Source organism: Vicugna pacos, chromosome 14 (genome assembly GCF_048564905.1).
Source record: "Vicugna pacos chromosome 14, VicPac4, whole genome shotgun sequence".
Lineage (NCBI taxonomy): Eukaryota > Metazoa > Chordata > Mammalia > Artiodactyla > Camelidae > Vicugna > Vicugna pacos.
Window position 1 is genome coordinate 49,570,685 of NC_133000.1, and position 72,089 is coordinate 49,642,773.

Below are 72,089 nucleotides of genomic sequence, written 5' to 3' on the forward strand. Positions count from 1 at the left end.
GTGCAGAACTGCGCCCCGTTGGCAGCCCCTGGGGTTCTGAACCCGTGCCACGCAACCAGAAGGATGAGAAGAGGGGAAGCACTTTTAAGTTTAAAAGCCTTGGAATCCCTTGGGAGAGGGGAAAGACGGGAGGTAGAGAAAGCGAAGCTTCCCAAAAGTTGATTCTAGACAAACAAATACCAGGTTGGAAGTGAAGATTAAGAAAGGGCAACTTGTTTAAGCACCCAGTAATAAAACTTTTGCATAAGGCGTGGCGACGATGCGCGAGAGCCTGCTCATAGGCGCTAAGGCTGATTTCAAACCTCGGAGTCTCTCACACACTTAATTCCCCTACACACACACACACACACACACACACACACACACACACACACACACCCTTAGTTGAATATAAGCAAATGAAACAATTGGAACATATCTGTTTTCTTTAAAACTGGAATGAAAGAGACTCCCGCTCAAAGGCATCACGGTTCCTCTGATTTAGGTATCTTTCCGGAGGAAATGAAAGCCCTGGGGATATACCTCTGCCCAGAGTCAAATGGATCCGACCTGCTTTTTTAAATGCCTGTATTTCCATTGCTAACTCATAAAACACGTTTTAAGCAGGATAGTTGAGCTCCAATCTCAGCCTCAGAGCTCCTCGTCACATTCTGCTTCTCTTTCTCTTTCTTTCATCACAACGCTTTGGTAAAGTCGCATAAGTGATCAAAATTAACATAAATCATTATTAGTTATTAGGATTTGCTCTAAATTATACTGTGACTATCGCACCAGCCCCATCTGCCGCCCCTGCTCTCGCAGCAATAGATTGCAGATAAAATAAATGTCCTTACCCCATTAGAAGGTTCCTGTCTCTGTAGCCAAAAGCCAAACAAAAGCAATAAATACAGGGCTTTTTCTCTCCACTATTCAGCTGTGACTCTTTTCATCAGCTCTTCCTCTAGAAAAGCTCGATAGCTGCCTGAAAATATTGCATTTTATATCACCAAAGGGCGATTAATATTGCATTAACTGTATTTAACATTTTTTAAGCGCGAGTGCTCTACAATGAGTTAGTTTCTGTTAATAAGTACAGGGGTATCAGAACTGCAGACCACTTAAGATATCCGTATAAACATATTATTTGTCTCACACTTTTGTTTTGTTTTTTAATATATAATGTTAGAATGTAGCGCGCGATGTTTGAAGTGGAAGAAGCCGTGCTAATGGTCTGCTTAAAGTATTCTGACACCGACTGGAGACAGCCAGGTCTCTGCCTTCATTAAATGTTTATTGTCAACACTTGGCGGGGGCGGGGGGCCGAGGGAGGGTGGGGGGAGACTGGTGTAAGTGAATTTCCACTGCTGGAAATTGTCGACACATTGTTTTATTCTGATCCATGGCTACAAAAGTTTGTATGCATCATGCTGCACTGAAGCTAGGCGTCAGTTACCAAACTTTTGTTTGTAATTCGTTTTACCTAATCAATGCAAGGAGTCTGCCTCTCTTCCTCCTCCATCCCTCCTTTTGCTACTTCTTTTTTCCACGTTTCTTCAGTTTCCCTTCTCCTTTTCTTATTCTCTTCGCTTTCTAAATCGGAGAGACGCGACCTCCGGGCCATTCGGGCTTGGGGCAGGGGATGGGAGGACGCTGTCCTCCCTCCTTGGACTTTTCCAGTTTCTTTGGAACGCAAGACTTTCAACCTCCGTTTTGCGATCCAGGACTCCACGGAATTCTCCGGGACGAATGCCTAGCGACCAGCCTCCCTCCCGCCACGGGTATAAATTCTTGCCTAATAAGGTTAAATTCGTAGGAAAGCTTTGCTGGTGTGCACCCTAACAACAAAACAAAAGCCAAGACCTTATTGCTCCCAATTCTTTTTTAAAAACGTCAACCAGTTTTGAAAGTTTTGTGGTATTTAAGGCGTCTATTGACTTAGGCAGACTATGGAGAGGGGAGTATTTTTAACCTCTGTGAGATGCTGGCCCCTTCCCTTTTCTCGAAGGACGTCCTCAAAAGCACTAACAGGGTGGGAAAGGACCCTCCGGAGCGTCTAATTACCAGCTGAGGAACTCCGGCTCAATTCTCCGAGGGGACTCAGCGCACGCAACACGCATGCGCGGTCTCAGCGCGCTCCCCGCGCTTCGTGCGCGCCCCGTCCGCCCGGCGCTCTCCGCGGTCCGCACCCCGCCGGTCACGCCTGCGCACGCGCGCCGGACGCCAGCGACTCTTGCGTTAGACCCGCTCCGGTGCTCTGCCGCCAGGCTAAGTCCGGACCAGGGTCGGTAGGCGGTGGCTATTCGTCCGTACGAGAGGAGTTGCGGCCTCTGGCAGTTGGAAGCCTCCGGGCCGCGAGCCTCGGGGCAGATGGCGGAGGGGCGCGGATCCGGCGCATCGCGGTCTCTCAGCCGCGGCTCTCACGCTTTGCGCGCTGGGATTCCCGCGCGGACTGCTCGGGTTGGATGGGTGTTTTCCCGGAAAGCGAGAACCCTGCCTGGGTCTGGGGAGGCCGGGTCCCCTCCTGGCTGCAAATTCTGACCCAATCAGCTCTGTCTGTGGTTTGAAACGGCACCCGCCAACCCACCCGCTCCTAAGTCCGATGTCCAGACAGGGAGGCGGGCCGGCTGCAGACGCCGGTTGGAGGGAAGGGAGCTGCACCACCAGGCGGTCTCCTGAAGCTTGAGGAGCGTTTGGCCGCTCCAGATTCAGAGGGGCCCTCGCTGTGCCCTACGGATCCATCAGATTTCGGGGAGGAGAACAGGAGAGCTGCCCTTCTCCCATCAAGCTGACTTGACAGCAGTTACGAAGTTTTTAATTAGCTTCTTGTTGTCATTCATTTTATTAATTTCCAGAACTCTCAGGCCATGAATTATTCAAAGGGCAAGCCTACTTGAGCGAGGAGGCCGCACGTGTCCCGCCCCGCTCGGGCCGCGCCGCTTGCCCGCTGCCCCCGGCGGGCGTGAGGCGTCCCGGTCCCGCCAGCCGGGGTGGCACAAAGGTTTGATCAAATATTAAATAACGTAATTATTGCGACAAGGCTTATCTCGCAGGTGGGAAAGAGGCCCCCCCGTGAGAATTAGAATTCGGCTGCTATTTTTAAAAAATCAATTAAGCTTGCATTCTCCTTTAAAACTGCCCGCGAGGACTGAGGCTAAGACTGCAGCGGCAGTAACACCCAGCAGCAGAACCAACCGGGAATAATTCTGGTTATCACCTTTATCACCCCGCTGGCCACCAAGACAGTTCAAATGCGGTGGGGAACGCTGCTTTTAGCCAGCGCGCGGAAGTCAAAATTACAGCTTCACGGATTAGACTATGAAAGCCCATCCAAGTGAAAGATGGAGTAGGGGTGTTTCACGCAGGGTTGGCGGGGGAAGCCAGGGAAACAGGGCAGGGGGCTGAAAGCAGGAGCTGGCCAGGTGCGTTCTGAGCCCAGGGCGCCCTGTCCTCCCTCCCCGCGGCCAAGTGTAGGAACGGGACCGAAGTCATCTTAATATCACAAGAGAGTAAAAATCGATAAATCACGGTAGTGGTGCCTAGTTTATTTATGAGAGTGTAATCGAAGTTGAGAGCAATTTCAGAACACGCATTTAAACAAAAATCTATTTAGAAGTTAGTTGAAGCGTCTTGAGGACATTATTTTCTAGACCTACAAAAGGAGTAGGACCCGGAGCTAGGACTGGGAAAAAGAAATTTAAAACCAATGGATGAAACGTGGCAGATGCAGTTTATGCTTACTTTTCCTTTGCCTTTCCTACTCCATCACCACATTTCCTGAGAAGCCAAAATGCAAACAGCACAATTTTCCCACTCTCTCCAGCTTAATTTAAGATTAACAGAACCGGAGCCACTCTGTTTTCACCCACTGACTGGCGCCGGGGTTCACTTAGAGTGAAGTTGAGATCTTCAGAAACAGAAAACTTTTGAGAGGTTAACTACCGCTGAGTGGCAAGCCTTTGCGTTCTCTCCAGGAGGAAGTTTGTTTGCTTGTTTACTTGTTTCTCGTGGATTGACAGTTACAGTTGTCTTAGAATAGTCTTATTATTCCTTTGGGCAGTACAAAGATTCACTTACCAGACAGCAGGGTGTTTCTTGTTTTGCACAGTCCTACATAAAGTAGGAAACTCTGCAAAGCATGTATTCTCATGATTTGTTTTATCAACATAATATTGTCTTCTCTTTATTTGGTAAGGATTTTACTTAATACAAAACAAATGCTTAAGTTCTTATTACATACACTGGTCATAATTATATAATACAAATGTATTTGTCTGCAATATTTGTTTGGGGCAGATTTAAAAAAAAAACAGCCTTTGTAAATATTTATTCGTTCATTCCTGGTTCTCCAACAATGAGATTTGGTCATACTTTTCTATAAAATAACATTTAAAAATGTATTTTATTAAAAACCTTGACGACATTTCAAGTTAATAACAACAGAAACAAATCAATCTTGATGAAAGAGATCTATTTGAAAAAATACCTCTAGTGCTTTTTTAAAACATTAATAACTGTTTAAAATCACAGATTTTAAAATGTATTCTTCTTTTTTGAACAGCTAGCGTTCTTGTTTCACAGATTTGCCGGTGAAATTAAAAAGATTTGGCTACAGTAGTATGACTTCAGAAGACAGAACCCCAGCTATTAAGAAATTTTATACATTTTGCATCTGCTCTAAACCCAGGTCGCCAACAGAGACTCTCTGGTACCTCTGGTACAGCAGGTATTACACTAAAGTTCCAAATGAACAGAGGCATTTGACACGGTGGCTGAACAGATCAGTGGATGGTTTTTATTTTTGTTAACCTCCAAAGAAAGTCATTGAGCTACATTTTCTTAGAAACATTTTTAGGCTAGAACAATACATAAAAGCCTTCAAATGCCTCTGCTCCTGAACCTCAACTTAAATATATTAGGGGGTATCTGGTTATTTATTACCTTCCACCACTCTGAAGTGAGGGCTGTGTTTGGAGGGTTTCTGCAGTTAAAAAAAAAAAACTTTGATAAACACAGGCAACTAATATAGAATTCATTTTATTCAGAGCACCGCTTTCACACGAGTTATCTGAAAGTGAATTCGGTTTCAGCAGAAAAATACATCATTCTTATCCTTTCCCCTCTTTTCACCCCCCTTTCAACATCCTCCCCATCCCCGTATTTTTGGTTGAATTGAGTCTCATTTGTTGACCGGCTCTACCAGGACTTGGCCCAGTATAAACACAAAAATGCACCCAAATCATAAAACTGCTCTTCTTTCAGTTATGGTTTATTTGTAAGTGTACTGGGACACATCCCCCTGTGGTATTCTGGTGCACAGAAGTGATTCTGATAGGAGTGGGGAGGAGGAAAGATAATAGAGCAAAGACATAACCAAGGAAAAAGCTCAGCAGACATACATGGGTAGGTAGATCAATCCGTGAGACATTTCAGGATTAACACGGGCAATTTGTAACCACTGTGTGAATGTGTGCATTAAAGAAAATATTTACAGTAATCTTCCTTTTCTTCCCTTTTCCTCTAAATACAAGAATATGACAAGAATGGTGTGTTTTCGGTGAAAACAGGCAGTAGACTGTGAAATCACACTATCCACAAAACGGTCTATCAGAAAGCTAGCCCAGTTTAGTGCTCAGTTTCAAATGCATAGAATGTTTGCGCTGCAAACAATGATATACAACGTAATTAAATAAATAATGCCTAACCAGAGTGAGACCTACTTGTGTTTCTTTCTGTACCTTTCAGATCATGCATGATTTCAGTCTTGTTAAATGGCAGGTTTTTTTTCTTTTTTCATGTGTTCTGTTTTCAATTTTTTAGTTCTTATTAAAGGATAGTAACACACCATCTCCACCCGAGATCAAAAGAGTGACTTGTGCACCAAGCAGGCATTTTACCTAACCACCTTCAATTTTTTTTGTCATTTAAAAAAATCCACCAGCAGTTCATAAAGTACCTTAATTATTACTATGAAATACTATACATGATTTTCTATATTTGGGAGATTGATAGTGCAAATTAAAGTTCTTGCTACCCAACATTTATCCCCAGCAATAAATTACTTTTGAATAATAATAATAATAGTAATAATAATAACAATAATGAAATAGTTGTTCTGCTTTGCCCCCCAACATGCAGGCCCTTTTGAAACAAATGGAGGGTTAAACCTGTCTTCCTCTCATATGGGATTTGGTTGATTCTCTCACAGACAAGTCCTGCTCCAAGTGAAAGCAGAAACTTCTCAACATTTCAATGATTTCATGTTCTCCAAGAGAGAAGGAAAGGGGACCTAGAAGAGCAAGATGAGTCCTGTTCTGTGGAGAAAATGCGACAGAGTATCTCTCCTACCGTCTACTACCCCGTTAGGCTATTTGAATCAATAGGAAAAAATAATCAGTATATAGTTTAAAATAAACCACACTCAAATAAATAAATAAATAAATAAATGAAAGGGCAAGCAAGTTCTGAGTGGGGAAAAAAGCTTATTTTGAAACGATCCATTTTCTAGGTCTTAGATATAAGAGCAAAAATGGAAAGAGCAAAACCTGGTTAAAATTGTTTTATTTTTCTAGAATAAAATAAATATCTCGGAGCCTCTAAATTCTGCCTTTTAGTCAGCTCAAAGACTGCCTCGTTCTCCCTACAGACCTCCACCCGACCGGGACCAGGCCACAGGATTAGAGGCTGGGTCACTGGGAAACTTGAACTTTAACTAAACAAGCAGCCACCCCCACTTCCTTCAGATGTGTTCTCACTCAATGGCTGGCAAAGGAGAGCAGCCATCGGAGTCTCATTGCAAAAGAGAAAATAAATCAAAGAGGACTTGGATGGGGTGTAAGTGAGTCTTAGAAGGAAAATTAAACACACGGACAAAACAACTAGCTTCGACACCCAGAATTTCACCTTCCGGTTCGTTTGGTTTTCGGTTTTTGACTCAGTTCGTGTGTAGGACTGGGGCTGTGGTAATAATGGTGGTGCTCTTTTTTTCTCTTCCTTAGGGGGAAACGAGGCTGCAGAATACGGCTCTCTGGAGTTAAATTTCAAAAGCATTTTTCTTTGCTTTTGTTCTGTTTTGTTTTAATTTGTCTTTATTTGTCTAGTTTTTGGTGGTTGGTAGGTTTGTTTTTTGTACATAGTTCCTTGGTCCCCAGGAGATTTTAATAAGTGTCTCTGGTCAAAAACAGTCCATTTCCCTACCCTTCCCAAGTGTTCCCCCCACCCCAACCCCCAGATCCATCCTGCTCCTCAAAACCCCTCCTCCAGTCTCCGCTTTCCTTCCCCCAACTCCCCACTCACCCAAATGCTCCCCCTTCTCCCCCCGCCCTTCTCTCCTGTGTCCATACCCGGCACCCCTGTCCTCTAGGGTGGGAGAGGGTAAGGGCAGGGACAGCAGAGAGGAGGCGGAGGAGAGCGCTCCAGGAGGGCCTCCCCAAATGCAAGCAGGATAACGGACACTCCAAATCCGAGGGGAAGCAGGCCCGAGGAAAGACCCCCAGAAACGCCCCTTCAGCTCCTCGCTCTGCCCGGCCCGGCACCTCCCATCCCCCTCAGTAAGTAGCGGAGAATTTCATCCGCTTCTGCTTCTGTCTCTGGTTGCAAAACCACACCCGCACCACGTTCTTTTTGAGGTCCAGTTTCTCGGCGATGGCGGCGATTTTCTCGGACGAGGGCCGGGGCTGTACCGCGAAGTAGGCCTCCAGGGAGCGCTTCTCGGGCGCGGCGATGGAAGTCCGCTTGCGCTTCTTCTCGCCGCCGTTGAAGAGCTCGGGCTTGTTCATTTTCTCGCGCTGCGCGCCCTCGGCCTCCTCCAGCCACGCCTGCAGGATGGGCTTGAGCGCGATCATGTTGTTGTGCGACAGCGTGAGCGATTCGAACCTGCAGATGGTGCTCTGGCTGAGCGAGCCCACGCCCGGGATCTTGAGGTTGGCCAGCGCAGAGCCCACGTCGGCCTGCGTCACGCCCAGCTTGATGCGCCGCTGCTTGAAGCGCTCCGCGAACGCCTCGAGCTCGCGCGGGTCCGTGTCCGAGTCGCAGATGGACGCCAGGCCCGCCGCGCCCACCACGGCCGCCGCCGCCGACGCCGCCGCCACCTGCCCGGCAGCCGCCGCCGCCGCTGCCGCCGCCGCGCCGTGGTGGGCCGCTGCCGCCACCAGCCCTGGGTGCGGCAGCCCCGACGGCATGTTCATGGCGGCCGCCGCCGCCGGGTGCGACAGGTGGCCCAGGCCGTGCATATGCGGGTGCGGATGCGCCGAGCCGCCCAGCAGCCCGCCGCCCGGGCCCCCGCCGCCGCCCCCCGGGCCGCCGCCGCCGCCGCCGCCCGCGGGGCCGCCACCGCCTGGGCCGCCGCCGCCCCCTGGGCCACCGCCGCCCCCCGGGCCGTCGTGGGCGCCTCCGCCGCCACCCGCTGCGCCCGCGCCGCCGGCGCCGGCCATGAGCGCGAGCGAGGGCGACGAGATGTGGTCCAGCAGGTCACCGGGCTCGAGCGCCTGGTGGTGGTGGTGGTGGTGGTGGTGGTGTGCCAGCGGCACGGTGGACGTGGACGTGCATGGCACGCTGTTCATCGTGTGGTACGTGGCGTCCGGCTTGAACGGGTGGCTCTTGCCCTGGGACACTGCGATGTCCACGGCCGCCAGCGCCTCGGCCCGCGCCAGCAGCGTTTCGTCTAGGCTGGCGAAGAGGTTGCTCTGCAGCTGCAGGCGACACAAACCAAACCAAAAAAACCACAAAACCAAAAAAGCAAAACCACAAAACAAAACAAAACCACACAGAAGCCGGAAAGCACAACAAGCAAAAGGCAAACACAAAGCAACCAAAATAACAACAACGGGGGTGGGGATAGTGGAGACCGGGAAAGACGGAATAGGGACACATTGGGAATGAGACAGAGGGTCAAATGAGAAGGGTCGGGAGTGTGGGGAGAGGGGGGACGCAGGGACGCATTCCGGGGACGGCGGCGTGGAAGACGAAAAAGGAGGGGGAAAGAAGAAGAAATGGAAATGTAACTCGCAGCTGGGGATCCGTGTCACGCACCCGAACACGCACAGAGACCGCCTTTCCGAGGCATGAAATTAAGAGAAAGTGGTGGGGGGGGTAGTCGAGAGTCATGGCCCCAGCGCTCCCCACTCCAATCGCCGGCGCCCGAAACCGAGGCGACGGGAACACATTAAGCTCCAGTGGTACAAAGCGTGCCTCGCAGCGGGATTCCTCTAAAAATCCCTGCCCGCAAATCCCCGCACCGGGACCTGTGCACACATCAGCACCCGACATGCAGCGTCTCGGAGACGGGGACGGGGCAGGCGCGCGGGCCGGGTCCGCGGGCGTGGGGCGCTTACCGGCGGCGTGGGCAGGCAGGCCCGCCGGATGGCCTCGGAGCTGGAGTGCAGAGACGGGTACTTGTGCTCAGGGAGGGTGGGATGCATAGCAAAGTGAGGCTGCTTGCTGTTCATGGACATCATCTTGATGGCTTGGCATGTAAATCCACAAACACTCCGAAAGTCCGCGGGAAAGTGCGCACACCGGCTTCCCCGGCCTCCGTTCGGAGGCTGCAGCAGCCGCGACTGGCGGCGCGGAGGCGGCGGTCGCGCCGGGGGCCGCTGCTGCTTCTGCTGCCGCCGCTCCGCCCGGCGCTCCCTTTGACCACGCAGACCGCAGCGCACCGGCCTCGCGATCCCACTTCTCCGAGAGCTCTAGCCCCGTGCGCCGACGGGATGCACTCCTCTTACACCTGAGCCCCACTTCTCGCGGCCGGTCCGGGGAGCTCTCGCGAGAGCTCACAGGCCCGCCGCGCTGACAGGCATCAGCTGTCTCCGTCTGTCTGACGCGCGCTCTCCCTCTCGGCGGCGCCGTGCGACTGCGCGCGCGCGCGCTCGCCCGGCTGCGACCCGCGCGTGGGAGCCGCTCTTATAGTGACCACCAGCAAGGACAGCGCAGGTGATGCACCTGTAGCTACCCGGACATGCGCACTGCACGCCTCACCTTTCCCACCGCGGGTCTGGATAGATCAAAAGAGACAGCTATTGTCTGAGGGTAGGCACCTTTTAGGGGGAGAAAGACAAGAGGTGTTCGCTAGCCCCTGGGTGGTTTCCCTCCCTCCTCCACCACCCCTACCCCGAGAGCAAGCCCTGAATATATGCGCATTACTTAGGCACACCTCCTCTCCGGGACGTCTAACAAGCTGTTATATAATGTATACAGTTGGGCATTTGTATGTTAAATTATGCCCGCGCATTCCTCTGTATACAGTATAAATAACACAGAAATGCAGAAGGTGCTTTTGCTGCAAGAACCTGTTTCTTTCATGGTTTATAAATAGGTTCCTGGAGAATAATCGCAGTGACAGACATTTGTTTGAAGCAGTCAGATGCTATTGATTTCCATATAATTTAATTTCCTCCACATACTTTGTTGTTGTTGTTGTTGTTGTGCATATAACTGTGTCAGGCACCGACAGTGACAGCCACTTAGGAACCACAAGGAGCGTGTGCTTTCTACTAGGGAACGGCTGTTGAAATTGTGCATTTCTCTTATTGTTTGTCTCCTTTAACCGTGTACAAACCCACATTTCAAACGAGCTCCGGGTGATCTGAGGCTTCTTATAATCAAAAGGAAAAATAGTTAACAGGGTGTAGTTGGGATCCTTACCTCTCTTCAGCGCGCGCGCCATACACACACAAACACACACACACACACACACACACACACACACTTTATGCTGAAAACTCCAGGAAAAGAAAATAGTTTCAGAAAAACGGGAAAATGGAATAAGATGTTGAAGAGAACTTTATTTTGCCTTCCATCGGTTTGGTTTGTTTGCATCACCAACCCCCCGCCCACTGCTCTCTCTCTCTCCATACACACACACACACACACACACACACACACACACACACACACGCCTTCAAAAGGAATCAGAGTCAAGCCAGTTTATAGGAAAGTATGATTAAAATATTAATTCAAACCAATTTAGAAGAACGGGGCCCAAGCTCTGGATCAGCCTTTATTTTATTATTGTGAAATCAAAACCTAAGAAGAATAAATCAATTAGCCAACCTGTTATATGGCCCTTATGTGGCAGGCAGATCAAGGGCCTCCCGGGGGAACCACAGGTCAGGTGCCCGAGTCCCCAGGGACGCAGCGCTTGCCCGGGGTGATAATAACAGTCCAGATGTTATCACATCTGCGGCGAGAGAGCTGGCGAGAGCGGCAAGGGGCTGCTTATGGGAGGCAGAGATCAGATAAATAACCTTTCCGGTCTCCCCCACACCAAGGAGGTGTATATTTCCACCAAAGATTAGATCGCATTTCTATAAACCTAAATTTGCGTTCACGGGGATCTTTTCTTTGGATAGACGTGTGCGTATTTAGCATACCCACCCATGACTCAAATTCCAAGAAAAGCTCCACAGGCGTCACCACGGTTTTTTCTTTCTTTTCTTTTCTCTCTACCTTCCCCCTGCCCCTTTCCACCCGCCGGCTGCAGCCAGGGAGGGGAGTAAGAAGGATGTTCACTTGCTAGTGTGGGAAGAAGCCTCGTTTCCATCCATTACGCGGTCCCCTGGGAGTGCTAAATGCAACTTTATCTCTACGGGGAATGGACGATGAGCAGGACATCGCTGGAGGGAGCGAGTGAGTCCTACGGTAGTCGGCGCACCGGGTGTCCAGGCTTAACTTAATCCTTCCTGACACCCATCGCGGCGGTTCGCTGAGCTCTCCTGCTGGCGTGGCGGGGGGGGGGGGGCAGGGGGAGGTCCCGGCAGAGGACTGGCGCCTGGATTCTGCCTCTCCGCCTCCCCTACCCTCACCCAAGGAAACGCTGGCTTTTCCTTGTCCTGAAGGATCCAGGGCAAACAGAAATGCAAATAGCACAGGTTTGGGGCCACGTGGATCCCGAAAGAGCGAGGCGAGCCCCTGAGAACCCAAAGTTCATCTCGGTTTACCCTCCGACATCGAGCTGGGAGGTCTCCAGCCTGAGGTCAAGAGTTCACCATCTTGTCGAGACTCCCCTCCTAGTTCGCTTCTTTTTGAACAACCGGAGTCCCTGCCCACCTTGGGGATGGGGCCAGACCTTTGCTCAGAATACTTCGTTTTTCCTGGGGGTTAGAAATAGGGCCCTGGGTACAAGTCCCAACTCACCCCCTCCCCAATTAATAGATTGAAAGCCCTATTAGGGCACACCTGAGTCCACCATGGTGCTTAGGAAAGGTGCTGGTCACAGAGTGAAAATGCCCCATTGAACAATAGTGTGCAGAAAGGGAGAGAAGACAACTGGAGAGGGCCAGGAGCCAGAGATTTCAGCAAGCCTGGGCCAATGAGGGGTGGGAGTGGGGGGAGCAATCTGGAAGATCACTAAAGGTCACTCCTCTCTCCCTAAAAAGGAAGTGCAGATAGGAAGAGGGGCGTGTTGTCCCCTCACAGAGCTGCATATCTTGATTCCAGCCTGTTCTTTTCCTAAAGTTATTATTTCATTCCTTCCTCATTTACTTTCTACCCTACTGTTCTTTCTCAAATGCTTGCTGAGCACCAATCTGGGCCAGGACAAGACACGAGAAATAAAATGAAGTATAAAATATGGCTATCTGCTCTCCAGGTGGTGGCAGTCTATAAGAGTGGGGTAGCTCCAGGTGAAGGGGTGTTTTGTTGTACAGGTGTGATAGGTGCTATGAGAGGGAGATGTACAGGAATATGGGGTAGGGTGGAGAATGATGCTTGCAGAATTATTCTGCCACATTTCTGCTGGGCCTCGGCCCCAGCCCCAGGCAAGAGAGTGGGACGCAGTGGTGAATCTGCAGGTAGGGCTTTGGACCATTTCAAGTCTTCCCCTACTCACACCAGGGCAGTGAAAGGAAAGAGTGGTGAACTGGGGCTCCGTCCACCAATATGTCACGGCTTTGTTGCAGTAACAAGCTGGCCCTGGCCTGAGCTAGTGATGGCCACATGGGATCTGAGCCTAGGAATAGGTTCCTGGGCAGCTTTTTTTTTTTTTTCCTTCCTGTTTCATGACCAACACAGATTCCCTCTTCCCCCGATCTCATAGCTTTGCATTTTATCAAGAGGGGGATAATGAATGCACAGCTATTGATTTCCAAGGAATTTCCGCCCCCAGGGACAGGGAGTCTATCATCTGGATCAGAGACACATTTCTTTCCCTCATTAATTAATTTTCTCCTCCTCCTTTGGCAGGCCGCACTTCTCCTTTCCTTTGGCAGCGCCTCTTTCCCGAGCTCAGGGAGCAGACGTGGGTAGGTTGGAGTGAAGACTGGAGGGAGAGGCGCTGCTCAAGGACCAGCACCGTTGGGGGTGAACGCTCCTGGCCTTTGACCACCCCCCCCCCCACAGCTCCGGAGCGCGCCTGACAGCTGCCACCCGCTGGGCTGCCTTTCTCTTCCAAAGGGGCGCGGGGAAAGCTGGCGCTGGACTTGACAGCCCCTACCTGCCGCCTCCTCCTCCCCTCACACACCTCTGGGGTTGAACCCATTTATCTGCATCTGGGACGGTTTGGTCCTGAGGATGTCCAGTGAAGTGCGTGGAGGTTGTGTGTGTACAAGGGGTGGGGGCCGGAATCCGGCCCCACATTCTTGTCCAAACCCAGGGATTTGGCCCAACCTGCAAGACCGGCCACCTTGGGCTCTGGAGCCCCAAGAGGGAACTCTGCTCCTCCCAGATTCGGGGCTTCAAGTTCCCCGCAGGCACCTACCTAGAAACTCGGCCCACATAACATGCAGTCAGCGCCTTGGGCTCAGGGAAAGCCACCAGAGCCCAGAGGCAGCCGGCTTCAGAGGCTTCTTGGGTTGTTTTAAGCAGTGGGAATTGGCAGGAAGGGGAGTAGAAGGCCTAGAATTGTGGCGGTGGAGGAGGGGCGGTTCTCGGAAGAGGGGCAGCACTTGGGCAGTCCGGCACCCTACTGCTCACTCTCATTTGGGTGGGAAAGAGGAGGGACTAGGGCCCTACTTTAACTTCCCCTCCTGGCGGCCTTTCCAACGCCTAGCCTGGGTTGCGATGATCCTTGGTCTCTCTGAGCTACCTCTCGCGCATCCTGGCCCCGGCCTTCCTGCGGTATGGGGACCAGGATCCTCGCCGGCCCAGACCGCTTATCCCGCAAGGCGGTCCTGGGCGGTGGCCTGCCCTCTGCCGCCCGCCGCACTCCCCTCCCCTGCTCAGCTCGAGTTCACAGCCAGGAGCTCGCTGGCAGGAGCTGGGAGATTTCCTGTAGGCCCCTGTCCTTCCGCGCCCTGCCTGCACCCTTGGGGCTCGTCTCCCTCGTCCCCAAGGCCGGGGTGGGTGAGTTTTTGAGGACCCTCGTGATCACCTGCTGTAAGACTACCAGTCCGAATTCAGTCTGGGCTCCAGCTGGGGACCCGCAGAGAAGGTTCTTGAGTAGACCGACGGAAAACCACTGTTTTCATTCTTCTGGCCGTTTAATTCAAAAACAACTTTCCTGGGAACATTTTCCTGGATGTCAACCACTCCACTCCAAGATGTCACTCATATCCTTTCGGCCCGAAGGATGCAGCAGTAAAGTTCACTGCCGGCCATTACCGCTCTTGGGATCTGCAGGGATTTATGCATGTATCTCACCACCCTAAACTCTCTGTGGGCTTAAACCCACCTACCTTGTGAAAGCCGTAGGGGTGACGCATGACTACGTCTCCGTCCTAACAGGGGTACGGCCGGCCTTCCTCGCCCTCTAGTTGCCGGAACCAGTTTTGCTGTCCAGGTGAATAATGAACCGCTAAGCTTGGCCACGGACCCCTGCGGTTTAGGTCCCAAGAGAAGCAGAGCCGCCCCCTCCCCGCCCAGGCTCCTTCCAAAAGGGAGACCGCGCTGGTCAGAGAAAGGGCGTCGAGGTACCCTAGTTAAAAATTACGAACAAACCAACTCTACAACACACACATCCGCCCCTGACCCCACGAGACGAGATGGAAGTTGTGTCGCCTTCCTCTCCCCCAGATAGCCGCCCGCCCGCCGCTCCGACCCAGACGCACGCACGCGTTGCTGGAAGGCAGCTCGGCTGGAGCAAAAGGACAGCAGAGGACCCCCAGCCCCCCACGAGTGCAGTTCCGGGGACCGAGAGGCGGGCTCCCGTCGTCCTCCTCAAGCTCGGCTCCGCCTGCAGGAGCAGGGTCCCCAAGAGGGTCCAGACGCCACGGAGGAAAGCGCGAACCGGCGAGTCCAAACGCCGATGTGCGGAGCTGGGTCCCGTCGCCCCGCTCCAACGCTCGCCGGCGCCGCCGCCAGCCGCCCCTCTTCCGCGCCGCCTGCACAAATCAAAGCCCCTTGCGAGGGACTGGGAAATAGTTGCCTTGTCATGTAACACATTGCCCTGATTTATTATAAAATTTTAACGAAATCATGCATATTTTAACAGCCTTTAATCACTGCATGAAAATTTAATTCATGGACTGTAGCGCGTTTAAATAAATGAAGTGTTAATTCATTAGGATTAATTAATTTGTTAAAGGATTGTGTGCAAGGTTAAGGTGGAAAGAAAACTCTTTGTTGGTTTCGCGTCTTAATCGCCAGGTTTCGCGCGTGGTAATAAAATGAAAGGAAACCGCGGCGGAGGTCCTTTCTTCGGGTGGGGCTTGGGCGGGAGCGGCTGTGAGCGCCCTCAAGAGCGCAGGAAACCCCGGCAGGAGGGGCACGGTCTGTCCTCCCGGGAGTCTGGGGGTGGGGAGAGGGAGCGGTACTGGCTTCGAGAATCCGGGAAGGCGGGGTTCGCCGGAATCAGACGGAAGAAAGCGGGATCCGAGCCGAGGCTGGCGGGCCAGACCTCACCTCCCCACCCCCAGCACAAAGATGACCCCGTGAGTGAAGCGAGGTCGCGCCTTCCGGCCCTCGGAGCGCCAAGCCTCGGCTTAATGGACAGATGATGGGCCAGCCCTGCCACCTCCTGAGCCTTCCAGCGCCCAGGGAGTCAGAGTCTCGCCAGAAGGCCGCCCATCCTGGCGGCGAGGGCGAGCCTAGAGTCTCAGGGGATGCTGAGAGAGAAGAGGTGGACCGAAGTCAAACTTGCCAGCTCAGGCTGGAGCAATGGGGAAACCTTTTTCAACCAGGAGCCCTGTTGTTAGGGAATGGTTCCTTCAGCACCTCTTCAGAGTCTTACGATAAACAGGCGCCCACTTGCAGGAGAGCGGACACGCATGCAGAACAGATGTCTTCTGCACCAAACTCTTACGCATCCTTAAAGGCCCAACACAAATAGGATGTCCGTGAAGCCGCGTGGTTTCCTCTCTGCCCCTCGCTATCCCCAGTTCACCTTTCTACTCACCAATGTTTTAAGAATCAAAATGGACCAGAACTAGGTCCTCCTTCCTTAAGTAAACCTCAGCAAATGCCTGACAAATCCTTGCCCTAGGGTACTGATCTTTACATCCCCAAATTATGTGTCACACTAGGCGCACACTTCTACACACTTGGTTAATCCAACTAATATTTATTAGAGGTCTGCTCCCTGTTAATACACAGCAGACCTAGGGCTCTTCTACCATGTTTCAAGAAATGGAGCTTCAATTCCAGGTATTCTAGACTGCCTCTGTCATATCAAACTGAAGATCACCCAAGCCTAAGCTTCAGATGGGTTCTTAAAAGAAATCTGCAACTTAATAGATGCTTCCTCGCTCAGAGTGGGGTTCCGAGAATTAGGCAATAAATGTTCACTATGCACTCTGAGATCATTGCTTAAAAGGTTTTCTCTCTGCCAAGCATTATTAAAAGGATCGGGTTACATCATGATAGGCAAAGACTGTTGTAGGACTCCCACGAATAGGAATGAAAGACCTTCTTATGAGGCCTTGGGAAACCCTTCTAATCTAATAGGCCACATTCCATAAAGTTAAACTGATCTCTACAAACATCATTCACAGGTGCAAAAGTGGGCGGAGAGGGGGAATGTCTAGTGCGTGTATTACACTTTGAATAATTGAAAAGCATTCAAACAAATTCGTGAAATGTATGAAGAATAAAGACCAAATTTCTTCCCTTGTTCAGTGCTAACTTTAGAGGTTTCAAACCAATGTAAATATAAAAGTTTATAGGAAAACAGAGCAGATTTGAAATTAAGGAACTATCAATATTAAAATCTGCCATTTTCAGTTTTAAGTCTCAGTTGATCCATTTAAACAGGGAAAAGACTGTCATTTTGGATGGGATGAAGATTTTCAAAATTGAAATATGAACACTAAAGGTCATGTTAAAAAAAAAAGTATCTAGCATAATGTCACATTCTCTTCACCATAGCATTTTTAGAAAGATGAGCAGTCAAAAGAAACTGTTTTTATAAAGACATGAATTGATATGTCTTCCCTTTATCACCAGCACATCTTTTTCCAACATAGCTTTGGTGCTATTTTGAAATTCATCTAAATGTCGGAGTTAATGCGAATTTCTATAAACTTAAAAGTGGCACATATACAGCTCCCATCACTGAGCTTCCACTTAGTAGTAGACTCAGATCCAGGACACCGGCAGGAATTAAATGCTACTTGAAAAGAAACATGCTGATACTTCCCAAATACTGCTTAAAAAAGAATCCTGTAAACTTCAAACCCATTCATCCTTTGGCTTACAAATGTGAACTCCTATGCTTCCCATGCACGAGACGAAGTCCAAGCTCTGGGGTCAGAGGCCCAGCTCCAGGACACGATTCCAACCCCATTCTAGCTGAGTGACCACTAACCCTCAATTCACTTATTTGTAAACTGGGGGAAATAATTCTTGGCTCACAGAGTTTGAAAAAAGTTTAGATGAGATAGAGGTTAGTAAAGTACTTGGTTTCAATAAAAGGTAGTTTTTTTTGTCTGTTTTGTTTTGTTTTAGAGTGTATACATGTAATAGATTATATTTAAAAATGTGAGACCATCATATTTGTCATGACATTTCAGATTATGGTAAAGAGATTAGAAGTACAAATGAGAATGTGTCATTAAAATCAAATCCTGCACATATTATTTCCTTCAACTGAGGAATGTCACAGGTTTGATTAATCTAATATAATGTATGAAATACTGTTTTGGAGAGGATGGAGCAGGGTTTCTGAAGCAGCTGGGATATACCCGAGTCCAACAGAGACACCCTCACCCTAGGTAGGCATTAGTAAGTCAGGTTACACACTCTGCATTTCCATGGCATAGTGTCAGTTTGTATTTGGATTAAAAACTGACACATTCCTGGTAAAGAAGAGTTAGAGACAGAATTAGAGTGAGGTTTACCCCCAAATTTATTCAGAAAATCTTTAATTTCTGCATTTAGTAGAATTTCAAATGTATAACCACACTGTCAAAGATATTTAAACTGCAATATATCTGAACATATCCATTAGCTTAAACATTATCAGAAAGATGAAATAATGCACAAATGTTTATTGGATAAAAATATGACAGCAAAAATTATGCTTTCTATTAGCTTTTGGGAGGGGGAGGCTCTTATTACTTCTAAAAGTAGAAGTCATGATTCTCCAAATCGTAAGTGATTTTTTATAATTCTATGGTTTCATTGAATCCTGAATTATTGTAACAGAGGTCAGCCAATGTTTCTGTGAAAGTCCAAACAGTAAATATCGCAGGCTTTGTGGGCCAGAAGGTCTCTGTCGCAACTATTTAAGTCTGCCACTGCAGTACAAAAGCAGCCACAGATCAAATGTAAAGAAATAAATGGAGCTGTGTTCTAATAAGACTTTAATTAGAAACACTGAAATTTGAATTTCAGATCATTTTCCTGTGCTATGAAATATTCTTCGGATTTTTAAAACTCATTAAAATGTACAAACCATTTTTTGGTTCACAGGCCTTTCACAAAGACAGGTAAAGGCCAGATTTGGTCAATGGGCCAGAGTTTGCAAACCCTTAAATTCAAAGAGCAATTTAAAATGGTTAAGTGTTACTGGTCTTTATAGGCTTATTCAACATCTGAGACAACATCAAGGATTACAGTGCTTATGACATCCTTTATTCAATTCACATAGAAAAGCATGCAGTATTAATGTAAAACAGTACAGTATTAATGTAAAATGCTCAGTGCACATTAGATAAACAAGTCATTAGCATACAAGCCATTTTAAAGGCCTATGCAGGCATACCAAACATGTTTAGAATAGTATACCTTTTCAGAGCCTAAATTAAAAATTGTGCTTAGCTCACCTATTCTCATCCCCTTAACACTTCACGGAAAAAAAAAATGGTCCTACATTAAAAAATATTCTATTAGTGAACTGAAACTTCTTTTTCTTAAGTAAGGAAGACAGTGCGAGCAAGGATGCTACCATGCACACAGTTTCCACAAAGAACAGTAACATGCAAACAAGAACTTCACCACTCCATAAAAACCTCCCTGGGGACATAAGTGGATCAAGAACTTTTGCACCTGTATATCTGAAACAATGATGCTACCAAGTTTAGGCTCCTCCAAATCCAACTGTTCTGTGATTTCTTAGTCAAGTAGACTCAATTTCTGATTTTCAACACACACAAAAAGACGAACAATGAAAGCTACCTGACATTAAACAAATTTTTTCATATAGAAAATGTATTCTTTCATACTAGCAACACATTTTCACAAAAACTGGACAAAACACAATGTTAAAAATGCAAACCTGTACGTAAAACCTAAAAAAAAAAAAGTAAATGAATATTGGACTAAAGTTTGAGTGCTGTTTCTCCACCACAGCCTTGAATAAAAGTTAGGCCATCACTAAACATAAATAAAAAGAAGCAGGCAAAATAATTTCCACCCTGGGAGAAGCTTTAAAGAACTCAAGTGTCTTATAAGCAGTATGCAGACAACATCAAAAGTTTTATTTAAGAAATCCAAGTTCTGAAAACAACTGAGACTTATTAATAGGCCACTGCATGTGAATAGTTAAATCAAGATTCAAGAAAACGAAATATACCCAAACCAGACACATATAATATTCATTAAAAAGAAACCCTCTCCCTACCTTTTCTGGTCAAAAATGAAAAAGACTAAACTCTTCAAAATGAACAGAAGTATCCTGGGTATAGGCTAATCCACCATTCTGACCTGATATCTGACTAAAGATTATCAATTCAAAATTGTCTAGAGCTTTTATGAGGGGAAAAAAGTAATTTTAAAACCTTATATTCCTTTCAGGACAAAAACATAAATGACACCTTACTAATGAGTCAACTTTTAGTTGCTTTCGATGGGCTGGCATTAGAAAGGCTGGTCTGGATTTTTCTTTTTGTGGATTGATTCACATTTTTATTCCTCTTTTCAGGCACAAAAGAAGTAGACCAAGGAGACTGAAGGTGGTTATGAAGCCCATGCATCTCTGAGGACATCTTAAACAAAGATGACCCAAACCTTTGATCTTCAAATAGCCGGTGGGAACTGCTTAACAAAATACCCTGGGAGAACTCAGTCTGAAACAAACAGCTTGGGGGTTTGATTTCATTGGTTCCTGGGTTAGAACTGGGATGGAGTGAAAAATCTTCATTCATTTCTTGGTCAGATGGAGAGAGGAGGAAAAAAGAGTTGGGTTTCCATTCATTTCCATTTTCTAACTGATCAGTAGTTATAGAACCTTTGGAAAGGTTTGGCTTAGTTCTTTCGTCCAACTTATCTTGTTCCTCAAGGAATTCATTGCCTTCAGATGACTTTGATAACCCATCCAAGTCCAATGACTTAAAACCGTTATTACAAGGGCTCTTGCTGTTGTCTGACTCTGACATCATTGAATCCAACTCTGAGATTTTATCAAGGTAAGCTGCGTCCATTGATGCTTCACTGGATGTTCTTGTCCTATTCATTTCAAAAGAGCGGATGGAATTCAACCTCTTGGATAAACATGAGCCTGATTTCTCACTCAATTTTGAAGAAATTTCTCCAACAGAATTTGCTATCGTGTTCCCCTCCGAGCTGTCAAAGTCCAAGCTGGGGGCATAACTGGTGGAACAACAATCCCAAAACCCCGTCTTTGGGGAAGTAAAACATTCTGATTTCTTTTCATTTTCACTTCTATCATCTTCTGAAGAATCTTTATTACAAACATTTGGAGAATCACAAAAATCATCAAACACTAATTTTCTGAGATGGTTTGAGTGCTTTTTGGACCCTCCTGCTTTGACCACAGAGCTCTCTCTATTTTCTGGTGTGCTGAGCTGGAGGCAACTAAGGGACAAAGGTGTACAGGGAGCTGGAAGATCATAGAGTTCTTCATCTTTGAAGGGGACACAATCGCCAGGCTTATTACCCCATTCTCTTTCCAAGTAAGTATCCATACTTGTATCTGTCACATCTAACATTACTTCCACCTGCTTTTGATACAGGTCTTTGTTCTTAGAACAATTTGGTTCTGTTTTGCTGGTGCTTTCTTGCCTAGCGGAACTGCTAGAAGGTTTTGCCAGCTGAGAACTCGAGGTGGATGAGCCAAGCTGCTTTCTGGCACCATCACCTTGATTCTTGGATGCCATATCTTCCTCACAGTCTTTGCTCACCTTGCCATCTGTAGAAAGTGCTCTCTGGCAAATGGAATTCATAGCTTCCTTCTCGTCACTTGAATTTTTTAGCTGTGTAATTTGAGATTCCAGTTCCTCTATATACTTATCACTTCGTTCCAGGGCCTTCTTGAGGCGATTGGTTTCACGTTCATACTGTTCGACTTTGGACTGAAGGGCAGCTACTGTAAACCTTCCAAACCTGCAAGGAATGGATGGATAGTTAACCTTATAGTTCAAGCTTTTTTCTTTCCTTTTCAAAGTTTAAGAGTACAAATTGTCTCTGCCCATTCTAATTAACAGTGACACTTCAGACCACATAATGAGCAGGATAAGAGTAATATCAGATGTAGTAGCTTCAAAGGAGAGTTTTCCCATCCATGTAACAATAAGCATATGATAGTAACGGCAAAGGCCTACTAGTTTTGTGACCAAGTCACACTAGTGGTAGCAGTGAGGCAGAGGCTCGCTGATGATTTCCCTTCCAAGAGCTAGCTCTATCAACTCAGCTCATATATGCAGGAAGAGTTATACCCTAAAACAATGGCAAAGATTTATGATAACATTTGAACAGTGGTCCACATCTTGAAATATTTACATTCAATCATTTTCCTATCATACAGCAGTGTTTTACAATACATTTCTTATACAATGTCACCTTGTCAAACATAAAATGCCAATTTGAAATTCAGAAATCTTAACAGTTCCAGCAGGAGTGGCTTTAAATACTTATTTGGACCATTTCAATCACAGCCACCCTTGATCTGAAGTTTTTAACTTGGCCTTTCTGAACACCAGGCTTTAATTCATTTTAGCTCTACGTATTTTTGGCATTTTACAACTGTGTGGGAAATCAATTTCATTTCTTCCAACTCTGAGATACAAAATCAGTGCTTGTGGTTCCACTAAATTACACATAGAAACATTTTAACATTTTCTGAAAAGGAACATTTTGAAGAGTAAATGAAAAAGAATACATCAAAAATTCACTCCTTTCACTTGGGGTATCTTGTTTTCATTATTCCCTTAAGAATGGGTACTGGGTTCTGCTCAGAATATAATTTTTGAGCACCTAGTATGGCTGGTCGTATCTTTGGAACTGATGATACAATGATCAATAAGACTGTCTCAGCTCCAAGGGACATAAAATATCTACCTTAAATTCTACCTGACCACCAAGGAAAATTCCACCTTTCAGGAAACTGCTTCTTATGAGTCAGTAAACATAAGGCCTTACATTCTAACCCCATGAAAAATAACTTCTCTCCACAAAAGTTCTTTTAAAAAGACTTTACTTAATCATCTTTTTGATGACTTAAATATAGGCCAATCTTGAAGAATTCACACATTTTTTTTTCGGAGCAAGGTACTTGAGAAGTGACTTCTAAACATTGTTTTTATCTATGGATTTTTATTTTCCTTTCTTTCTTCCCTAATTACAAAAATAATTACAATTAATAAAATGCACTAAATATTAAAAAATAAATAAACAGGAGAAGGAGCCAGTAGCACTATTTAAAAAAAAAAAAAACAAACAAAAAGGAGAAGGAACCAACAGTTAACTGAAATTCTTAGAGTTACCCACTGTATGTTCTGTCTCTCACTCAGTACCCAACGCCTCCTCCTAAATGGTAGCCCAATTCACTCTCCAGCTCCCTCTGACATGATACCTGCTTGTCTTATCACTTGGGGAAAAAAGCAGGGGAAAGGCGAATATAGATTCATAGAATTTCAGGGTTAGAAAGGGCCTTGAAAGACACATTACCAAATATCGATAAACTCACTGCAATTAACTGAACTCCCAGAAAGAGCATACTCCCTTTCAACCTCTAAAACATAACGCAAACCCAACAGGTATAACCAAAACAAAAGCAGCCACAGTAACAAGCCTCCTTCTTCTAAAGACAAAGTTCACTACCATGCGTATCTGGTTAAATGAATGATGGGAGCTTTTCTTTCTTCACCAAAGAAAAATGTTTTCATTTGTAAATGTAGTATTTGACAGAGTGGTAGTTTCTGCAAGAGAATTTTAAAAAGTGGACAAAGATCTTCAAGTTCATTCAGCAAAATTATTTGTGTGTTCTTGACTCCGGCATAATCAAACAACTAACACATTTTTAAATGGAAAAACTGTACAGCATGTTTATTTAATGAAAAGAGCAAAAGCGACAGCCTTAAATTTGCTTAGCAAGATAAAATTTGTTTTTCCTTAAGTGCAATTTTTATAATAAAGCTATCCTCAGATGAAAAAAAAAATCAAAGGATTTCAAATCAAATAATGTTGCTACATAGTAAGTTAGCTGTTACCAAAGGATGTCCTTGGGAGCTCAGAAGCCTACGTAAGAAGTAATGATAAAGAAGGAATGTTTCATCCAAATATTAGCAGCTTCTTATTCTAGGTTTTAGCCTGGAATTGCAAACATAATGTCATTTTATGATGCTACATTTGCCCCATTTTTATTATTACGATTTTAAAAGAAGTAAGTTAACAAATTGTTCTGAGTTGAAGTTAAAATGATAACCTAAGTGTATTTTTTTGTGTTACTTCAGAAATAAAGCTGAAGTGCCGTAAGAACTAGCAACGAAGGCCAGCAATGAAGCACACAGCAGAGGGACAAGCAAGCAGGAGTCACTGATGGAGCTGGCTGTTTTCTAAGAGGTCACTGCCCTCAATTCCCCAAAGCTCCATTCCAATACTTCGCAAGTCTATAATACTTCGAATGGTCAGACCTTTTTACCATGCTAATAAGGGGCCTGTGCCGGTGGGCAAACTAGAAGAAATATACAGTGAAAGCAAGGAACTGATCAATTAATCAATCCATGTAGTTTGTTTTCTGTCTCTCCCTTCCCTATTGGAGTATAAGCTCCAGGAAAGCAGGGAGTTCAACATCTTACATTTACTACTAGCTCCTTTTGGATACACAGTAGTTTCTCATTAAATATTTCTTGAAAAAATGTTGCTTTCTTTAAGATACATCGATGTCTTACACCAAGACAGAGCTACCACCACAAGGTAAGCCAAAGGCCCTTGGGCCCCTTTAACATAGGAGTATTACGAGTCACTAAATTACTAAACTACGTGTTTCACACGTTTGTTTGACTGCTTATTTTCTTTTTTCACTGACACCAAGAAGAGCAACAGAGAAGGCCATATTAACCACAGGCTTGCTGTTCTACATTGCTCCATCCAAAAACAGAACTCTCCACTTCCATCTTAGCAAGAGAATGCAGACACATGAGACTTTGGACATAGGTATCAGGGATTTTTTGCTTACACTAGATACCTATACACATCTGGCAAGGGACAATTTACTTGACCACATAGAAATAACAGTTAGGAAGGCATACCCGATGCTACACTCCAATGGAAGAAAACAAGGAGGATAAGAGTTTATTTAACTTTGAGTTTTAATTCTCTCTTACCCACACTAATTCCAGACATTTCCAGAGTTCATAACATTAAATGAGTCAATGTCAAGGCAAGCTAGAGGGATTTCTAACATCACTTACCATACTTCCTTCTCCTGAGCAAATTTCAAAATGGAGTATTTTTATAAACATTCCTTTAGAGACCAAAAGGTTTTGATTTTTAAAGCAGCAGTGATGGCCAAAGGCTTCATTATGTCAGAGAAAACATCATAAAGCAGTTTGGGGGCTGCATGTGATACTGGAAGTGTGTTCTGCTAGAATGTAGGAGAAGCTTAAAGGGTTTTTCATCTTGCAATGTTAACTGATGGATACATTCTGGCTGAGGGCTCCCCTGTCCAAAAGTGACAGAGGTACAAGAGTCTTCCTGTCCCTACTAGACGTAAGAGAAATGAAAGTCCTACTGGTTGGGCCTCTGAGGTATTATAACAAGAGTAAGGGTGTCTTTAACAATGAAAAGTTCCCAAGACCACATTTTGTCATTGCCCATTATCCAGGAGGAACAGGATGTGTTTGAAGGGGGTAAGAAAGCAAATGTGGTAAAAGAATAAATGTCAGAACCAAGTGTCAGAAGGACTAACCTCTAGTGCCATGCAACCATCAACTAGTTGTGAAAACGTTCGTGGCCTCGCCTCTCTAGTTCTCAATGGTATCCCCAACAAAAGGGATTCATGCAGCCAGCGCAGTGGGTTGCTGAGACCAGCAAACTTCAGAAACATCTTCTTGAGGAACAAGAGGGGCGCTGGGGAAGCAAGCCCATCTGCTTCCCACGTACCTTTGATTCTAAATCTTTTCCTTCCTTAGGACCTGAGGTAAGAGTGAAGCAAAGTGAAAGCAATTTGGATCTGGACCAGCTTTTGTGATCTGGCCTATCTGGCAGGTTTTCAGTACTGAGGTCCTTGATGTAAAAGGCTCCTATATGCACAAATTTCAGTTGCCACAGTTTAGCTATATAGCACCAGTCACTTAACAACGTGGTTCAGATTCACCACATTATGTTGACTATGAGTAGCCGCATAAAGTAAAAACTTCACTGCTAGCCTCTCAGGTCACAACACACTATAAAAATAACAAGCATGCACCACAATCAGTGACCAAGCAGGTCACTTTTTTCAGAGCCTGAAAGTGATGAATGAGTCCCTGTGCATCTGTTACTCAGTTCACACACAAGACAGCAATACATGGAGTCGTGCTGCCACATGACATTTTATGAAAGTGGATAATCAAACAACGGACTTGGCCAACAAACACGAGGTGCAACAAAGAATGGAAAAACTGACTAACGCTACTAGTAAAATAAGAATCTAATGTAAATTTAGTTAGAAAAGAATAGCTGACTGTGGGGATGCTCAAACTGCAGGTATTCGAGAAACCCTAGGTACGCCAGAGGAACTTGGGAAAGGCAAACTTCTTGACATAAATGAGAGAAGTAGTTGTGATGAAAAGGATAAAGATGTCTAGAGGAAGTGACAGGCTGGCAAAAAACTTCACATTAAAGCGATGTAGAGCTATTTCATGACACTGAAAGCACAAAAGGATAAAATGTTAAAGATGATGCAAACTAAGGAGTACCAACCACAATTCATCAAAGCGTTAGAGAGTCTGCTACCTGCGTATCGTAAGCTAGATGATAAGAAGGCAGGCACTGCTGTTCAGACTATGTAAGTTTTCTATAAAGAAAGAAAACATTTCACTTCTCAATGTTTCTAATGTCTTAAATTGTACTACATAAACATTAAAGCACTAAATAAATACCAGTTTTACTATTTTTTCATCTTCATATACATTTATAAATGACAGCAAGAGTCACTGACAGAGTTCTGACAAAAAATTATTCAAGTTTATCGAACAATTTGATTTTTCTCATTGATTATTAAGATTGCTTTGCATGGCTTTAGGATGAACGGTCATTTTTATGGTTCTATATAATCATGCAAAGTGAGGATTACCTACACTAAAGTAACACTTGGTATGTGGGAAAACCAAGTAAACTTAAGTGAGTCTCAACAATTTTTTTTAAAAGAACTGTTAAACTTGTCTAAGAAAAAATGACCCATTCACAGAGTAAATTTTATTACAGAGTTGCCTGCCTATAAAGCTGTAGTTGCGTATCTTTTCATTCCCCGATTTTCAGAGATACTAGGAAAGTATCTTCATTTTAAACACGGGGGAGAGGTAGAGAGTTTCAGAGGAAAAAAACTTTCCACTGTTCCTTTCCCTTTCCTAAGTGTTTTCTCCTAAAGGATAATCTGTGAGTTAGAGACTCCTTAAGTCTGCAAACTCCTCTTTTTGATTACACAAAACTTAAGTGAGGAGTCTGTAATATGAGCTCTTCGGGACCTGAGTTTTGCCAGGAGTAGGAAGAAAAAAGAGAGATCCCAGTGCTGAGCTCTGCTGTGTGCATGTGCGCACAGGATGGGCACAGGCATGATTTAGGGAGAGAGAACGGGGAGGACCAGGACAGTCGGGAGCTCAAACCTGTGTCTGGCGGTAAGGGCCCTTCTCTCACCCGCTTCCAGTAAGTCGCTGTGTGTTATCCGCGTCTATCTCATCCCTGGGTGTGTGTCGGGAGGACAGGGGAGAGTGTTCTGCCGTAAAACTACTAGGGAAGCTTTGGGAAATGGCCTGTACACTTCCATCCACTGCTGAGCCCCACGACTTGGCAGTGTTTCCTCAAGAGAGTGTCTCTGTTTAAAATGTAACACTTGGTAATGAAAATGATACATTCCTAGAGAATTTGTAAAAAAATAAAAGTATTGCCTATGGCCAATCCTGGTCACAATAGTTGAGTCCATAAAAGTATATTAAATAACATGACGTATACTTAGAGAGAACAGGAAAAAACCTTCCCCCATGAAGACTCAAGACGTGTTTCTATTCCTTGGCCCAACATCCAAATAAAAAGGAAAGTGAACTTCAGGGATGGAAATTACCAAAAGTAAGTGTAACAGATAAATCTTCAACAGCAGTGTAAGTGACTACTATTGACAATGACAATAACAGCATCAGCCACAATTTACTAAAAATTTACTTGCGTCAAGTGCATTGCTATATGTTTGATCACTTATTTAATCATCACGTCAAATTTATGAAGATCTGTTGTTCTTATTTTAAAGATGAGAAACAAGAAGCTTAAAAAGGTTGTCTCTTGTTCTAGGTTATACAGAAAAGCATCAGGAAGAAGATTTAAATTCAAGTCTGTCTGAGTCCATGTACTATATATGAAGCTATATGAGATGCCTGAACGTGAGATCCCTTCTTAAGTAATGTCAGCACCATTTATACTATGACATAGTCCAAAATGTAAGCCTGTCCACTGCATACCAAGTCTGTATACACAGTCAAGGGACTAGCATAGTTGGAATACTTATTAATATATATATTTGCTAACAGAGCATGGATAGGAAAAAAGAAAACAAGATGTAGAAAGACATACAGATATGTACATACAAAGTCAATTAATGTTTCTCAAACACCCATTATTTCTAGACATAAGGTCCAGAGTATTTTCAAATTTCCAAAAATCATTTATCAAAGTGATCTTGCAAGAAACTATAGCACAGACAGATCACCCTGGCAAAGGCCAGCAGAGGGTGACTAGTGTAACCAGAGATAAGAATACGAAATCTGGAGCATAAACTGTAAGCTCCATCTTTAATTGTGCTAGGTGCAAACGGCAGACATGACCATCCCATCTACCTCGTGCACAATCAGCAGGTATTTTCAACTACAAGGAAACGAAGCTACTTATGTGAAATGAGCGAAATTTTAAATGCAAAATTTTAGGACCTAAACATCATATAGGCACTTACTTATCTCAGGGTCTAATAGTAAGGAATAAAAAACACAAGCTATGTTATGTTGCATCTTAATTTTACTACAAAACAGAATGATCCAATATTTGCAAGAACAAAAAAAGGCCACAATTTTCCTCTAAAGACAAAAATCACATGGATAGTGGAACTAGACAAAATAATTAAGGCCCTTGCAGCCATTCCTCCTCCTCCCACCTCCCAAAAGCACTGTTTAAAAAATTAAGGTAGAGTCTGATTTGCAAGCTTTCAAATAGCAGAGTTTAACAATAATAGCTCATATCATTAACACAATTTTAAAGAAAATGTTGTGTGTATGTTAATTTTATTTAAACTAACGATGTATTTGTAGTTCAAAACTGTGGTGAAAAGTCTTACTGAGATACCTAGAAATTTTTAATAGAAACAAGTGTTGGGCAGCATATGTAGATTGAAGAGGAACAGATTCTTATCTGTGGTAAGTCTCTAAAAAGGGCCAGCCCACATCTATATTCACTGCCTGTGAAGATGAACTACTCTTTACTGTGGAATAAATTCCATTCTATTTGATAAATATATTTTATTTCAATTTCTATGCAGAAACACCCTAATTTTCTACTCTAAAACATCAGTCTTGAAGTTGACATGAGGATCAATGGCAATCCGAATCTTTCACGGAAGGAGAGAGGAGAAAACCTTGAGACATGCTATTTCATATCTTTGTATAGTTCTAAGAGGAATAAAGGATTTACACCTTTTCCCAAAATACACTAACTTTAACAACAACATCTCAATAGTACAAAAGAGTCCAACTATTGCTGGGTAGAAAAAAGCGTACTTAAAACTCTCTGAACTAACAGTATCTATACATTTTTCACTATAGTTAAATCTCTCTCTCTCTCTCTCTCTCTCTCTCTCGGCATAAGGAACAATATGTAACAAAATAAAACAGAAGACTGATTCAGCAACTCTAATTATTACTCAGATCACAGTTACTGAGAACTAATGTATGCTGAGGGCTATGAGGAAGGAAAACTAAAGAAGTAGAAGACTTGCTCTCAAGCAGTTCATAATCTTTCTGACAACCTTACCACTTAGTCATCAGCATGAACTGCAGGCTCCTAAAATATCTTATCAATACAACAAAGACAAGCTGACAGAAAACTGCAGTGACTGTCCACCCCTAATTAGCTGAATATCCAGAGAAGGGCCCCTCCGGCAGCTGAGGGGCCTGAGCACACCGGCTGTCACAATCTGGCCCCAGGGTAACATCAGGCTCCCCTGACAGTCTACAAGTTCCCCTTCTGGGAAAACCAAAGGGCATAGCAGAATCAGTCAACAGATCAGGCTAGGGTCAAATACCAGGAATCATGGTGTTTGTCAGAGCAGAATCGTGAGAAACAAAAAAGGCCAGTAAAGGTCAAGAAGAGAGAACAGCCAAGGAGGGCCAGCAAGACCAGAGGTGTTGCCGAGGAAGCTGGAAGCCTGGCGTGGTCCGAGTGGAACTGGCGCGTCTTGAGAGGCAGTTTAGGAAGAGCAGACGTGTGAATCAGGACGAGCCACAGCTCAGGGTCAGCACGGAAACAGGTAAGGGCCGGAAAACCTGGTTCAAGCAAGGAGCCTCCGACCAGAAACCTTGTCCTAGAGCCAGGCAAGCCCTGACACTGCCTCCTCCTTCCTTTTTCTAACTCTCAATTTCTAGGACAATTTAGGAAAACTTCAGGAAATCCCTCTGCTCTCCTCATTTGGAGAATGCCAGGAATCTCTGACTTCCTGTCGTCTTAAGCCCTAAATACTTTAAGCTTCAAGAAAGCTCAAGATCTTAACTCCCTGGTCAGTTCCCCCCAAGCAGTAGTATGGAGTATTAGGGTATAAGGACCCCTTCCTTCTGCCAGGCCCAGAGGGAAAATACACACACACTTTACATAGATCCACACTGTGCATTTTTAAAAATATGTCTTAGTTTCAAGGAGCTGGTAGATTAACGGAGCATGACAGTCATGGAACTGGTCAGTATCCAATGTAATCCTTAAAACAATTTGATGTAAGGACAGTGAGAAATCTTGGAGAGCCTCATAGATAAACTGACAACTGGGCTCAATGTCAAAAGATGGGTAGGAATTTACCAGGCAGAATAAAAACAGAGAGACTAATGGGGAGGACCAGGGAAAGCAAAGGGAAGGACATGAGCAAAGGTACATGTGATAACAGAACCTGGGCAAATCTGGGCCAAGGGAGATATTCAGCAGGACTAAAGCAGAGTGCAAGAAGGGGAAGGCTGGAGAGCAGTTAAGAAGGCTAAGCTGATGTCATATTAGTAAAGAGGCTCGCATACTATACTAAGAAATCTGGGCTTTAATTTATAAGCAATCAAGAATCACCAAAGGTTATCAATCAGGAGAGAGGGCATCAAATTTATATTCTAGAATTGAGGCAACAAGGAAAGCAGATGATCGAGGGTTGGGAGAAGAAAAGAAGAGCAAGCAGTTGGAAGGTTGTTGACACTGGCTATGCACAAAATCATCTAAATGGATCTGAACTAGTGAGAACAAGAAGGTGGATTACAGGGGCATTTCACAGGTAGGACAGAATCTACTGAACAATTAGGTGTGGGATGAGGAGAAGGGGTGGAGAAACATAGGAAGACTGAGGTCTTTATCTTAGACAACCAGATGAGCAGTAAAGCCATTAAGGAGGACAGGAACAAGGCAAGAGGATAAACAATCTTTCATGTGGGATGGATAATGGATATAATTATTCAGACACACACCTCTACCAGTTCTTTGTGCTATGTGTTATGCCAAGAACAAAAAATTATTTCCTTTAATCCTCAAAATAATACATTTCCACATTTTACATAAAGAAAGCGATGGCTTCAAAAGGTTGAGCAATTTATCGAATGTTATTTACCTATTCATTTAGTAATTCAGCAAGTATTTCAGCTCCTGGAGATAGCCAGCAAGGTCCTTACCCTCATGGAGCTTCGAGTTTAAAATGAAAGGGACAGAACAACAGGTCACGCAATTAAACGAACAAGGTGATAAGGGCTAAATAGACAATAATACTATAATATTGGTTGTGCATTAACTGTGGGCTCTGTTATAAGTACATTTCAAGTTTTAATTCATTTAAACCTCCCTACAACCTATAAGATGGGTACTACTATGGGCCCATTTCACAGAAGATAAAAACTGAGATACAAGAAGGTTAAATATCATCCCCCAAATCACAGAGTTAGTGAGCAGAGCCAGAGTTCAGTGCTAGTGACTCTGGCTCCAGAGCCTGAGCTCAGAACCACCTGCTACACTGCTTCACTGTGCCATTAATTTACTACCGCGGTTAAGTAAGGAAGGAGAAGGTGCAAAAGCAGACGGCTGCTTGCTTGCTTGCTTCCTTTTCTCATTCTTTATTTCTCTCTTTCTCTCCTTGTCTCTTTCTTCCTTTCTCTCCCTCTCTTTCTTTAATGTTTAACAGTGGCTTTATTAGGTGAATGCTTGAAAGCATTCAACATTAAAATTCAACTTAATTCACATTAATGTTTGCAAATACATTATTAGCAATTCTTAAAATATTTCATATCAACTAGCTTGAAGTACAGAAGGCTTGTTCTCAAACACTGCTTCTAGGGTGACAAGAAGACTGAAAGAAGTCTATGACTTGAGTCCAGGTCTCTAACCCAATCACTATATTGTGACTGGTGAACTAATACAGGGAAACTTCAAGGTTGAGAGGTGCAGGCCCCTTCGTCATCCTGCCAGAGTTGCATCATAGTGTGAACCACACAGCAAGGGCGGTAATAACCACCCAAATCTCCTGCATTTGCAGTGGATATACAACCAACACAAGTGCAAACACCTATCATGATAAGTCATTCAGGTTTCTTTACTTGTTCTAAATCATACTGTGGGTCCCTCAATCGGGACACTTCAGCTGCAGCTTTCTGCTCCATGTCCTTGGTTCTATGACGCACAAACAAGAGTCTACCTCTCCATTTGAAAGTCATGTTCTTGTCTTCTGGAATGTCGGGTAACTCGATTTCAATTTTCAGCATGGCCAACACATCAGCAGAAGCATGTGGAAACAAACTGGGAGATGACATTCCGGGCAGCATATGGAATACCACAGTAGTTGTTGCAGTTATCAAACAGGAGGAAACTTTTCTAGCCTCACTGATCTCTTTTGCAGACTCAATCCTATCTAACACTTCAGTCCAGCGATAGAGAAGTCAGGCACTCTATATGGGAACAATGAGCAGAAGCAGGGACACTGAGGCTCTCGGAAGAGCCCAAAGGCTGACCCATAGCCTGGCTACTCAGTGACTCCCAGCACAGGAAGGACCACTTTACATCTAGCATAGGCACCTCTGCCTGTAGCAGGGGCTGAGGCACTCCTGCCACCCTGAGGGATGTGGCCAAGAGGACGGGCATGAACCTCTCCAAACAGGCAGTGACTGACAACATGGCAACAGCTGTTCCAAAACCCAATCTGGTCACAGGGACAAACTCAGAGGGCTGCTTTAGACTGAATGATCAGGAAGAGCTTCTCTGAATCCCATGACAGAAGGAGACAGCTACATAAAGATGTGGTAGCAGAACATTCTAGGCAGAGGGGGAAACCCAGAATGTATAGAAACAGAAGGCCAGGATGGCTAGAGTAGAATGAGCTGGGGGAATGAGACTGAAGTAGAACAGGAAAGCAGAGACAAGTTGGTGAAGAATCTGGATTTTATTTTAGGAAAACAATGGACAGTTTTAAGTAGAAGATTTAATAGTTTGATTTATACCTCATAAAAACAATTTTGTGTATGGTAAAAATGAACTGGGTAAAGGGAGGCAGGAAATTTGAATCTAGGTGGTTTGTCTCCAGAGCTAATAACCATTTATTTAACCACTACGCTTTGTGGTGAATTTAAGGTATAGGATCTTGAGTGAAAGTGTAAAACAGACAGATGGAAACATGAATCTACATTTTAGGAGAAAAGGGGAAGCCAAAGATTTAGATTTTATTTTGCAATCTCTGACACGCGTGTCGATGACTATTAACACCACGGGAGTCGATGAGATGACTCCAGGAACACAAATACAGCAAGAAGGGAAGAAAGCACAAGTCACGATCTAGGAAACCTATTCTTTCCTCCTCAAAGCACTTCTTTCCAGGCAGTAATAATGAGAAATACTGCTCACTGTCTAGAGAGTATCTGGAGCCTTTATCTTCCCCTAGAAGGAGCTAACACATAGGTGAAGACTGGTCCAGAATGAAAAGGCTTGGGGCTGCTGGGCAGTAAAAATGATGCTTGCAGGGAGACACTATCAAATCCACAGATCTCACTAAAGACTCAGTGACATTCCCGAATACGTATTTATAGAAAAAAAAAAAGCCATTAATCCAACTATAACCAAGTCTGACAGAAATGACCTACGGAAGTTCGTATGTGGAACTTTATACCCGATGCTGTTAAACTGGGTTAGTAGCTGAGGGCAAGAAGTGCTGCTCTGCTGAAGCCTTATAATAGGTGGCAACATGGCACAAACTCTGCCTGGCACGCCTGGAGCAAAAAGGTACAACTGAGCAGAGAGATCTTGGAGATGGGGCATGGGACTTTCAATTGCTTTATATGTCAATTCTTCGTACCTCTTCAAGTTAAAAAAGTCACTAAGGAACTCCTAACTCTCTTGAGGACAAATATATCCACGTTTCCTGGCACAGTTTTGGAATAATAATTGAAGCCGAAGGAATTCAGGAATATGGGAAATGCAGTACTAAAGTCCTCCCTTCAGCTTCTTATTATTGATTCTTACCACGTGGCCGTGTGACATGCCTGGCATCCCCTACTAAGTAGGAGACTGAGAACGGGCCTTTCTGCCTGGAGCAGAATGCAGTGGAGTACTGGATGTAGTGGAGCTGTGGTAAGCAGCTATTAAGTGGGATGATGATGGTCACAACAGAGAGATGTGCAAATTACACAGAGGACTTCTGCTCTGATGAGTCTGAGAAGGTAGCCATCAGGTTTCTTGAGCATGAATGGTGGCTGCTCTGGAGACAAGGAATTAGAGCTGAAGGGACCTCTTAGTACTCATAACAGCTCAAGCTGTTTCCTCTCGCTCAGAATGCCTTCCTCATCACTAAAATCTCCATCCTTCAAAGCTGGGCTCACGTCCCACCTCTTAGATGAAGACTCTCATCACTGCAACCGACATTCTCTGAACTCATATTGTTGTCTCATTTGGCATAGTAATTGCTTAGTATTTAATTGTTTTATGTGTTTCTTCTCTTGCCTTCATTCAATTATGAGCTTCTCGGAGGCAAAGACCATGCTTTGTTGGTTTTAATTTTTTATTGTAAAGAAATTCAAGCATTCACAGCAGTACAGAGAACATCGTACAACAAACCTCCATATACTCATTACCCACATTCAACAATTATCAAGATTTTGCCTCATTTCATATACATATAGATGTCCCTTTTTTTCTTTTGTTAAAATATTCTGTAGTCCATATCTTAGTATGCATTTCTAAAAGAAAATATGGACATTTTCTTAAGTAATCACAAGACCTAAACAAAATTCCTTGGTATTATCTAATATTATCTAATATCAAGCTCACGTTCAAATCTATCCAATTGTCTCAAAAATGTCTTTTGACATTTGTTTTGTTATTAATCAATAGTCAAACAAAATTTGTACACTGCATTTGGTTATTGTATCTCTTAAGTTTTCTTTTATTGTATGTTAGGCTTCCTCTCCCATTTTGCCAGTGATTTAATGAAGAAATCTAGTCATTATTCCTATTGACTGCATTAATTCTGGATTTTTGTCTGTTTCCTCATAACCTTAGTTTTATTTATTTACTCAACATATTAGAAGAAGAATATTAGCCAGAACGCTATAAAATACAGGGCTACAATGTGAATACAACCATAGTCCTTGCTCAAACAAAAGAAAGCAGTGAAACAAATAACTACATAAAACATTAATTATTAGTATCTGTGATATATGCTAAGACAAGAAAGTACAAAGCAGTAAGAGAAATTATAGTAAGGGAATCTAACCTACTTTAGAGGTCAGAAAGAGTGTTTATTTTGTTTAGTTCAAAGCACCTAGTACACTGTCAAGTAAATAAACTTTCAGTATTTCTGTGCTGGCTGGGAGAATGAGCTTTCCTTACATATCAACCTTGTAAACTAAAGGACATTATCACCACCTCTTGAGTTCTAAATATCAAATCCGATTCTCTTAGGAGTCCTTATTAGAGAAAACTGAAAGGGCGGACAGATGGTTTCCTCCAGGTGAAAGAAATTAGAAGAGAAAGATGAATTCAGCAAGTAGCTACATCAAATCAAAGAAAAAGATGACATTTTCTTGACCACCAGTTTAGATATCAGGACAACGAATTTTTGACAAGGAATAGAATGGATGTTATTGAAACCTAGAAGAGTATGCTTAGTAGGGTATTTGTCACACTGCTCAAAAGGGCTTTTTAAGTTAAAGCTGAGAAAAGGAAAAATATCCAGGTACACTTTAAGACTGGATATAATGGAGGGTAAAAGATAGACTATAAAAACAGTAGCAGAGATAAATGATAGTCCAGGTTTCATTTTAAAGATTATAGTACTGTTTTAAAAAATTATAAAATATATTACTTTTATACAACACTATCTCCTTGAGACAAATGTAAATGTTTAAGTCCCTATTGTTCACACCAGATGTTAGTCTAGTTTTGGGTCAACAGCATGATATTTGCTTGAGTGTCCTGAAAATAAATACCTTTTGCTATGGACTGAATTGTGGTACCCCCGCCCCCCGACCAAACTCAGTGTTGAAGCCCTAACCCCCAATGTCTTTAGAAGGTAGTTAAGGTTAAATGAGATCATAAAGATGAGACCCTACTCCGAAAGGACTGGTGTCCTCATAAGAAGAGAGACCAGAACACTCACTCTCTCTCTGACATGTGAAGACATCGAGAGAAGGTGGCTGTCTGGCAAGCCAAGAAGAGAGCCCTCGGCAGAAACCCAAAGTGTGGAACCTTGAGCTGGGACTTCTAGCCTCCAGAACAGTGAGAAAATAAACATCCAATGTTAAAGGCACCCTGTCTATAGTACTTTGTTATGGTAGTCCAAGCTGACAAATATACCTTCCTGATTTTTTTCCTGTCTAGTGTCTAAATTGTAAAGCTCTCTCTTCGGAATGATTTGTAGAGTATGTCTGCATAAGTTGAAAGATACATCAGAAACTAAAGCCATGTGTATAAAAAGTACAACTTGACACCTAACCAAGTAGACAAGAGAAAAAAAAAGTGGTCAAGGCACTTCCTAATCAAGGAAACGAGATGCAATGGATAGTTTTTATTTGCTTGCATTTACTCTTAAACTCTTGAAATTTCATACTCTTTTCAATACAAATAGGAGTTCTTCTCAGCTAAACCAGATCTGGGTATTTTCAGCTGTGGTCAGCTTCTCTGTGAATCCCACTAGGGTTTGGTGATGCAGAGTAAACAAGGCTATAAATCAAATGCAATGCATTTAATACCTCAATGCATTGCAAATTGATCTGGAACAGGGGTCAGTTCAAATCGTTTTTTAAGTGAAACTATGCCCTTCCCTTGAAGGGAAGAAATGGAAGTTAAAGACAGCAGATCTCAAAGTTATATGGGATTCAGAAGCGTGCTGCTTATTAGAACAGACAGAGGGGAGGTTTCTTCAGGTGAGATTCTTCAGCTGTCCACCAGGTTGGAGTCATGGATATTTAAAAACACACATCCAAGTACTAGCATTAAGTCTGAAATCTGGTGGGCAACTTTTCAAGAAATAAAAGCTACAAACAAAATGGCTTCAGTTCCATTCAGCACGCTGTGGGAAATGGCTAATGGACAAGCATTACTATGATGGGCAAGGCGAGCTGCCAATAAATGAGAAGAGCAGAGATTCAAACCACCACACAGTAACAGCAATACTTCCTAAGCTTATTTCACTCATTTGTCAAAGTAGAACATTATCTGAAGTGAAAGAAAAATGAGATTGGAGAGCACAGGGGAAGGAACTATTTAAAAGTAAAAGCTATGCTTCTTTCTCCATTGGTTAGTTATCTCAGCTTTGAGTAATTATGGTTTACTTCTACCATTTCCTGATACCACACTTGGTTTTACTGAAGGCAATATTTTCTCCTCTTCAAATGACAAGCAGAGACCTACTTCTGGGAGGGTAAATTTCCACTGTTTGTTTAGGCCTGCCTTGTCTGTTTTCACTAGGAAGAAATGAGTCTAGGGGCTGGACAGAAAGAAAGCGTGGGGTTCTGATCTGCCACCCCACAGAGTGATGGGGGACATATTCTCTTTCCACTTGTCATTTTTTTTTTCCCTAGAGAAAGAATAACCTCAAGTGTTAGCTGCCATCTTTTCTCAATGTCCAAGTCTTAACTCTCAACTCTTTCTTATAATTTTAAACAAACTAACTGTTAAGTGGGTCACTAGGGTTACAATCTCAACTTTTGGAATGGAGTGAAAATTATCCCATCATAAAAGAAGAATAAATTCATTAATTGTACAGTTCAAATCAGTACAAAATTCAACAAATGATGTCTTAAATTCGATTTCAGACAGGCTTTCAGTATAACGGGTAGTGTAACAGAGAAATGGTTTTCAGTGTAATGTAATAGAGCACAGACTCTGGGGCTGGACTACCTGGGTTCAAATTCTATTTCCACCACTGAATAGCTGTGCAGATTTAGAAAAATTAATTTAGTCTCTCTTTGCTTCCATTTCATCATCTGTAAATGCAGAATAACAATAGTTCTACACCACAGGTTGTTGTACCTGGCAAAGAGAAAGCATTATATGAATTTTAACTATGGTTACTATTATTTCAGGAAAGGTCTAAGGGAATAATGTTACTCTCTCTATTCTTTGTTAGGACCATAAAACAGTAGTTATATGTAAAACCATGTGAAGGCTCACCTGTCTTAGGTCACCTAAAACAATCCTCTTGCTAATCAAATAAGGAAAAGGACAAGAATGAAATCCTTTCTTCAAAATTAGCCTTAATTGAGACTGATTTTACCAACAGCATAAGCACATAGTTGACTTTAGAGGTAAAACATTCTACTTAACTTACATGCTTCAGTGAAAAGAGTCAAATGAAAAACACAAACTATAATAACAGCTTTTTCTAAAACACTGACATAATCTGAAACACTGCTCTATGAGCAATATACATACTTCTGGGGTGATCTGTTATCAACTTCAGCTTTCAGTCGTAAATTCTCCCTCACCAGGCCACCATTTTCCAATTTCAATTTTTTATTTGCCTTAAAAAAAGAGTTGAAAATAATTAAGCACAAGTTAAAACAAAAGTGTCTCATAAAAATTATGACATGACCCACCTATGTATTTTTAGAGAAATAAAATAAAAAACTGAATACTAGAACATGCCTTCTGAAATTTAAAAGTCACCACTGCAAATGACTTGTGAAACTATGAACACAACCAAGCATTTTTAATCCATAGTCCCGAAGCACTTTGCAAATCTATCCAGGGAAATAAATGGAGCTATGTTAGTTAGCTTAGAGTCATTAGGGGGTCATTAAGGGACTAAAGCAATGGCAAATATGTTTTTTTCCCCCTTTTCCACATAACTAAATACTCTAAGCAAGGTAATATTTTATCACATGCAATTATTCACAATACTGATGATAAGAGTTAATCCTGAGCTATGAGATTGACTTTAGGTTACTATTTGAAAATAACGTTTAGTGATAACATACCTAATATGATTAAACCACTTGCTTGTTTTTTTCCAAAAAGGCTTTCGCAAATGCTCTGGTTCACAGCTTCTAGACTCTCAAAACTGGGTCAATATTTCCTGATAAATTCTATGAATTAGCTTTTGATTTTAAAAAAATCCCAAGTATAATTTTCTTTTTTGAATTGCACAATACCTAAAACTTGCCTGACAACATTAATTGCTAGAAAATCTGAAGTTCAATTTTGATTCTGGACAGCCTGAAAAGTAGTGTCTATATTTTAGAGTCCTCTTAAAAGCTACTTTCTTTAAATCCCCCAGCCATTGCCTTTTTGAATTCCAACATAAAATAAGACTCCCTAGACTGGAAACCAATCTCACTAACCTGTGAAAGAAATTCATTGACTAGAACATTAACATTCGAAGTGAATGAGTCACAAGAACTACTGTCAACAAAAAAGTTTAAACCAACAAAACTTGAAAATGCATTTTAAAAATCTGACCCATAATTTCTAGAACTTTTGACTGTATTACTTGCCCACTTACACACATATGCAACAAGAGGCTGACAAGAGAAGCAGGACAGAGGACACTCGGGCACTTATCCTAGCTCTCTTAGACTCATCAAGATTTCTTTTGGCCTCTGAGCACCTGCTTATCTTTATGGATGCAAACCAATCAGGACTGTGGAGGGTTAATTCTTTAAGTGACTGATATAAGGAAAGTAATTTACTTCCTCATACACACAAACAATGAATTAAGCCCTCAAGCGTAGCACCATAAGAGGAGGCACTTAGAGAATGCTTTTTGATGATGAATGACAAGCTTAAATTAGAAACCCATTTGATTTCTTTTCCCCATCCCCATCTCTCACCAGTCCTGTGGCTCTCTAAGACTTTCTTTATGGGCTGGCCAGTTCCTCAACTATCAGAGATATTTTCAAGTTCAGAATTAGAAGAGCAAAAGTTACGAAAAAGAGAGTTCAATTTGTTGCACCTAAAACAGTAACGAAGACTTTAGCTATTTTGCATTCTCAACACTGGGTTTATAATGGTTCAAAACTCACCTAATCCTGGAAACATAAGGAAAAAAGTCCATTTCATTTACTTAAGTACATTGCACTTAGTTATGGAGCTAAAGAAGACATGGCTGATTGACAAATACTGTAATGTCCCAGCTGTCTTTCCTGTTTGTGTCCGCTTCTCTTCGCGATAAACTGACATGCTAATGTTGGCCATCTATACAAAGAAACTGCACACTTCCCCTAAACTTGTAACAAACTCAGGGAAATTATGTCTATAGTTTTTTTTTTTCTCTGAAAGCACTAAGTTTCCTTCTTTCTCTCACCTTGGCCTTTTCTGAACACAAATGGCATTTATTTTATATGTGGGTATGCCGTTTGACTTAGTATTTACACTAAGTTGCAGATACACTTCTGCTATTCAATCTTGCTGAGGCTCAGAGGGCCAGTATATGGTAGCATATCTTTAAAATATCATATGAGGCATTAGTGATTTCAGGAGGCAAGATTTACTAACTCAGCACAGTAATAATATTTTAAGAGAATGCAGATAGGCTGAATGGGTGGTTGTGGACCTGGATAATACAAAACCATCTCTGTTCAGCCCAAGACTCCACTGTGGATAAACGTGAAGCCAAGCTAAAATAGCGCAGGTCCCTTTGGCCAACAAAGCTCTACCACACTTGATTATTACCTCTAGTGCTGATGGCATGGCTCTCATCTCCTTTCCTAGACCGGAACATCCAAGAGGTTTGCCCTTTGTACCTATGCTTTCTTCACCTTGTATGGATGGAAGGACAATTGAAAAAAATGAACTTGCCTCATAAGCCACAATATTCTCCTGTATGGAGTGGTCTAAAGCTGCAACTCATAGCTCTCTTGGAATTAGTCATTAAGTCTTTAACTATTTACAATATTAAAAATCAAAGAATGGTAGTGCTAGAAAGGTATTATCCAAACCTTTCATTTTATAGGTAGGAAAATGGATATGTGTTTATCTTTATGCATATAGGGCAGTTACTGACATAAGCTTAAAAAAAATAAGGCAAACCACAAAGAGGGGAAATAGAAACACATCCTTTAAACTGATGTCACTCCTCCACAAGAAGACGCACACTCATACAGCCTCACTGAAGTCTCCAATTATAGTCACAAATGGAACCACCTGATACTTCTTGGCAGCTAATGACATTTAAGGAGAAAAGTTTTCCTATTGTTTATAAATGCTCATCCAGGGATTTCTGTCCTTTCCCCACAAATCATCTAATGATGACCTAAGATAATATAGCTATTTATACTTTTGAAGGTACTTAAAACATTACAGAATTCTAAAAACAATCTTAACTTACCTCCTTTAACTTATCCACATCATCTTTCACTTTTTCATAGATTTCATTCGCTGTTCTAAGTTTTTTCTTCCACTCTGCTACAGTTTCTGGGTCAATTTTACTTGGATTATCTGCAACTGAATGTTTGTCTTCATTTTGGTTGCCCTGCATCAAGGTTAAAGGATCCAGAATAGTCTTGATCTGTGACTCCAGGCTGAGATTTTTACTCTTAAGCTCTTCTATCTCTTTTTGCAGACAATCTATTTCATCCTGAAAAAGTATTGCATAGTCATCAGGTAAATACAGACACTAAACACATACACATGCTAAACTGAGGCCAATGTGCCTTTAAATTTTATACTCAAAATTCTGTAGATACATAGATTCTTTATACATCAGAACAGTCCTGTAGGCAGAAGGTCACATACAGCTGAAATTCTCAAAATGCATTTTGACTGATAAAAATTGGCATTTCCTTTGCTTTTATTTTAACGAGTTTGTGATTTAAAAAAAATTGTCAAATCTTTGATTCTACTTAAGACACTCATAAAACAAGAAAAGTCACATGAGTTCAACAAGGAAGTAGATTCCTCAGAAGAAAATTCTGAGGCATGTTTAATTGCTTCACTGAGAATTTAAAAATACAGTCTTGATCAAAGTTATTTATAGTTTTGTTTGGTATCTATATTTTTGTTTCTATATCTGAAGTAGGAGTAAAGCCATATACCATTTCCTTTTACTTTCCATCTCAGAATAATACTGCTAGTTAATTTTTAACTTTTCTACATTCTGACTCTTCAATTACCACTGTGACTATTCCAAGAATTAGGTTTCCCGATGTGGAACTGCTTATTATCTTAAATCCAATAATGAAACATTTGGGCTAGAACTCTTTTCTGCGATAACATTTACTCATTTATAATGGATACTTCATATAAGATCATTAGAAATTCTGTTGTTAGAAAATAAACCCCAGTATGCTAGTGATCTCCGAAAAGGTTAATGTGATTAGTATCTAAGTGTGGTAAATACCCATTAAGTATGTAAGAATACATTTTAGAATTAACACAGATAGTAGTATGTACTATTTTAAATTACAATACATTTCAAGTTAAATAGCATTATAAAATCAGAAAATCACTTTACTTATTTGAATTAATCAATGTATTAATGAATAAACAAATACAAACAGGAAAACATATATGAATGAATTTATTCAGTCATTTATTTATGCCTCACTTTATTTCAAAATGTTTTGAGGCAGCTGAAGTAGTTTCCATTTACATAGTATAACTTAAAGATATTTGACGTCAAAAAAGAGAGCCCTAACACCCCCCATTTAGTCAATATGAAATGACAACTGGACTTAATGTTTATTCAAACATATATATAGTCCATTAGCACGAAGCTAATTTAGAAAAATTCCATCACCATGTCAAATCACCCTCATAGGAAGAAAACTACTGCATGATCTCACACATTTGTGGTTAGATACATAGAAGTAGAGAGTTAAACAGTTGTTACCAGGGGCGGGAGGTGGGAGGAACAGGGAGATAGGTTACAGGGTACAATGCTGCAGGATGGAGGATAAATAAGTCTAGAGATCTACTGGATAGCATGATGACTAGTTAATAATACTGTACTGTACATTGGAAATTTGCTGAGAGACCAGATTTCAGGTGCTCCCACCACTAAAGAAAAAAAGGATGTGAGGAGATGGCTATGTTAATTTGTTTGATTGAAGTAATCATTTCACTATGTATATCAAAATATGTTGTACACCTTAAATACATAAAACTTTTATTTAAAAAATACAAACACTGCTTTACATGTAAAAAAGTAAGAATAGCATATTTCACACCAAAATCTCTTTGCTGGTAGCTGACACAGACATATTTTCTTTATCAGAGCTGATCAGACTTATAATTAGCAGTGAATTTATAGGCAGAAACAAAAAGAGAATGAAGGTTATAGTCCCTGTTTAACAGAAAATTCATAATGCCTCTTGGGGCTGGAAGATGGACTTCGACAAGAGGGTTTCCCTTCTCTCTCAACTTCTTGAGGGAGCAACTTACAAAATGATGTTTCTGTAAAGGACAAATTAAAAATTAAAAGAAGCAAAAACAGTACTTCCATCTGTTCCTTTTCTCTGTTTGAAATAGAAAAGGGAAAAAGAAAAAAGAATTTGTCAATTAAGATATTTTTAAACTATCATTTAAAGATTTCATTAGATGTTTACTCTAAGAAGTCCAGGGACTGAGAGAGGTCAGTTTTACCTTGAGTTCAATGCTATCATCATTTAACACTTTAACTATTATTTACCTCATATTCTTTGTGGAGTAATTCAAGTCTAGTTTTCCGAAGGTGCTTCCTGATCGTATGGCTTAGCATAGGTTCACTTTCACTTGTTCCTCCTACAGGAGAAAAAAAAAAAATCTAACTTTTCATTCTGATTTGGGTAAAATGAAAATGAACTCTTTTCTTACTGTTCTATATAGTTCTCTAGCTTAATTTCTACCCTTTCCCTTATATCCACTTGGGGCTGCCACCTAGGCCTTTTTTCCACTTCAATCTTGTGAAGAGATAAATCTCAAATAACACCAGAAGCAATACTTTCAGTAAAATATCATGTTGTGTTTACTTACCTATGTATCTGATCTGTAAGCTCAATGAAGGCAAAGGCTATATTTTATTAATTACCACCTTCGGACAACTGCAAATTTTGAATATCAGACAATTATTAATGATAAAACCAATGATTATATTTAACCAATAAGTTGTATAAATAATATATTATCAATGTTTTCTATATGTAATTATCAAATATATATTATCTGCATATATCATAATAGATGATACATACATTATGATAACCAATGTGTTCATTCAAACATATCTAGTTACTAGTAACACAACTGAAAAGATTAACTGGTCTCTTCACTGATTCTAACAATCTAGTTACAATGGATTATAAGTCACGGCATTAATTGTATGCCCATAATAACTCATTACAAGCATACTCAAAATGTTTTCTTCCTCAGAGCTCTTCACTTATGCTATGGTTACCTTCGTTGTACTTCTTAGCATCATGATTGTAAAGGAATTTACAGATGTTCTTTTTCAGAATGTTTTATGCAAATACAAGGATAAATGAACTATTTCACTTGAGCGAATTTATGAAATATCACTTAGATACGAACGAATGAAGGCAAGAGAGAAGGGATGTGAAAACAAGCTGCGGGAAGAAGCATTCAAATTATTTTTATCAATGAAGCTCATGTTCTGCAAGAAAAGACTTGACACTGGTGAGGTTCGGTGCAGGTAAAAAACTAGAGGCAGAGAGGTTAACATTCCAGTTTGCAGCACAGCAGAGACACACTCCTCTATCAGACTTCACCCAGGCACCCAAGAAAGAAACCCTGGAGCCATCTTGGAGTCCCCTTTCAGATCTCTTCTCTCCAAAGTTCCACAGTTCTTCTTTTGTTTGAGCATACATATCTTCCTTTCCCTTTCCATTATAAAAATTTTCTTTAAGTCTATTTTCCCTAATTTGGGACTATCACAATGACTTAAGTCTTCTGAAAGGTTTTTTCTATGATTCATGATAGATACACGAAAGTGAATGACAGATTCACTTTCAATTTTTCCTAAAGCAAAAACAAACAAAAATCTTTTTAATTTTTGCAATCTAAAAGAAAAAATTTACATAAGCAGAGTAATAACTAAACAGTAAAAAAGCTCCTTAAATGTTTCATTTTTCAAGAATCTTCAAAGTTTTATCCCCTCTCTAACCCATACTACTGTGGCACTGAATGTTTTTTACCCTTAATCCAGACTCACATTCTCCCTCACATGGGCAAGAGCCTCGGACCTGACCTACTCATGTTCTTTCTCTCCGGGAGAGCCCAGCCTACATATCCCACCTGAGTGATAGTCCTTACGCACATTTTGGATTATGTTATTCCCTTGCTCAAAACCATCATGCCCACCTCACCCTTCTCACTCACAGAGCAATTCCCTGATTTAGTTTGTCACTCAAGATTTTCTGCACCAAAGTCTCAATTTACCTTTCTAGTCTTATTTCAACAGTCAGAAACAAATTAGACTACTGATTGTTTCCAAAAACATAAGCTGTATCCATGCTATTCTCTCTGCATTAACTGCCCTAATCTTTACCAACTGAAAATTTATCCATCCTTAAATCTCCATCTTAAAGGCCACCTTCCTCATGAATCCCTTTTCAATGTTCCTAGCTAAACTTCCTTGCCTGAACTTTCTGGGCTTTTCTTTTTTCTGGCTGTTAGCATCTGCTGCTTTGAACCATTAATATTTTGGTCCATATGCACAGCCTCTACCAGAATGTAAGTTCCATGAGGCTGTAAGAGTTCTCATACTGCTGTGTGTCCCTCAGTTGCTCCACTTCCAGATTATGCAAATAACCAATCCATCCAGTATGATATAGGCAAAATAACATCACTGAAAATTGCCTATTTCAGTCTTCCTCCAAACAGACACTATTTAAAGGTTGTTTCAGATCTACTTCAATGTGTTTATAAAATAGACCCTTACCAATAATCTCTTTGCAAGGATTTTCAGGAGTGATGGGGACTCTGCAAGCTGGACATTGGCTATTATTCTTCAACCACAAATCAATACAAATTGAACAAAATACATGGTTGTTGATGCATATGACAGGCTGGCGTACCTTTGAAAAAAGAAACATTACTTTTAGTACAGGGCAACAGTCATAAACAGAATCCCAATAGGTTTAGCTTGGAACATATAAACTGCTACAGCAGAGCAGGTGCTTTAAGAGGAAGTATCTAGGATTCACAAAAATACTGCTGCTGCTACCACACGGTTTCTTATACGTGTAATAGAGATACTAGCTTAGATATCTGGCTGCAAAGACTGAGATTTCTGACATATTATGAATCAGTTTTATTTTGTTTCTAACCACACTCATTGCTAAAAAGGATATGCATTTTGTTCCACTAAGGCTAGGGAGATTTTCCTTCAACTATTCTATTTTAGAATTATAAAATGTCAGAATTAGGAGGTTCTTTAGAGAGTATTTAGTCCAAATACCCATCTGATGCTTGAAATCCTTCCCTCAAATTATTCCACTGTATTAAACAGCAATAGTGACCAACAATTAAGCATTGACACCTTACTACAAAGTCCCTGAAACCAGAGGCATGAAAGCTAAAACAACCCTAAAAGACATGACATACTCTCAAGTGGTTTACAAACTAAACAGCAAACAACGCTGACAGGAACGCTGACGTACACCAAATAAACAAATCTTTGACTCACTGCAATTAAGTACAAATAATAATACTTTACATTTATATTGTCTTATATTTAACAATAGGCTTTCCATGCATATTCTCTCTCTCTTAATAACCCTGTGAGGTAAACAGAGTAAATATACTTAGGAAACCAAAGTGTGAAGAAATTAGGTGGCTTGCTCAGGGTTAACGATGTAGGTGTTTTGACTGTGTGTAGCTGTTTTCTTAGAGGGAAAGTAGACGAGGGCAAGAAGTTGCTTTAGTTTTCTACCTGATTATGTTTGTTTATATATATATTGTAAATTTACGTGTCTCTCCCATTTGAATGGAAACTCCGTAAGAGCAAGAACTTCCTTTGTCTTATTTACTTCTGCATCCCTGGTGCCTAGAAGACAGCCTGGTATACAGTAGGTACTCAGTAAAGGTTTGCTGGGTGAAGTAATTGCTATTAAGTATTTAAAATTCAATTAATTGGAGAACTTGACAGAGGGAATAATGACTTAATATTCTTCAAATAGCACAAATTTAACAATATAAAACAAAAACAAAAAAGACACAGAAACACACTTTCACTTGATTCACACTGTACTCTTACTGTGGGACTCAAAACCCTGTATAGCCACTTTCAATATATTGCTGTTCTAATAACAACAGTATCACTGTAGAGTCCTTCTGCATTAGGGAGTAGAAGATCAAGGGAAAGCAGAGTGAGCAGAGGGCAGATAAAGAGACAGAGCCACCACAAACCAACCTCTTTCCGCAGAGAAAACACTTGTGCTGCGCTATGTCTGCCTCAGAAGGATACTAAGAGCATTCACCAATCTGAAAGGGGTCCCTACACTCAGAGAAATCACAGATGTAAGATAATCCAGGCCAAGTAGGTAACCATTTTAAAGGCCGGTGCAAAGAGCTCTCTGGGCTTAGCCTGGCTTTCCAAACATTTAGAAGTTTCCTTGATTATAAACACTAGCATAAGAAAACTAAACAGAGAAGATAATTCAGCATAGATTTAGACCTCCTCTTGGAGAAACCAATCCTAATTCTTTGAGTTCAACTGATAATGCATTTTGTTCCACTAACTGACAAGACTAATTAAAATACAGACAGACAGACATAATAAGACCATGAAGCCCAGCACTTCTTCCAAAGTGTTCCTATCAACAGTAAGGAATGAATGCTTATCTAGGAGTTATTCCTGGTCAGAGTCTCAAGAGGCAGACAAGCCTGAACTCTGTCTCTGAAGGTTCTGTTTTTCCTAAAATTTCACATGATTTCAAAGTCCAGGCCATAATACATTCATGGGTGTTTTAATTTCATCCTTAAGCCATAAATTGTCTTAAAAACAAAAAATTCTCAAACTAAGTACCAGGGAGATACTGCCATGTCTATCCTGTAGCTTCCCCCAAACATAGGCACCTACACACAAGCACACCCACCACGTTCCTGCAATGTGCCCAGAAGTATGTACACCCCCAAAGTAAGCAGCTTAGCTAAAGGAAGAAAAGTCACCTCCTTGGACTTTTAGAGCAGTGATCTGAATTCTGTTTTTAAGTCACAAACTCATCTGAAAATCGATGAAAGGCTCAAAACATAAAACTGTGCATATTATTTAAAGGAATTCAAGATGCTCTCCCACCCCTTAGAGGTTTCCCTTGTTAGAAGCATATTTAAATGCAATCAGCATTTTCTATGCAACTACTCCATAAAAAAAGGTTAAATACCTCCCCAACCTAATTAAAAAAAAATTAATCAACTCAGTGGTTGATGCTGTCATGAACTGAGGTGAGAAAGATAGAGGAGGGGAAGGTCTTACAAGTGATCGAAATCAAGAACTCTGTTTTGACAATGTTACATTGTGATACCAAGCTGACTTCTAAGTGGACAAGGCAGTCTGAGGCTCGCTGGAATAAAGATGGCATTTAAATCCACAGGACTGGAGGAGATCCCTGCACAGGCAGAACAAAGCATTCCAGCAAGCAGAGGAAGAAGAGGAGCAAACAGCAAGGGGAACTGAGAAAGGGGGGAGGACTAGAGAGTATGGTCTCACACAAGTCAGAAGGAAGTTTTTCAAGAGGGAGACAGTGGCCAACTATGTCAAATATTGAGGAGGGACTGAGTTTGATACAGACAGAGAGAGTGACTATGGGATTTAACTGCAAGGAAGTCACTGTGATCTGTTTCTGACAAGCACCGTTTCAGTGAAAAGAAGCAATGGAAAATTGACTGGAGGCTGCAAGACAAGGAAAAGTGAAGACAAGAAGATAGAGAATATAGGCAATTATTTCATGTTTTGCTGCAAAAGAGAGAGCATAAAAAAGGAGAGAGCCACGTGGCCATGGTAAGAAATGAAAACAGGAACGATACAGTAAAAAGGGAAGATTAATTAAGGATGGAGGAAAAGGGGGAGGGATTAGAGACATAGATAGCAAAGCCCTAAGAAGCCAAGGGGAGAATGAGATCCAAAGCACAAGGGGGAGACTCTGGCTTACATGAGTGAGGATCTGTCTTCCATTTTAACAAAAGGGAAGGCCAAGGGTATGAGAACAAATACAAAGCGGCTGAGAGATCTTTTGATCTCAACTGTTCCAGTCGCTTATATTTTGTCATTAAATATGAGGTGAGGTCATAAATATGAGATGCAAGTGAGAAACAGGGAGGAATACCCACTTGAGAAAATAGGAGAATAAAGCAGTTATTCTGAAAGGTAAGAGAGTAAATTTACTAGAGTCATGTATGTATCAGGATTTCCAAACATTGTTGACTATGTCAATGACAATGATGACAGTGAAAAAGTGATACAGTCACAGAGTCAACCAATGGGTCTTTTTTTTTAATTGAATTACAATCAATTTCTGGTGTACAGCATAATGTCCCAGTTATGCATATATATACATTTATTTGTTTTCATATTCTTTTTCATTAAAGGTTATTACAAGATATTGAATATAGTTCCCTGTGCTGTACAGAAGAAATTTTTTATCTATTTTTATATATAGTGGTTAATCTTTGTAAATCTCAAACTCCCAAATTTATCCTTTCCCACCCCCTTTACCCCAGTAACCATAAAATTGTTTACTATGTCTGCGAGTCTGTTTCTGTTTTGTACATGAGTTCAAAAATGGGCAGAAGACCTAAACAAGCAATTCTCCAAGGAAGACATACAAATGGCCAATAGGCACATGAAAAAATGCTCAATATTGCTAATTATCAGAGAAATGCAAATCAAAACTATAATCAGGTATCATATGACACCAGTCAGAATGGCCATCATTTAAAATTCCACAAATGATAAATGCTGGAGAGACTGTGGAGAAAAGGGGACCCTCTACACTGTTGGTGGGAATGTAGTTTGGTGCAGCCACTATGGAAAACAGTATGGACATTACTCAAAAAATGAAAAATATACTTACCATATAATCCAGCAATCCCACTCCTGGGCATATATCTGGAGGGAACTCTAATCTGAAAAGAAATATGCCCGGCAATGTTCATAGCAACACTATATACAATAGCCAAGACATGGAAGCAACCTAAATGTCCATCAACAGATGACTAGATAAAGAAGATGTGGTATATTTACACAATGGAATACTACTCAGCCATAAAAAGAATAAAACAATGCCTCTGGCAGCAACATGGATGCACCCGGAGATCATAATTCGAAGTAAAGTAAGCCAGAAAGAGAAAGAAAAATATCATTTGATATTACTCATATGTGGAATCAGGAAGGAAGGAAGGAAGGAAGGAGAGGACACTAATGACCAATGGGTCCTGATAAGGCTGAAGTAAGGCTGAAGAGTAGGTATGATTAGAGGAGAATCAGAGAGTGAGATGCTTATAGTCAAAATACAGAGATGGTACAACTTCTCTAATGTTTTGTCCTGGGATATCTTACCCGACATAGTTCTACTTTCTCTCTTAATCTCATGTATCACATAGTTAACGTCTTTCCTATGGTAACAATTCCTAAGACTCCTCTGTAACTGGACCTCAGTAAGTAGTAGAGCTTAGGCTTGAGAGACAAACCTGGAGCCAACTCCAGCTCTGCTACTAATTGAGCTGTTTGACCTTGGGTAAGCCCTTTAGTTAAAGTGGCATCAGTTTCCTCCTCCAAAGATGTGGTTTAACGTAGTACACTTTCCATTCCTGTGTTGTTTAAGATTTAATAACATAAGGATGTTAAGCACAGAGACTTCCACATAACAATCTTGAAAAGAGGAGAGGAGAGAAGAGGAGAGGAGAGGGGAGGGAAGGGAAGGGGAGGGGAGGAGAGGAGAGGGGAGGGGAGGGGAGGAGAGGGGAGGAGAGGGGAGGGGAGGGGAGGGGAGGGGAGGGGAGGAGAGGAGAGGAGAGGAAAGGAAATTAACATATCCATGTGCCCAGGAGCCAACACCATGTAGGGATCTTAAAGCTGCCTCAACCATAAAAATATGCCCAAAACCAAGCCTGGCCTCCACACATTCGCTCCTCCTCCTGTGCTCCCTCCTAAGTTACTGGCATCCCCACCTCACCACTTGGGCTAGAATACTCAGAGCTGTCTCTGACTCATCCTTTTTTACTTATCCTCACCATCCAATCTGTCACCAAACCCTGGAACCATATATCAGTCTAAGAAGTCAGAGATTTTAAGATGTACCCATATTTTACGTACCACTAAGAATAAAGAAAGAATGAAAAAAGTTGCCAATTACACTGTAAGATGCCACCGCTTGTAAGAAACAACCAGATTTCAGAGATGTTACGTGAAAAAAAAAGAAAAAAACCCCAAAATAGTCAAAATGTGGCAAATCTACCTCTAAATGTTCTTTTACCTATCATCTACCCCTCGTTTTCCATCTTCACCTCAATAATGAGCTCAGGTTCTCATTCTTTTACCCCAATCTATGCAATGACCTCCTCCCAAGCTTCCTTGCTTCCACATCTTTACTTCTGTCCACCTTTCATACTGATGCCAGAGATACCCTTCCAGAATATGGAGCAGCAGCTTTCACTGCTTGCCTACAAAACAACAGCGTTTTTTCCCCTGCTCGTACTTTTAAGTAGAACATTCAAAGAACAATGTAATCTGGTTCTTAAACAGCCATTTCCCTTGATCTGCTATTCCAATACTTGACAAAACCTACACTTCAGTCACACGGATCTACCTGATGTTCGTCAAAAAGAATACTAACCATAGAGGGCCTCTGTTTACTCTGCTCTCACTTTTTAGCTTGATATGTCCTGCAGGCCTCCAACTTCCCCAATCAAAATAAAATCCTTCCCAGCTTTTAAGATGAAAATCAAATGTCACCTCTTCTGTAAGGCCTTCAATAATCCTTTTTAGAATTAACTGGATCTTTGCCTGATTCTCCTAAGGGCACTCCTTATGCATCGATTTAATGTTCACTGTACTTAGAAAATTGTTTACATCCTGTCTTCCCTATTAGATGTCAGGCTCCTTGGGGGCAGGGGCACCATCCTGCTCATCTTTGTGTCCACCTACAACACTTGATATAGTGCCTTGCACACTTTAAGATTAACAGAAGTGAATTTTGATGCATTAAAAGTAAAGGCTGAGATAATGCTCCTAAAAGCGTCTCAAGAAGCAAAAGGTCAATGGCCACTGCCAAATTGTGAAAAAGCAAAAGTTTAACCTTTCCATTTAATCTGTCAAAATGATACAGAAGAACAACCGCAGGCAAACTACTTGGCTCTGTCTGCTAAGAGCCACTGGCAATGTCACCCAAAGGAGAATCATTTTCACTGCTCCATACCTAGTATTATCAGTCATTGTGTTGGATTTTGAAACAGTTAACTAATTCATTTCTCTGGACCATGTACTTATCAGATTATGATTTCTAGACAATGGTTTAAATTTACTTTAGGAGAACAGAAACCTATAAAGGAGAAAGAACTACTAAAACAAATTACTTCTTACTTATTTGACCATAACCCATAGAAGCAAAATATAAAGAATCTAGCCCTCCCTCAATTCCTGCCCCCTCATCTCCATCTACCATGTTCCTGTTATATACAACACCAAAACACATACATAATTTTCCTTACTAAGATCGCCTCAAGATATAGAAATAGTCATCATTTGCCTATGTTATTAGATTTTATATCCAATTTACTCTCATATGAGATCTGTGGCAATAAAACAGTAAGTACTCTTATGAAATAAAAATGTAAGACAACAAGGTAAGTGCCATGCACAATTCCAAGCTCATCTGGAGTAAGCCCGTTGAAGTGATATCCTAGGGTAATGCCCCAGAGGCCGGTGAGGAGGAGGAAAAGAAGACAAAGCAAGGTATGAAAAGTGGGCTTTTCTCACTGGAATTGGCCTAAGGAGGCAATCTCAGGTGCAAAAAGATTAACCCTTTAATCTATAATTCTTCTACGTAGTTTATTTTATCTGAAAATGTTTCAGTTTTAAGAAACTTTACTACCAAAATCCCTTTCTTAAAAAGCAAACATACCTGGGAAGATCATGCCTAAAGGTGTTGTCCATTAATCTCCATCCTAGACTTAAACCCAATAGAAGTGATGTATTGGTTTAGGACAGGGTTTCTCAACTTTGGCACTACTAACATTCTAGAACAAAAAATGTTTTTGTTGTGGGAGGCTGTCCTGTATATTGCAGGATGTTTGGCTAGCAGCATCTCTGGGATCTAGCCACTAGATGTGAGTAGCACCCTTCTGAACACAATCAGACATGTCTCTAGACAAATGTCATCCTGCCAAATATCTTTGCAGGATGAAATGCACCCCCTCACCATTGAGAACCACTGGCCTGGGATATTCACATGAATTTCCCTAACCACCTAATGGGATTGATAGTAGCAAACTCATTTTCAGCTGTGGAAACTGAGGCTCAAGGAAATAATGACAGAGGTTCTAAGTGACAGAGCCAGCACTCAACTACTATTACACATGCAAACTGGGTGCTCTTTCAACTAAGAAATAGTTCTTTTTTCCTTGGAGCAGGTTTAGTAAACAATAATCTGGGAGTAAGAAATAGAGGACACATGCTTGTAAGAAGCAAGAGATTAGGATCAAGACACTGGCATCAGTAGGGGCTACAGAAAAGAGGTACTGGGAGGTGGTGATAGGAGGGAAAAAGCAATAGATAAGCTTTAGCAAATGACCTGGCAATTACACTTAAATTCAACTCCTCTGCCCTTTTGCCATCTTTACTAGAGACAAGCTAATCCCTCTTCTCCAAAGAACATTCTTTCTTGCATCTATGTCAAAACTTTCACTAGAGGAGAACTAAAAAGACTGAAAAATTAGGCTGAGGTACAAATGACTGTAGTAGGGGCCTGCTTTCTCAACCTTAGGAATTTATAAATTTTTAAAAAGAAAATTCCTGAATTGTTCTTGCTGTGTTTCAAGAAATCTTTGGCTCTGGACCAGAATTTAGGTCCAAGATCTTTAAAGCTGTGTGATCCTGAAACTAGCTACTTAATGCCTATTGGTCTAGGCGCTCACTTCTGTCTAGGTAAAAGGAGAGAGAATACATCTTCCTCTCCCACCTAGGACACTTTAAGGATAAACTGGAACCTTAACTGTGAAGTAAATATGTCTGCTGTTACATACCAACATTGAAAATTATTAGTATGTATCAACACTTTTTTGAGTTAATTTTTTTATTATACTCTGTGTAAAAACATGATATTGTTATACTTTTTGAAAAGTGTCTAAATTCTTCAAACTTACCTGAATCTAGAAAAGAGAAAATACATAACTTATACTCCATATAGCTTTTTTTTCAAAGCAAATTACTCGTGACAATTATGTACAAAGCTGGTTCTTAAATCCACTCTTGGGAACTGAGAGGCAATCAGGACTCAAACGTGGGCTCAATGGACTGAGGTGAATGGCTTGTGGCCAATCAATTGCTCTTGATGAACACTGATGAATGAATTCAGTCAACCTAGAGTGAGAATGCTTAGCTGCTTAAGGATTTGTCTCTAGCCCTATCTTTTCAACATTTTTAATCAACAATATGGGTGAAAGCAAAGCAAGAAGTCCTCCTTGAAAAGGGTTCCTTTCTTAAGTGTTCCTAGTGGGAAACAGTCCATCCTATTACTTAGCACTTCAAGAGATGGACAGCCCACATCCTAAGAAAGCTGATTTCATTTCTGATTATTTCAGCCAGAAAGCTTGTATTTATATGAAATACAAATCTTAAATATTATGGAGCTACACAAAACTTGATTCTCTTCCAAATGAAAATACTTCAATTATTTAAACACTCATTATCATGTCCATTCATTTCAACAGTATTCCTTTCCATCTATATATTCCAACCTCAAATTTAACTTCTTTCCAAGTGATTTCAAATACTCTATTTATATTTATCTTAAAGCATGGTACCCCAGAATGAAACCAGATTCATACTCAAGTGAGGAGTAACTGGATATGCTATATTAATGTTAAACAACATTACACTCAGCACTTCTCTTGAGAACCTCCTTTGTTCCTTTGATAAAACTGGCCACATTTGGCTGTCACTTACGGCAAAACATAGACTTGATCAATAAAAGTATTACACACAACAATTTGGTTTCATTGCTTGAATCCTAACTGAAGAGATAAAGGCCTGGGATTATCTAGAGATAAATTGGTCTGCAGCATTCTGGTGGCAGTACCAAAATGTCACTTAACAGATATCCTAGGCTACATCATTTCTGTATTTCTGCTTGCTGGCCCACTAGCCCAAGGCATGGGGAAAAAATTTAAGAGGAATAGGCAAGAAATGTTATATATAAATCATCCCACAGGACGTTCCTAACTTCTTCAGGCCACGTAGAGTTCTTACAGTACTGGCAAGGTTGCTAAACATTACTGGGTAGAGAGAATCCACCTTTAAGACTGAGGTAGAGTCAGAGGTAAGCAAATGCAAAATATCTAAACTTTCCAATTTTAAGTGCATTTGTATTCAAAAGACAAAGCATTAACCACATGCATACTTAGGTTAGCTCCATGGCTTCTTTCCCCTCCATTTTCCCCAACCCCTTTCCCCATTCCAATCAGCATCTATCTTATATTTTCAGATTTAAGGTCTCCCTACCTGATCTCCTTTAATATGCACCTGTTTCGTTTTAACAGTAACCCTCCAAGGATAATGGCCCCTAATTCTGTTGAAAAACCAAAAATAAAGATAGTTAATCCCATATGGGACAAAAGGTGAGGGCAGCCAAAGAATGCCTATCAAGAAGAGGGGTAGGCAGTTAGGACCTTTAGACAGATCTCAGAGGTGGCTGGAGATGCTGTGTGTCAGGGAGATGGAAGTACCCTTGGGAACACGGTGCTACTCCAGACCATGCCATCCCCAGTACCCTACAAATACAGGCGTGTGGGGGAGGCTGAGTAGCACAAGCAGTTCAGATTTGCCTTTACTGTACGAAGGGCAACAGTGACATATGGAACCAGCTAAAACCTCTGGAGGCACTGTGGTAATTTCCAGAACAAACAGGTCCCATCATGCTGGGAATGTAAATCTTTATCTAGTGAATGTACTGGCCTCACAAGGCAACTGGGAAGAATAGCTACTGCAAAAGGCCAGTTTCCTCATTTTGAGGGGCTGCCTCAGTGCCCCCAGTAAAGGTTAGCATTTATTAAGTACTATTATAAGCCAGACTTCATGGTAAACACTGTATATAAATGACTTAATTTAATCCTTCCCAAAACGCAAGGATAGATGTTACTATTACTATCACAGTGTACTGTAATAGTATCACTATTACCATTTTCATTTTACAAATAAGGAAACTGCTCTGAGGGAGGTTAAGTAACTGTAAAAGGTCATATAACTAGTAAGTAAAAGATTAGATTACATTAGAATCTAATGGATTAGAACTCTTGCAATCTGAACATAGTACTCAGGCCCTCAACCACCACATCTTTCTGCCTTCATAGTAGACAGAAAAAAGTGCCTATTTACAACTCATTAATCTTTTATTATCAGATTTAATTCTAGAATATAGCTAACAAGACAGAGCAAGAAAAAAAAATGTCTGCTGTCATGTACAAGCTCAAGTGAGTTTTTAGGAAGTAACCTAATGAAGATACAAATGGTAACAACAGACTCAAAGCCTTAGTTTTCTTTTCTAAAAGCGGGGAAACCAGGACTATCTATCTCAAAGCACTGGTGAGAACAGTAAATGAAATAATTACTTGCATACAAAAGCATTCTGTAAGCTGCAAATCACTATATTCTATTAGGGATCACTTTTGCTAAACAAAACGCATAGGAATGGGAAGTCAACCAGGCAGAACACAATTGCAAAACACAGACCACTAACTAATGGGAACTAGATATGATGTGTACAACTAAGACTAAACGAAAATTGTTTCCCAAGTATATTTTATCAGCCTTTCAGGCTACTATTGGAAGTAAATTCACTCGGAATTTAACTTATGCTTGTGGGAACTTGAAGTCGGGAGCCAAATGTAGACTTTAGCAAATAGAAACACCCCCTCCTCCTTCCAGCCATGTGTGTAGTCAGTGGTAGCAAATGCCAGCTCAAATACCATCCTCCACAGGCCATCCTTGATCTCGCCAGTCAGAATTGATCAAGCCAGCTCTGCATCCTCTCACAGCACATTTGCTACTTTCTTGGAATTTCATTCTGATGGGTATCAAGAGTAATCAGTTTCTTCAAGCCTCACTTCCTACTACTTCTTGAACTCAGGAAATTCACAGACCTAAAGCAGACTATCGTATTGGCTGGCACTCAAATGTTTGCTCCATGAAGTTTATATTTATCAATTCTAAGCCTGCGGCTGTAGTTTCAGTGTGAGGGTAAACACACACACACACACACACGTACACCACAAACAACAATAATTTAGGTTGGGGAAAAAATGGGGAAAAAAATACTTCTGGATATACGTAGTAAAAAAAATTTTTTTTAAATGCTCTTAAAAGCAGAACAGGAGGCACAAACGGAAATGAAAGAGGAGACAAAAGCATCAGAACATTCAAAGCTCCATTTCTAATTCAGAACTACTTTCTCCACCTGGTTTCACAAACACCTTAAGATACCTCTTGCATCACAAAGAGAGGGTATTTATTCTATGTCGTGACCGATCCGTTCTCAGATTTAATGACCACATCTCTCATTCTAAGCATCGTTCAGGAGCACGTACTATTTACCCTTCAAATTTTAAACCCACAGCAAAGGCCACTCTCAAGGCCGGGTTAAGTCAAGGAAACGATCTTGGAAATGGAAAAGACTCCTCAACTAGCACTGGAGGCCCAATAACAGTAACACTCTAGCGGTGTAGGGGACGAAGGGGCCTTAGCGAGGATCCCACGAAACGTGCTTTAGGGCTTTGATGGGGATGCACAGGGGCGTAAATTGTCGCGATTCGTTTCTGACCAGGCCTCCTTCGACACCGGGCTCGCCTGTGAGGCCCCCCTCCCTCCAGACCCCAGGCCGCTGTCATCCTCCACCAAAAGGCGCACAGACGACCCCACGAATCACGGCGCGCTCCCTCCGCCCCCGAGGACGGGCCTCCCCGGCCGGAGGAGAACGCGGGTCGGCGTCTTCACCCAGGTCGGCGCCTAGCGCCGCGTCCCCGCCGCACACGGAGAGCGCCCTCGCCTCTGGCGGGCCGCTGCACTCCCGACCCCGATTCGTCGCCGTGCCCGGGATCACCCATTACCTTCCCCAAGCAAATGTGGCACGTGATGGGCAGAGTGAGCGACAATGTAACGTTCTGCACGGTCTGAGCCATGGCAGCGTTCAGAATCCCGCCAACACGGAAGTCCCGCCGACAGCGGCTCCTCGCCGCGACTGAGGCCGCGCGCGGCCGGCTACGGCGGCTCGGCAGGGCCACGGCGCGCCGGCGGAGGAAACGAAAACGCGTTTTCCAAACGCGTGCCGCCCGAGCTTTCCCCCTTCCTTCTTTCCTTCCTTTTCAGTTTGAAAAAAAATTTTCCCCGGTTAAGGGAGCTGCAGGATCCCTGAGAATTGGGAAGGAAGGCGGTTTACTACGGGGATCGAGAATTTTGAAAGTTTAAATGAAAAAGTAATAGTGGCGAGAGGAGAGGAAGATGAGGAAAGGCGACTTTGAATCTCCAAACCTTTCCCGGAGGGTGGGGCGGAGGGAAGAGTTTTCCGCTTAAAGATTAAACTCACAGAGTCTGCAAACACGGGGCACAAGTAAAAAGGGAAAAGGAAAGACGTTATCTCTACATTTTAATTTTTCAAAGCAACTTTCTGCGGGAAAAGGAAAGACGTTATCTCTACATTTTAATTTTTCAAAGCAACTTTCTGCTGCGCTCAGCTCTTTCCATTCTTAGGTGATTAAATGTCACTTAAAAACAACAAACAGTGATTGTCTCATTTGTTTCTCAGACTTTTTGGCTACGGTTAATCGCAGCTTTCCCTGAAGACTAGCTTTCACTGTTGGTCCTTCTTTGATTTCTATCTAAAAGAGACTTCAGGGTCGGAGTCGTGGATTCTGATTTACACCCACATGTGAGAAAGCTGCTAATAGTACCCACACTCCCCGACAGCTCTTGCACAAGCGTTTCAAACCATTTCAGGCGCCTGGTTGGTCATGGAATGTACCACTGCTGTTTGAACTCCGAAGAAGAATGTATAAGGTTGTAAGTTAGTAGGAGTTATACTAGGAAGCTACCAAAGAAAAAGAAAAACTCTAAAAATTCCTGAAAGAATCTTGAGTATAACAGATTTGGAATTTAACTGCAATCTACTTTAAGTGAGGAAGAGCCAGTGTGATCAATTTATGCAAACATACAATCTGTGAGTGGGAGATTTAGAAAACCAGTGGAACTACCTTTATTAATCTTTTGGGGAAAATATAGTATAGTTACAAGAAGCAACCTCGTAGTTAAAAGAAGGGGGTTCTGGACTTGGACTGCCAGGGTAGAAATCCCTTTCTGAACAACCTGCTGGCTCTACTGGCTTCAAACTATTTGTTAACCTCTCTGCTTCTTAGCTTCTTGTTGGTAAAGTGTGTGTGTGTGTGTGTGTGTGTGTGTGTGTGTGTGTGTGTGTGTGTGTGTGTATGTTTTCATTGAATGAGGCCCATGTAAATTTACTATCATATCTATAAAAGGAACAGCCAATAATGAGATTGGAGCAGCTAGTAATTCACTTGGAGTAAGCCCAATCCCAGTTCAAAATCAGCTCACAGGTGACAGAATTCTTCCAAACAGCTTAGTAACTTAATTTCCCAGAAATTGGAAACCATCATGTGCTTGAAATTGGAGATGTAGGCAAAATAATCATATTGATTGTCTTGTTTAACGGCCACTCTTTCAGAATGCCTAGCCTAAAGGTCTTCTGGTTTGGTTATTTCCTGGCTGTTTGGGCTTGCATTTATATGCGGTCTGGGATTCACATGTTTTGCTAATGCATCTTTCACATTCCTGGTTGTCTCTGATCTCAGGCTTCAGAATGAGAAAGCTCTAGGTCATAATGCACTGTCATTCAAGTTTTGCCTTTTCCCCCACCTGACTGTGCTCTTCCCTGTTCCCTTTCTTACACCTAAGGTGATGTTTTAGGGCCTGTCATTCCCACCCTCTGAGTGGGATGTAGGGCTGAGAGTGGTCTGCCTTTCACACCCATTCCTGGAAACAGTGCTGCGGAAACACATGTTGAAGACAACTTTTTAAAAAGTCTTTTCCAGAGCTACAAGGGAAAGTTCATTTCTTGTTAATCATCCTGATGATTGGTGTTAATACTCAGTCACAAAAATATATTTAAAAAGTCATAATGTACATTTTAAATAGGATGTTAATATCTAGACTGTTTCCAACATCCCTTCCCACATGTGCTACCATCGTCACAGTGCTGTTACAGTGCTCTGTCCATACAGCTATTTCTGCCCTAAGCTAATCACATTTTATTATAGTTGGTTATTTATGTGCTTGCCCCCACAACGGACTGTCTGTTTCTTGAGGTCTGGGATTGTTTTTGATTTATCTAGTGTCTGGTACCGAGTGACTAGTCCACAAACCGTAATTTTTCTTTAGCCACAAACTACACTTATTACAAACCCAGGCTGCTTTAAAAGCTGTCTTTACTAGTTTTTCACTTCAGAATGGAAAACTGTATTGCATTTTGCTAATTATAAAAATAATAAGCATCATCTTGAAAATTAAGCCATTTCTAAATATATAGAACAATAAGCAAAAGTTTCCTCTGTGCTCCTGCCTCACCTTTCGATCTTGGGTGGTAATCACTGTCAACATGCTGGAACATAGCCCTGCAAATATTTTCATTCCCGTATCACTGTGTGCATAAGCACAAATCGGACTGCACCCTAACGTGCCTGCTCCGCTCACTAGTGCTTTGTGAATAAGTACACACACATCTGGCTAATATCGTTAGCAATACAGGCTGACTAGGACTCACACTCTAGGTCCAGACTGATTCCAGGCCAATTCCCAGGCTTTGCTTTAAATAATGCAAATACTTTAAGGCCAGGAACTCTCTCTTCCCTCTGCTCTATGAAGGACATTTTCTCTTTTTTGACAAATCATGTTCTAAATAGACATTATTTAACCAAAATCGTTAAATCAGGCTGCCATTACTTTAACAGGAAAACAAAGATTACATGGCTCCTTGACTTCCTGCTTAACTTCTTTGTCAACTTCTTAGTAGCCCTACGAGGCATCCTGTGACCTAAGGAGGTCTATCAGAACGCCTGGGATGGGGTAAAACCTCCGAAATTCTTAGAATTCTAAACTTTTTGAACCAGGAAGGATTTTTTTTTTAATTGAAGTACCATCAGTTACAGTGTGTCAATTTCTGGTGTACAGCACAATGTCCCAGTCATGCATACACATGCATATATTCGTTGTCATATTCTTTCTCATTGAAAGTTATTACAAGATATTGAATATAGTTCCCTGTGCTATACAGAAGAACTTTTTTAAAAAGATCTATTTTTATATATATAATGGCTAACACTTGTAAATCTCAAACAGAACTAGGAAGGATCTTATAAGGGCTCTATGCAGGTCTTTCCTTTCACAAATGAGGAAATTGAGGCCTAGATAGTGTAAACCACCAGAAAATGGTAGAATTGGAGCTAAATCCTAGATCTCATTTAGACTCTTTGAGATTGTTGGCTAAATGCCATCGTGTAAGAGCAAGATATATTATTATTAATAAAGTAGTTCAGTAATAAAAAGTCAGTCATAATTGAATTTCTTTGCTAAGAAAACCATCAAATAGCCATGGAACACCTTTTACCCCTTGTTTAAATCAGATTCATTTTTATGATAAATTATTTAAAAGCAAGTTTAAAAAAATGTAAAATCTTAAGTGCTATTAAAAATTGATTAGGAATGCATTATTCTTTCATTGACCCAGTTCAGATTGTTTTTTAATTTTTTTGGTCAAAGCTAATAAATTTGAGTAGGTGTTTCAGACAGACGTTTTGTAATCATTTGGTCATCAGTCAATTAATCACAACTTCATAAATATTGATTTCAGATTACATTTATTTTTCATTCCTAAAAGACAGTCCTTTTTTAAATTTTTTTATTTTTTGGTTTTACATTTATACACCGCCACTTAGATTGTGGTTAATACTGAGAAAACTCATAAAAGTTGGATTAAAGATTCATCAGAGGTGTTGGCCCAATTGTATGGATGTCAAGGTTGGCACCATATTCTCACAGACTGGGAATTCTGAGCTAAAATGTCTCATGATGATAGCATGAAAAATGCTTGTTGCTACAACACAGGGAGGAACTTGGGGTTTTTTTGCACAGTGGCTTTTCTTGTTGTTTTGTTGTGTGTGTGTGTGTTTTTAGGATAAACTGTTGGAAGTTAGCATTCATTCACTTAATGTGTTTTTATTAAAAACACTAAGGAACAAGTAACTCAGACAAAGTACATCTCATGGTGCTTACGTTTGAGTAGAAAAGTTAGTTATGCTGTACTGTCTTGGAACCAAATCCTGGCCTCTTGAGTTGCAGTTGAGGTTTTAATACTGAATCTGCACATCAAATTTGTATGTAATCACAATATAAGTGATCACAGAATAAATCAATAAGTGTAATTAGTTATTTGTTATTATTCCACCGATATTTGAATATGTTTTATGTGCCAGGCACTGGTCTAAGAGCTGGGTAGACAATTGTAAATCAGACAAACAATGTCCTGGCCAGCATTTATTCATTCAACAAATATTTTATTGATTATCAATGATGTGCCAACCACTCTTCTATTAATGAACCACTTTATAAACGGAACTAGTGAGCCCAACTCTTCTATTCCACCATAAAATGCCTATTTCAACAGTCATTTCTCTTCTAGATGTTCTCACTGTTGGTTAGCGCCTGGCATTGTGACACAGCAAGTTATAATTTTAAATATTTTTGAAATGTTGCAAATTGGGTGATTCTTTTAAATTAGGCTTTTTTTTAAAAGAATACTTTAGTTCCAGCTAAGGCTAAGTGGTACTTCACAAATGTTTGTTGAATGCTGGAGAATATATGTAGGAAATACTCCCCTCAGCAATATAAGAGGAATCACAAAGACGGAGTAGTTGTAGGATTTGCCAAAGTAGCAGGATAGGGACTCCAGCTCTGAAAGCCTCACTGCTTTGTCTTTAAGTTGCCTAACAGAGCACACCTCTTTTCTTTCTGCTCTTAGTTTAAGTGTGATCAGGCCTTCCAAAGTGAAATCTCCCATAGGAACTCACAGCCAGGCCCCTGTTCATCCTATTTACTGAACTCCTATAAATAATTGCATTCCACCTTTGGGCACCTCTCCCACAAAGATCTCTTGAACTTGGCCATGGAGTCCTCAGCAGCTGGCTGAAGTCTTGCCAAGTTGGCTTAACCTCCTTTAGGTAAAATATCAACACCTCTTTTACACACTCAACACCCTCAGTCATTATTTTAGCAGTTGAATCCTTCATTACCAGTATTATTTAAAATATGGCTTCATTTCCCAACATCACCATTCTCAACTCTTTGATCTATGACTTTTCTTTCGCTCCCCTCTCACTCCATTCATTATGACCAAGTCTCAAGTTTCATCTCTTTCATGATGCTTCTCCTGTCTGCTCCAGGCTCCTCATAATCCCCTTGCCTTTCAAATTCTTTATCACTTATGATCTGTATCAACCAATTTTGTACCTCATGCATTTATTTCACAAGCTCTCATTTAGCATCTGCGTTGGGTCAAGCACTGTGACAGGTGCTCAAGCTAAAGAGTCGAATGACAAGACCACCCTGTTCTGATAAAGGTTACATTCTAAATGCAGGAAGGCAAATACATTAGTAAGTCATCAGTTGTATAGTGAGTTAATTCCTGCAGGAATAAAGAGGGAGAGCATCCAACTGAGCCATGCGCAGAGGCATATGCACCTCTGTTGCATTCTACATTTTTGGAAAACCTCTCCCTAACTAGACTGAAGGTCCCTGAGGATGAAGAATTCTGAATTATCACATGTGGCCCAGCGCTGAGCACACAGTGGGTCCTTGTACATCATGGCTTACTGATTGGCAGTCTACCAGTTTTTAGTTCTATGTCTATATCTCTTTCTATTTCCATATCACCATTTTAGAATGCATATTAATTTATTTGAGCTGTTGTTCTCAGGATTAAAAAGAAAAGTGTGTGTGTGTACTCTTACTCAAGAATGTTTTCAAACCATCATACAAATTAAATAGTAGGATCTGTCCAGAGTACCAAGTCCGTGGGCAAGAGCCTTATGGGGTAAGCGGAGGGGAATGGCCTCTTCTGCTAGCCAGCATTTAAATTCAATTTAGAGGGAAAGGTGCAGCCATATCATGGAACAGGTAATGAGTGGCATTGTCTCAGAAACAGCTGCGGGATTATGACAGAGAAGCACCCTTCACTCTCCTACTCGACTGTGTTCATGGTCTTCGTTACCCTCCCTTAGAGACTGCTGTTCTTCTGTTTCCAGAAACTTGAAGTGGACTCTGCAAGGACAGTGGACTCCTTCCAAGTAGCTGAGTTTCATTGCTATTCAAAGAAGGCTTGAAATTATGTGATCACTTTAGAACCATCACATACACAAAACTATTTTGTAGTTGTAGTAATGTCGTGATTAAATCATAGTTCTCTGGAAACTCTTATCCAGAGTCCTCAGCATGGCTTAAAAATGAAGGCATGGCTGTTTTATTAGAGTTTAGCTTTTGTAACCTGAGAAGAGAATATTCAGTGAGGACAAGGGTGTGAACAAGTAGGCGCTGTAATTCACCGTAAATTAACGGTATACCTGGAAGTTTTTTGCTGTGAACAAGTATTACTATGATAGCTGTATTTGTTTGCAAAGGCTGCCACAACAAAGTACCATAAACTAGGTGGCTTAAAGAATACAGATGTATTGTCTCACAGTTCTGGAGTCTAGAAATCTGAGGTCAAGGTATTGGAAGGGTTGATTTTTTTCTGAGGGCTGTGAGGAAGAATTTGTTCTGTGCTCTGCCCTCACTTCTGGTGGTTTTCTGGCCATCTTTGGTGGGCCTTGGCTTGTAGAAGCATTCTTCTGGTCTCTGCCTTCATAGTCACTTGGCCTTCTCCCAGAGTGCAGTCTGCATCCAAGTTTCCCCATCAGGGCAACAGTCATACTGGAATAGAGGCTTTTCTACTTCAGTAGGACCTCACCTTAATTTAATGAATTATACCCGTGAAGACCTTCTCTCTGTGGAAGGTCATATTCTGAGGAAATGGGGTTAGGACTTCAGCATACAAATTTTGGGGGGACCCAATTCAACCCGTAACAGTAGCCATGAATACTGTTGACAGTGATGTCTAATTCCCTGCTTCCTGAGGTGTGATTGGTCTGTCCTGCCTGGCTCTTCTTTCTGTGGTGGGGCTCTGGGTCTAGTCTGGCAAATAGGATGCAAGTACAATTAGTGTGGTGACTTCTTGGCTGGAGCTTTTCATTGCCTGTTGGAGGTCAAGATGCTCTTTCTTTCTACCGTGGTAACCAGTAACGTTTGAGATAGTTTCTGCTCCACTGGTTTCAGTACCAGAGTGAAGAAAGGAAAATAGCCCTGGCTGACTCTTGATAGAGTCAAATATCAGGCAGATAGTCTGATAAAAAACTAAACTTTTATTATCATAAGTGACTAAGATGTGTTACCATAGCATAACTTAGTCTCTCCCAATATGATAACTTTGGGAGATTATTTTTATTTATAATGTTTGCTCTGCACTGTGTATCTCCCCAAAATTCATAAGTTAAAACCCTAACTCTCACTATGACTGTATCTGGAGACAAGGTCTTTAGGAGATAATTAAGTTTAAGTGAGATTCTAAAGATGGGGCCCTAATCTGATATGACTATGGCCTCATAAAAAGAGGAAGATCTACATTTCTCTCTCTCTCTCTCATTACCCTCACCCTTCAAGTGGGAACACAGCACGACAGAGGCTGTTTGCAAGCCAGGAAGACAACTCTCACTAGAGCTCAACCAGGGTGGCACCTGATCTAGGACATCCAGCCTCAGAACTCTGAGAAAATAAATTTCTGTTGTTTAAACGACACGGTCTAATAGTATTTTGTTTTGGCAACCTGAACTAAGACATATTTTTTGTTACTTATACTTATTTGTATATTTTTATTACTTACGTTTATTTAGACTGTTTTCTTATTTATGATACTTCTTATTTGTACTTCTCTTAAGTTATAAAAGTATTACTTTCATAACCATAAAAGTTTTAATGTTAAAAAAGTTCTTCAAAGCACTCATCATTATGCCATGTAGTTTAGTGGATATGCTACTTAGATTAGATTTGTAATGAACTAAATTCAAAGAAAATCCACATGAAAACCTAAATTCAATTCAATTTCATAGAAATGTATTGAGATCCTACTGTGTCCAGCCCCAGCTCTCATGGCCACCATCCTCTAGTACCTCACACAAATCTCCTACCTCTTTTTCTGCAGTTACAGACTTTGAATGATAACACCCACCATTTCTGTACTTCTGGAACTTACTTCCAGTGGCTGTTCATTCAATAATCATTTATCAAGGATGCACTGTGTTCCAGAAGACATGTATTATACCTGGAGGCTATTACACTGAGTGAGACCTGGTATCTGCCCTCAAGGAGCTTGAATCACTCTGGGATTATTGACACATTTAAAACTTGATCACATATAGTTGGCTAATAGAGCCATAATAACCACCACTCGTGGAGAACTTACTCTGGACCAGGCGTGAGGTCTGCACGGTGCTGCAGGGACCTTGAGGAGAAAGTCTTTTCAGAGTAGGGGGTCAGAAAGTTTTTGCATCCCCAGGAAAGGATAGTTAGAATATCCAGAAGCCAGAGGGGATGATAAGGCCCCTCAGAACAGTGGGAACCTCGAGTGGGGAGGAACTGGTTGGGTGAGAAAGAGCCTTCTGTTCTCAGGATGTGTGCAATAGTTTGGCTGTTGGGTGGGGAAAGGGGTGTCAAGAATGTTCCAGGACTTCTAGCTTGAACAACAAGGTAAGGAGTGGAATATTACCAATTACTGAATTATAATTTTAATTTTTAAATTTTGTTCAAGACTCAGCATGGTGGGCTTAACACAGGCGCTCTCTGCCTGGAAGAATGAACACTTTCCAAACTCTTAGGTTTATATTTGTCATCAGTAAGTAAGTTGTGGGAAAAGTTTTCCTAATTAAAATCAGGTTTATTTTTAATTGTTGTTGCTGCAGGAATTTATTTTGGAAAAGCAAAATATATCTTGACACATTTCAGTCAGCAAACCTCTCCATGAAGGGCTCTTGTCTATTGATTTAAATATATACCTAAAAGATTAATGAACTAGGAGAGGTCAGTTTTAGAATATTTATATAGATTTGAGAGACCAATGCAGCCAATGGAGAGTAGACAGATAATCACCAGAAGACTCAGCCTTGTTGAATGGTAACAGGATACTGTTAAAAATAAATTTTTAATTCATTGATGTTTGAATGGATCTGTCATTATTTAGTCATTTAACCATTATTTGTATAGATCTGCAAGAGACAAAACATCACTGTTTTAAAATAAACTGTTAAAAGTGTAAAAGCACAAGTCTTTAGGAGTCAAAGCACGTGCCAAGTGGAAAATTTTTTAATTACTACATAAAGCCCTTTTTTAACTGGTGAAAATATTTTATTAGAATATTCTGTGTGTTGGCTATTGTAAATAGTGCTTCTATGCATGTTGGGGTGCCTGTGTCTTTTCAAATTAGAGTTTCCTCCATATCTGTGTCCAGGAATGGGATTGATGGATCATAGGGTAAGTCTATTTTTAGTTTTTTTAAGGAATCTCCATACTGTTTTCTGTAGTGGCTGCACCAAGCTACATTCCCACCAACAGTGTAGGAGGGTTCCCTTTTCTCGATAGCCTCTCCAGCATTTATTACTTGTGGTCTTTTTAATGATGGCCATTCTGACTGGTGTGAGTTGATACCTCATTGTAGTTTTGATTCACTATGCTGTACACCAGAAACAAACACAACATTTTATGTCTGCTGTATTTCAATTAAGAAAAAAAAAGAATATTCTATGCTTTTTAGGGGGAAATGTAGGCAATGTTCTAGGAAAGGAAGGCAGGAAGGAAATGTATACTTTTTGTATGCAAATTGTATACATGCTGTATATGTATACACAACCCTGGCACCATACACACTTCCCTTCATATACCTATATGACTAACATCTCATACTGAATTTAAACAACCAGGAAGCTCAGATAATCAGTATCAATACTACAGAATTATAGCTGAAATTCTTAATGATGATTCTGTGACTCTGAAGAATCTTGGGATGCCTCTGGGATCCTCAAGGGGATATTAAATTATGTCAAGGTCAATATTCTTAATTATACTTTATTATATTATTTAAAATCTTGGTTATCCCTCTGTGTTATACACTGTTGCTCTCATTTCCCCAAAATAGTTAATTAACTGTGTTTTAATTTTCTTGGTGTAAAAATTGGTGAAAAAGTGGCTAGCATGCACATTTAATTTCATAACTGGTCTTCAACTGCAGCTGTAAATGTGGCATGTAATAAAACATCACTGTAATGTAAAAAGACTATAACCTAAAAACCCTACTGCTCTCTTATTTATATGATTGATTTTACATTAAATTTTTGAGGCATTTGGTAGGAAAAAGGTGTTTCTTTGTTTATAAAATAAATTGACATCTAATATCATTGTACAGCACTATCAAGCCCTTTTTGTTCTCATTTAATGCTTAGTTCTCATGTTTTTGTCCTCTAGCTCTGTCTGTACTTGTTCCAAGTTCTGATCTTCAGTGATGATGCTTGGATTGGCAGGGGCGTGTCTGGGCAGTCAACATTTACCAGAATGTGCTTCCTAATTCTCTCTAGATTTGCAATCCACAGTAACTGAGACTGGGTGTTCAGGTTAGACAGCCCTCTCCTCGCCCACAGCCCCAGTGAGCAGGGATGATGAGAGATTTGTTTTCAGGATAGGAATAATGGCCAGCTTACTGGACTCCACTTACTGGACTCCAGTCACTTTCAACAAGAGCTTTAAGTGCTTCTGTTCATTTAATTCTCAGGACGACCCTATGAGATTGTTACTATTTCACTTTTGAGAAAACTGAGGTGCATTCATTCATTTCACAAATGCATACTGAACTCATACTAACTGCCAGGCGCTGATCTAGGTTGAGGTACACAGCGATGAATAAAACAGACACAAAGTCCTCACCTTCTTAGAGATTACATTCTGGTGGGGGCTCAGAGATGTTCTGAGACCTTGATCAAAATAGAACATGTACTGTGGGGTGGGACATGGAGTGTGTGCTCCTAACCAGTGTTTCAATTCTGTTTTCTCAGCCATGTAAGTTCTAAAGGGAACCTCAATCTATAGTGACTTTTGAATTTTAAGTCAAATGTCACAGAGTCTATTTGGTTCAGCAAGTATTTCTGAGTGTCTATTATACATGGTTTAATAGAAATAGCACAAGACTGAGAGTCAGGCATCCTCATAATTGTGTCTCTGACACTATTTAGGCCCAGTGAGCAGACTGGAAAGATCCTATTTTTTTCACTTTTATGTTTGTGGACACTAAAGCTAAGTGGTTTACCCTAGAACTCAGAACTAGCAGACACTGGGACAAACACTCATATTTCTTACAAACTCTGGTCCAGCTGTCTCTGTCTGGAGGACAAAATTGACCTTGTCTTGGAAAAAAATTGTTATTAATCTCTTACTGTATACTCAAGACACTATGAACAAAGATAAATGGAGTATGGACCCTACATATTCTTAAAAAACTTGTAGTTCAGCAGGGGGAGGATACTTATACACAAGTAACTCCTAAGAAGGAATAAAATGACAAGAGTCTTAAGAGAGATTGTAATATGCAGCAATAGGAATTGGTGTGGAAGATTATTAAGTGGGTAAAAGAGCAGACTTCATAGGAAAACAGCATTTCAGCTTGTCATATATAGACATATGAAGTAGGGGGAAGGATATTCTAGGTAGGGGTGTTAGCATAAGCTATGGAAATAGAAAAGCATTAAGGAACAGCCCACAGTTTAGCTGGAGCATAAATGAGTTGGGTAAGGCAGTAAAGAGACGACTTGGATGGGCTGAGGCCAATGGTAGCGGGTCCCATGGCTTTGGACTTTGCTTTGTAAGCTCTTGGGAGCCAATGGAAATTTCTGAGCAAAGGAGCATGTGATCAGAGTTATGCTTCAGAAAATCCAACCTATCAACAGTGTATAAAATGGATTGGATTATGGAATAAAAAGGCAAACTATTATACATGATGCATACAGTCAGGAGTGAGAGAGATGAATTTCTATAGGCTAGAATAATGAAAGATTTCCTGGCACAGGCGTGACTTGGTTTGGGCTTAGAAGAATGGTTGAACTTGCTAAGGGAAAGTCTTGATAGATGAGGATGAGGATGAGAATGAGTGAGACTACAGCATTTGCTCTTAGCAGGGTCCTTTTGGAAATAAAAAGACATACTCCCTTAGAACAAGAAAGTGAATACTAAACAGGAATGCCCCCAGAGTGAATCCAAGGGTTCAGGAAGCTCTGAAATCAATCCAGAAATGCAGAGTTAGGGGCCAGATATGCCTCCTGGGATGTGTGACCTAATCTTATGACAAGTTTAGGCCAAGAAGAGTGCTTAGCACCACTCTGGGGGCCAAAAAACTGTAATTCATCTCTTAAGGAGAATACCAGCCTTTATGGCATTCCCCAAAGCATCAAAACTTAAACAATCAGCATTAGATTTATAGAAGATAGGTGGAGGAAGTCAGACCAGGTGGTTGGACAAAGTACAGAAGCTCAGCCTGAAGCAATGTAGCTCTGCTGTAAACAGCTGGGAAACAGCTGCCACTGACAGCCCCCGCCGGCCGGCTGCTGCTAGCAATAGGCGACAGGCTGCTGGGGCCCCCCGAAGAAGTGGTGAAATCTGCAAGGCTCGGCACTCGGGCATCAGGCTTGCAGGGCAGGCCTGAGACACACATTTGAAGGCAGGTCCTTTTCTGCTGGTTGACTAACTGCATTTCCCTCGCCCAGGAAGGGAAAATACCAGCCGTATCTTTACTTCAAAAGGAGATCAGGAGACTCTGTTTTGTGTTTCTTAGGTCTCGCACGCCATTGCTACCTACACAGCAACCTTCCTGCAATTGTCAGACTGTAGTTTGTATGTTTGTATTTCAGAAACTGGCAAAATGTTTACCAAGGTGGTTTGTTATTTTTCACTCCCCCAAGCAGTGCGTGAGAATTTCAGTTGCTCCACATCTTCTCCAGAAGCTGGTAGGTTAGGTTTTTATAAGTTTAGTCATTGTGATATCTGTTATGGTATTAATTTGCATTTCCCTAAAGGATCTCTTCATATCCTTAGTCACCATCGTATATCTTCTTTGGTGACATGTCTGCTCAAATCTATGGACCATTTTTAAGACTGGATGCTTGTCTTCTTTTTTTAGTTGCAAAAGTTCTTTGTAAGGTCTAGGTACAAGTCTGTGGTCAGAGATTTTTTTTCTTTGCAAATATTTTTTCCCAGTTTGTAGCTTCTCTTTTTATTTCCTTAACAGTATCTTTTAAGAGAAAAATGTTTTAATTTTGATGAAGGTTTGTTTTCTCTTTCTCCC

At 41.5% G+C, this 72,089-nt stretch overlaps 2 protein-coding genes and 1 pseudogene across 4 annotated transcripts; all 3 read right to left on the minus strand.

The window, feature by feature from the left end:
* Nucleotides 1–5,158: 5,158 nt before the first annotated feature.
* POU4F1 (POU class 4 homeobox 1) lies at nt 5,159–9,686 on the minus strand. The gene is made up of 2 exons (XM_072937378.1): nt 9,309–9,686; nt 5,159–8,666 (listed from the first exon to the last, which is right to left on the minus strand). The coding sequence occupies exons 1-2, from the start codon at nt 9,429–9,431 to the stop codon at nt 7,524–7,526; spliced, it is 1,266 nt and encodes a 421-aa protein (XP_072793479.1). The 5' UTR covers nt 9,432–9,686; the 3' UTR covers nt 5,159–7,523.
* Nucleotides 9,687–18,896: 9,210 nt separating this feature from the next.
* On the minus strand, nt 18,897–58,799 carry OBI1 (ORC ubiquitin ligase 1). 3 transcript variants are annotated; one of them, XM_072976382.1, is made up of 7 exons: nt 58,669–58,786; nt 56,069–56,135; nt 46,292–46,427; nt 44,045–44,136; nt 41,744–41,992; nt 38,851–38,939; nt 18,897–21,627 (listed from the first exon to the last, which is right to left on the minus strand). In XM_072976382.1, the coding sequence occupies exons 4-7, from the start codon at nt 44,111–44,113 to the stop codon at nt 20,112–20,114; spliced, it is 1,923 nt and encodes a 640-aa protein (XP_072832483.1). In that variant the 5' UTR covers nt 44,114–44,136; nt 46,292–46,427; nt 56,069–56,135; nt 58,669–58,786; the 3' UTR covers nt 18,897–20,111. The 3 variants fall into 3 exon arrangements, with proteins under 3 accessions (XP_072832483.1, XP_072832482.1, XP_072832484.1); XM_072976381.1 differs by lacking the exon at nt 56,069–56,135 and having other exon boundaries at nt 58,669–58,799; XM_072976383.1 differs by lacking the exons at nt 46,292–46,427; nt 56,069–56,135 and having other exon boundaries at nt 58,669–58,772.
* Nucleotides 32,252–33,102, minus strand: LOC102530058 (cytochrome b-c1 complex subunit Rieske, mitochondrial pseudogene; annotated as a pseudogene).
* Nucleotides 58,800–72,089: the final 13,290 nt, after the last annotated feature.

Bases quoted from the DNA above. Each gene is read 5' to 3' on its own strand.
- OBI1 (XM_072976381.1), bottom strand. From the start codon at position 58,740: ATGGCTCAGACCGTGCAGAACGTTACATTGTCGCTCACTCTGCCCATC. The intron at 46,428-58,668 runs GTAATGGGTGAT...CTTTTTTCAAAG, and splicing joins GCCACATTTGCTTGGGGAAG to GTACGCCAGCCTGTCATATG. The intron at 44,137-46,291 runs GTAAGGGTCTAT...TTTCTCCTGTAG, and splicing joins TCCTTGCAAAGAGATTATTG to GAGGAACAAGTGAAAGTGAA.
- POU4F1 (XM_072937378.1), bottom strand. From the start codon at position 9,431: ATGATGTCCATGAACAGCAAGCAGCCTCACTTTGCTATGCATCCCACC. The intron at 8,667-9,308 runs GTAAGCGCCCCA...TGTCGCCTGCAG, and splicing joins CCTGCCTGCCCACGCCGCCG to CTGCAGAGCAACCTCTTCGC.